This window comes from Chionomys nivalis, chromosome 1 (assembly GCF_950005125.1).
Source record: "Chionomys nivalis chromosome 1, mChiNiv1.1, whole genome shotgun sequence".
In the NCBI taxonomy this organism is placed as follows: Eukaryota; Metazoa; Chordata; class Mammalia; order Rodentia; family Cricetidae; genus Chionomys; species Chionomys nivalis.
Window position 1 is genome coordinate 19,885,787 of NC_080086.1, and position 53,203 is coordinate 19,938,989.

The 53,203-nt window shown below is 37.3% G+C and overlaps 2 protein-coding genes across 2 annotated transcripts; one reads left to right on the forward strand and one right to left on the reverse strand.

Moving 5' to 3' along the window:
• Positions 1-15,578: 15,578 nt before the first annotated feature.
• Positions 15,579-26,508, forward strand: Klrk1 (killer cell lectin like receptor K1). The gene is made up of 8 exons (XM_057784406.1): positions 15,579-15,612; positions 16,936-17,043; positions 19,488-19,526; positions 20,169-20,261; positions 20,677-20,712; positions 21,427-21,578; positions 23,189-23,292; positions 26,037-26,508. Exons 2-8 carry the CDS (start codon positions 16,938-16,940, stop codon positions 26,152-26,154), a joined length of 648 nt encoding a protein of 215 aa, XP_057640389.1. The 5' UTR covers positions 15,579-15,612; positions 16,936-16,937; the 3' UTR covers positions 26,155-26,508.
• Positions 26,509-37,708: 11,200 nt separating this feature from the next.
• Positions 37,709-43,215, reverse strand: LOC130885628 (natural killer cells antigen CD94-like). Its single transcript, XM_057787292.1, has 5 exons — positions 43,128-43,215; positions 42,935-42,988; positions 41,018-41,169; positions 39,481-39,584; positions 37,709-38,020 (listed from the first exon to the last, which is right to left on the reverse strand). The coding sequence occupies exons 1-5, from the start codon at positions 43,192-43,194 to the stop codon at positions 37,897-37,899; spliced, it is 501 nt and encodes a 166-aa protein (XP_057643275.1). The 5' UTR covers positions 43,195-43,215; the 3' UTR covers positions 37,709-37,896.
• Between the last annotated feature and the right edge of the window lie 9,988 nt (positions 43,216-53,203).

Genomic DNA, 53,203 nt, shown 5'->3' on the forward strand with positions numbered 1-53,203 from the left:
GTTGCAAAGGGGTGGGTGAGGTTTTGATGGTGAGTGTTAATTGTTAACTTTACAGAATCTAGATTAACCCAAGAGATCAACCACTGGGCATGTTTTTACTTTCATTGCATTAATTGAAATTAGGTGACCCACCTACTATGGTGGCCTTAGACTGGGATCCTAGACTGTTTGTTTGGAAAAGGGGAGCTGAATAGCAACATGCTTTCATTGATGTCTGCTTCCTAACTGTGGATGCAGTATGAAATGTGAGCCAAAATAAGCTCTTTGCTCTTAATTTTATTTTGTCAGACTATTTTTTGTCAAAATAACAAGAAAAGAAATTAAGATAACATGGTGGTGTCTTATAGATTGTATGGATTAGAGAACCTGTATGTGTGCTCTGAGATCCTGTTACCTATATATAACAGAGTTACACCTATGAATTCTCAACAATATTGCTCCCAAAGTGAATGTGAAAAATCTCAGACGACCTCACCCTTAGATGAAGAGCTACAGTCTATTAATGACTGCTAAAGAAGGGAGAATCGGTCTTGTGGGATGAGTCCCCTAATAAGTTATCTAATCCCAAATATTCTTCCCTAAAAACATACACATATGAGCAACACTAAATGGACTCATGAGGACATTTTTTGTATAAGCATATGTATATGTGCAGCGCACATATACATGTGTGTAACAATATAATTAGTGGTCTTGAATTGAGAGAGAATTGGGGAGCAGGGAGAAGCAGTGGCAGACAGAATGTGAGGTGGAAATGATATAAAGTACTTGTATACAAAATTCTCAAAAAGTTAAAATAAATGCTAAAAATAAAGAAATTACCAAAATTAAACCTACAAAATCCTCATAAATGAAAAACCATAACCCTGAAACCAAAAACAGATAAAGACTTACACAAACAATTAAAAAATAAAACTATACTCTAAATTTCTAAATAAATACAGATGAAAATCTCAACAAAATATTTGCAAACTGAATTAAATGACACATTAAGAGGAGTGTACAACACGATCATGTTCCTTCATTTAAGCAATGCAAGAATAATTAGGTATACAAAAACCAATAACTGTGACAGAGTACACAAAGGGGCTTAAAAATAGAAATCTCATGACTCAATAAACTCACAAAAGGTTTTTCACAAAGTTCAGCATTCCTTGATGGTAATAGCCCTAAAGAGCTAGAGAAAGAAATCAAAGAAAAAAACATACTCAGTATAATAAAGATCTGTAGCCAACACTAATGATAAAAGGTGGAAAAAACATTGTATCATAAATTAGGAGTGAGACAAGATTGCCCTTTTAAGTAGTGCTTGGGATCTTAGTCAGAAAGAGACAAATAAATAGATTTCTTCAAATCATCTCTTTTAGCTGTCATGTGCCATTTTACTTCTACTGCAATATGGCACACATATCCAAAGATTCAGCTCTAATTTTCCTGTTCTTTTTTATATAATTTATTTGTTCATATGTATTTAAGAGTCTGTCAATGTTTCTTGTCTTTCATCAGTTCAAATGTAACTCTGGAAAGGCTGAGAATTTGCACTTAGCCATAACCACACATCCGTTAGTTTCATTTCTGAGCAAGTGTCCAGTGATAACCTCTGATAAGCCAGTTTTAGATTCACAGCTTGGGGTAAGCTTCCTGCCTGCCTCTCTCTTTCTCGCCCTAAAGGGCAATTTAGCTTCAGTGGTATTCACAGGAAGAACTTGGTTTCCAAGAGGTTAGTGACCAAGGAAACCTTTAGTTATATCTTGATGGTTAATCTCAACTAATAGGAAAGATTTATAGTTTGTTGTGTTGTTGGTTTTTTGCAAATGTTTTTAACTCAAGGTGTTCACAAAGCATGCCTTTTCATCAAATAGATATGTTCATGAACTTGGGCAGTCAAGTTACTACTTATGCATGAATTCCTTTTGGCTTTTCAATTCGTAGGAAAGAATATCTTCTAAAGGCTATGCCACATTGTTTTGCAATTCCACAAACCAAGAATAATGCTACTCAAATGTTCAGTGGTGATTCCCACATGATGATTGTAGAGTAACCTTGGAGTCAATACCGAAAAAAAAAAAAAAGGAATTTTCTTGAACACTATGTTTCTTTATTTAATGAATATTTTTAACCTACCACACTCATCTCTTTAAGATTCCTTTCCAGGGTTGGAAAGACAGCTCAGTAGTTAGATACTTGCTGTGTATTGAATCTGATGATTGGAGTTCAAATACTAGTATCTACAGTTACAACTTGGCCTGGAAAATTCCAGCTGTAAGGAATCTGATACCCATTCTTGTCCTCTGCACACACTCACAAACATGGTTGGATATTCATACTTACACATATAAATAAAATCTCTAAAAACTGTTGAAAAATTATTTTCACAGTTGTGTTTAGTATGTTCATAGCAAAACAGTATTGGCTCTGTGCGTGGTTTCACTAAGGTATTTATTTTGAAGAATTTCTCTTCATAAGTGTATTTTACTGACTGCTCAGGCTATACATTACTGTTTGAAGAAAATGCATGGCTCTCAAAAAGATGTGCCATGAAACTGCCCTCACATCTGAAGATGAAAGCCAGATGACACTCATTAGTGTGATGATCTGGAAAATCCAGAGGCTACTGTAACAAAAGCAACACAGCCATCAGAATCACTAGGCAAGCCATAGGGCACATCCAGTTTTACCTAAGCATAGACTCACAATAATACATTAGTTAGGAGCATGAACTTATAAGTGATGAATCTAGATTGGACAGTGTCACATGGAGTGAATTCTTCTGAACAGTAGATTTAGAGTTGCCATAGTACTGTATAGAATCCCACTGTGTAGCCCTGGATTTGGAGCCCTTACACAACATTTTCTGTCTATTCAAATTCTCAAAACTCAGACTGTTACTGCCAACAGCTCATCAATAATCCCTACTGTAGATAAATCCTGTTCTTCTCTGAAGTCCTATAGAAACACGGGATTAGAAGCACCTGATGGATTGTCTAAAGAATCAGAATCCTCAATATAAATCTGACCACACTGAACCTGATAGAAAAGAAAGTGGGAAGTAGTCCGCAACACATGGGCACAGGAGACCACTTCCTATGTATAACCCCAGTAGCACAGACAATAAGAGCAACAATGAATAAATGGGACCTCCTGAAACTGAGAAGCTTCTATAATGCAAAGGACACTGTCCTTAAGACAAAAAGGCAACCTACTGAATGGGAGAAGATCTTCACCAACCTTGCATTAGACAAAGGTCTGATCTCTAAAACATATAAAGAACTCAAGAAACTAGACATTAAAACTCTAATTAACCCAATTAAAAAATGGGGTACTGAAATGAACAGAGAATTCTCAACAGAAGTTCAAATGGCCAAAAGACACTTAAGGTCATGTTCAACCTCCTTAGTGATCAGGAAAATGCAAATCAAAACAACTTTGAGATACCATCTTACACCTGTCAGAATGGCTAAAATCAAAAACACCAATGATAGCCTATGCTGGAGAGGATGTGGAGTAAGAGGAACACTCATCCATTGTTGGCGGGAATGCAAACATGTGCAACCACTTTGGAAATCAGTGTGGCGGTTTCTCAGGAAACTGGGAGTCAACCTACCTCAGGATCCCACAATTCAACTCTTAGGAATATACCCAAGAGATGACCAATCAGACTACAAAAGCATTCGTTTAACTATGTTCATAGCAGCACTATTTGTAATAGCCAGAACCTGGAAACAACCTAGGTGCCCCTCAATAGAAGAATGGATAAAGAAGGTGTGGCACATATATACTTTAGAGCTCTACTCAGCGGTAAAAAACAATGACATCTTGAATTTTGCATGCAAATAGATGAAAATAGAAAACGCTTTACTGAGTGACATAACCCAGACCAAAAAGATGAATATGGTATGTACTCACTCATAAGCGGATTCTAGCCATAAACAAAGGACATTGAGCCTGTAGTTTGTGATCCTAGAGAAACTAAATAATAAGGTGAACCTAAATAAAAACATATATTTATCCTCCTGGAAACTGGAAGTAGACAAAATCACTGGGCAAAAGTTGGGAGCACAGGGGTGGGGTGGTGAGGGGGGAAGGAAGATGGGGAGAGAGAATGGAGAAGGTGGAGCATTGGCGAGAGCTTGGGGAAATGGGATGGTTAAGATGGAGGAAGGGCAGATATGGGAGCAGGGAAGAAGATATCTTAACTAAGGGAGCCATTTTAGGGTTGGCAAAAGACTTGGCTCTAGAGGGGTTCCCAGGTATCCAAGGGGATTTCCCCAGCTAGGTCCTTGGGCAGCAGAGGAGAGGGTACCTGAACTGGCCTTCTCCCATAGTCACACTGATGAATATTTTGCATATTACCATAGAACCTTCATCTGGTGATGGATGGAGATAGAGACAGAGACCCACACTGAAGCACTGGACTGAGCTCCCAAGGCCCAGATGAAGAGCTGAAGGAGGAAGAACATGAGCAAAGAAGTCAGGACCATGAGGGATGCGTCCATCCAAGGAGATGGTGGTACTGATCTAATGGGAGCTCACCAAAGCCAGATGGACTGGGCCTGAACAAGCTTGTGATCAAACCGGACTCTCTGAACGTGGCTGACAATGAGGATGGACTGATAAGCCAATGATAATGACACGGGGTTTTGATTCTACTGCATGTACTGGCTTTTTGGGAGCCTAGTCTGTTTGGATGTACACCTTCCTAGACCTGGATGGAAGAAGGAGGGCCTTGGACTTCCCACAGGGCAGGGCACCCTGACTTCTCTTAGGACTGGAGAGAAAGTGGGGAGAGGGGGGAGGGGGAGGGAAATGGGAAGATGGGAGGAGGTGGAAATTTTTAATAAATAAATAAATAGAATCACAATATGTAGGAAAATGTGTTTTTATTTTTTTATTTTTGTTTTAAGAATGGTATTTTACATTGGTAAGGACGGTTTGAGGGCTTGCCTCCTGTGGGAGTTTCTTCCAGTTCCTAGCACAGAGTATGAGGTCTTGATACCCAGTAACGCTGAACACCAACATCTGGTGTAGGGGGTCCTTCTGTTTGTGTGTTGCTTTCATTGGTTAATGAATAAAAAAACTGCCTTGGCCTTTTGATAAGGCAGAACTTAGGTATGCAGGGAAAACAGAACTGAATGCTGGGAGGAAGAAGGCAGAGTCAGAGAAGCCATGGATCCTCTGCCTGAGATGTACACTGCTGGTTAGAATCTTTCCCGGTAAGCCACTGCCACATGGCAATATACAGATTAATAGAAATGGGTTAAATCAAGATGTGAGAGATAGCCAATAAGAGCCTAGAGGTAATGTGCCAAGCAGTGATTTAATTAATATAATTTCTGTGTGGTTATTTCAGGGTTAAGCTAGCTGGATGGCTGGAACAAACAAGCAGCCCTCTCCCCCACAACAAACATCCACCTCAATTGCAAATCTGATTCAACTGCCCTTGCTGAATCCACTTTCTTTCACTTCTCACTTTGTGTGCAAAAGGATCTCCTATTTTTCACCTATTCATGTAACTTCCTCTTGTCTTTATATGTTCCCTGTTTAATTTGCTCGTCTCTGATCTCATCATCCTTTCTCTTGCTTGAAATGTCTTAATTGTTAAAAACAGAAGGTTCTTTGATGAGATGTGAGAGCTCCATTTACCCGAGGGTATAAGAATAGGTGTTTGGAACGAAGTTAGGAAATATACTGGTATTGAAAACTTACTATCCTTGGGTAGCTGGTTAGAGTTCCAGTACCAGGCAGGACTTCCCTCTTCTTGAGTGATCCATATGTTAAATGCTACAGGTTCAGCTATCACCAAGATATGAGTGCCAATGTTGCACTCTCATGGATAACTTGCCATTATCATGATTATTGTACTTTGTAGGTGTAACATGAGGGTCCTGTTTGTTGTTGGGGTTTTTGTCCCACCCGGTACCCCACAACTGTTTAGCCCCAAAGAAAATCACACATAGGTCTCTATAAATTATAACCTGATTGGCCCATTAGTTCTATCCTCTCGCTGGCTAACTCTCACATCTTGATTAACCCATTTTTCTGATCTATGTTAGCCATGTGGCTCAGTACCTTTTTTCAGTGGGGCAGCTCACATCCTGCTGCTTCAGTGATCTGGACAGGAGTGGGAGGAATCATCTTCCTCCTTCCCAGAATTCTCCTGTTCTCATTACCTCATTTCTAATTCCTGTCTGGTTTTCCTGCCTATATTTCCTGCCTGGCCAATCAGCATTTATTTATAACATGATTGACAGAATACAGACAATTCTCCCACACCATGTAGGTTCAAGGAACATAGAGGAAGTAGGTACAGTAAGATTATAAGAGCCAAAGACCCAGCAAAGCTGATGTGAGATTGTTTCTTTTTGAAATGACAGGAAGCTTTAATCATGACATCTCAGGAATATGGTTGCCTATACAGAACCTGAAAAACTACATCTATAGATGGTGCTGACATCAAGCACAAAAATCTCATTGTGTCCCTTCATAGATTGTTGTCAGGTTTTGGGGGTTTGTTTGCTTTTTGAGACAGGGTTTCACTGTACCCTTGAAGTCTGTCCTGGAACTACTTCTTGTAGACAGGCTGGCCCTGAACTCATAGTGATACACCTGTCTCGGCCTCCTGAGTGCTGGGAATAAAGGCATATGCCACCACCACCTGGCTCAGGTTTTTTTTTTTAACTTATTACTACTTGGGGTCCCACCACCCAGTTCCTGAATAAACACATAGAGGCTTATTATGACTTACAAATGTCCTGTCTTAGCTTGGCATATTTATAGTCAGCTTTCCTTAACCTAAATTATCCCATCTAACTTTTGTCTCTGGGCTTTTATCTTTCTCTATTCTATATACCTTCCTTTACTTCTTTCTTTGTGGCTTGCTATGTAACTGAGTAGCTGACTCCTTGCATCCTCACTTCCTCCTTTTCTTTTTCCTCTTTTATTCTCTTGCTTATTCTTTTTATTCTTTCTACCTGGAATCCCTGTATATCCCTTTCCTTCCAAGTTATTGGCCATTCAGCTCTTTTAGACAAATCTGGTGTTTTAGGCTGGCAAAGTAATGTAACATAAAAGAATTGAACATATCCATGCATCATTAAACAAATATTTCATAGCATACAAGAATGTAGTACATCTTTAACTATATTCAATTTTTCCTCTTTTATCTAAATAAAAATGAAAGGTTTTAACTTTTACACAGTAAACTTCACACAACAAAAACAGTTATCAAATAAAACTTATATTTACAATATTCAGTCCATTTGTGTCTGAGAACTTTAGAGAAAATGCCCCATTATCTATCTAGCTTAGTCGAGTCCAAAGTTTTATACCTAAATTACTTTCTATCATAACTAAGAAAAACTGCAACTCTTTAAATACTTCAAAGACTCCAGAAGCATTTACTGTTACCTAGCACAGACATCTGACTACCTAGAGAGTCACACAAAGTTCATCTGTAACCTTGGAGCATCCATCTTCCGCCTACAGGTCTAGAGAATCTGGCCAAATTTTCAGTGAGGCAGAAAATTTGAAAAATTATGAGAAGGGGAGGATGGGAGGAGCTCGGGGTATTGGGATGGTTGGGATATAGGAAGGGTGGATACGGGAGCAGCGAAGTATATATCCTAACTAAGGGAGCCATCTTAGGGTTGGCAAGAGACTTGACTCTAGAGGGGTTCGCAGGTGTCCAGGGAGATGTCCCCAGCTGGTACCTTGGGCAACTGAGGAGAGGGAACCTGAAATGACCCTATCCTATACTGATGAATATCTTACATATCACCTTAGAACCTTCATCTGGCGATGGATCGAGGTAGAGACAGAGACTCAATTTGGAGCAACGGTCTGAGCTCTTAAGGCCCAAATGAGGAGCAGAAGGAGGGAGAACATGAGCAAGGAAATCAGGACCACGAGGGATGCACCCACCCACTGTGACAGTGGAACTGATTTATTGGGAGCCCACCAAGGCCAGCTGGTCTGGGACTGAATAAGCATGGGTTGAAACTGGACTCTCTGAGCATGGCAGACAATAAAGGCTGATGAGAAGCCAAGGACAATGGCACTAGGTTTCGAGCCTAATACATGAACTGGCTTTGTGGGAGCTTAGCCTGTTTAGATGCTCACCTTCCTGGACGTAGATAGAAGACCTTTGTCTTCCCGCAGGGCAGAGAATTTGGACTGCTCTTCAGTATCCAGAGGGAGGGGGAATGGTGTGGGGGGAGGAGAAGAGGAGTGGGGATAGAGGGGGGGAGGGGGGGAGGGGGCAATATTTGGGAGGAGGGGAGGGAAATGGGAAATGGGGAGCAGGTGGAAAGTTTAATTAAAAAAGAATAAAAAAAAAAAAGAAAGAAAGAAAAACTGTCCCACCTTGTTTTGGGATAGTTCAGCAGTCACTCTCCTATTTTTCTGCAGAATGTCTGCTAGACATTTCTGTGAAGCAGTAATGTTGAAGATAGTCCTGACTCGTTTTAGAAAAGTTCAGTAGTCACTTTCCTGTGTATCTGCATGTCCAGTTTATACAGCATATGGTAAACAGTCAAGACAAAAAGGTTCTTGCCCAAATGGCTAGCCTTCTCACATTGAAAGCAGACTCCATGTGGAGTCTCATTGATGCCCATCAGATATGTTTCATTGTCATGAAAAATATTAATTTATTAAACTTATTAAATTTATAAATTTATGAAAATATTAATTTAATAACTATAAATTTATTAAATTCCATATTCTGTAGGTCTTTGAAGTATTTGAAACTCATCTGCCTAAAATAGACCTGTTTAACCTTGAAAACATACCAAATGTGACTACGTTTGATTACTATAGATTAACTACTAATTTTTTTCTTAAATAATTAGAATAATTGCATTTTCAAATAAGTGATATAAACACATTGCACCAAACAAGAGTAGGAACATATACAGTATAACAAAAATGACTTTAAATTTGTTTTACTATACCAAAATAAATGGCAATACAAGATATCTGAGATTGATGGTTGCCTTTTAAACCTATATTCCTATATTCCTCTCAATTATAACAAACACCCATGACCCACAAAATAACCGAAAGTTTCCCGCACCCAAACTCTTAGGAATGTAGGCATCTTTTTCTCTAGACAGCTTCTTGTTGTCTGTAGGTGAAGTTATTTTTAAGGGTGCCTGAGAAAATTGAGATAACTGCAAAATCTTGGGAAGACCACTGGTAACCTTAATTGATATATATCACCTGTCAAGACTCAGGAGGTCTTCCCTGATCAAACCTGATCCATATTAACCTGGAACAAATCCATAGCCTCTTGTTTCCTGCAGAAACAAAAGCAAAACTGCTTTACCAAAGCATTTTTTAATTTCCTTTAGCAAATACTTTTGACCTCTTTTTTAAAGTTAAGGTCATCCCCAAAATATCTAGGTTGGTTCAGCTTTGCAGTCCTGTTCACAATAACATGTCTACCAGCAGCTGTTGTTTGCGTCTCAGCAATCAAAAAATTCTAAATCAACACAATACTATATATGATCCAGATTCCCTGTGTAGTTTCCATCATTGTGTGACTTTTTATTTTTTATTACTTTCACTTTTATGACTTTATTATTTCTGAACTCTTTATTTCTTTTAATAACTATACACTTTTTCTTTCTTAAACATGCAGACATGGTTAAACACACTTGAACCTTTTTAGAGGTATTTTAATATCTGGACCTCTTTAATGCGTATCTTTTAGCTTTTTTTTTAACCTGTGAGCAAACTTTAATCTGCTAAGTTACAGCTATGTCCTCCGCATGACTCTTGGAGCTGGCTCTGTGGGCTCTGGTAACTGCTTCTGCCCATTTCTTGGATCATGAAAACCTGGCCTAAAGCTTGCTGCCTGGAGGGAGGTTTGTTTGATGAGGAATTACATTCAAACTCCAGAACTCTAAAATGCCAATGCTTGTACTGTCACATTTTTTTCTTAGTATTTTGTTTCAATTAATTGTGGAAAAGGCTGTTTAACTGCCCTGCTTTATGTGACAGAGTTTCTTAAAGGAGACATTATCTTTTTTTCTGCTTTCTCAGGCACTGGAGATATTAATATCCTCTCATTGGTATGCCAAAACGTAGTTGGTTGTTTTCACTCTTTTGCTCTTTGGGAGCCTACCACCGAGATCCCAAATAAACACAAGGAGTCTTATTATTACTTATAAATGACTACCCTTAGCTTGGCTTATTTCTACCCAGCTTTTCTTAACTTAAATCATCCCAACCATCTTTTGCCTCTGGGCTTTTGTCTTTCTCTAATCTATATACCTTTCTTTATTTCTTCGTGGCTTGCTCTGTTACTGGGTGACTAGCCCCTAACATTCTTCTCTTATTCTCTTGACCCTTGATCCTCTCTTCCTAAATTTCTCCTCCTATTTATTCTCTCTGCCTGCCAGCCCAGCCTATCCTTTCTTCTGCCTGACTATTGTCCATTCAGCTCTTTATTAGACCAATCAGGTGTTTTAGGTAGGCAAAATAACACAGCTTCACAGAGTTACACAAATGTAACATTAAAAAATGCAATACATCTTTGCATCATAAAACAAATATTCCATAGCATACAGGAATTTAATATATCATGAACTAACATTTCACAACAGACAATGAACTAAAGGAAACTAAAAAAGGCTGAGAGTGGGGCAGGGGGAAATAGTCTTCCTCAGTGATGTGTTCCCTAATTTATTATACAATAATACCACATGGTCAGCCCTGAAATCAAGTACATACAAGTGCACTAAACAAACTCAGCAGGTTGCATTTATATATCCATTATGTGTGTATATGTGTGTAGATAATAGATAGAAGATAGATAGATAGAGATAGATAACACAATTCAAAAAACATGACTGAGGGGGAGCAAATGGGATATGGAAACATGGGAGGGTGTGGAAAAAAGAAAGAGGAAGAGGAAATTATTTCATTATGATTTATTTTAAATTTAAAAATAAAATGGCTTTTTAAACACAAAAAAATTTAAACATTAAAACATTCCATGTGTATGAATGTTTTATCTGCAGTTATGTATGTATATATGTGTACCATATGGGTGCCTGATATATGCAGAGTCCAGAAGAGAATGACAGTTCTCCTGGAACTAGAGTTATAGACTCCACCATGTGGGTGATGGGAATCCAACCAAAGTCCTCTGAAAGAGCAGCAAGTGCAAACAAAATAATAAATAATAATAATAATGTCACCAACTTTTTCTTCAGTTGTGGCTTCCTGGATCTTGGCTATGTACTTAATACCTATTGGAGATTTTCCTAAAACAAAACCCAGAATTACAACTAGAATTGAACCAAACATCTAAAGCATGCTAGAATACTTGACAACTTTCTAAATATTTAAAAGCACCTCAAATTTTTATTTTGCTACTTTTAATGTTTCTTATACAATTACATAGCAAGTTCCACACAGGCGTTCCTTGTATTTTCTCACAGATGTTTTTGCAATGCTTCTACTTTTAGTTTAACTGTACATTTAACAACATGGTTGTTTCTGCTGATCATTCATCTTTAACAATATGATAACATTTGTAAATTAATGCTACACTGTTATGCTAACACTAGTCCTGTTATGTGAACATTAGCTTATCTTTATTTTCTATGCACATAAATGTATCATCAGCATTTATGGGTTTATTATTATATATTCATTATATACACATATGTATGTGTGTTTTCTCATAGGGACTGCCGATCAGCTCTCTCCTGGAAGCTCACTCCAAAATAACCACAAAGACTTATTATTAATTATAAATTCCAGATTAACCCATATTTCTTACCTACATTCTACCATTTGATGGTACCTTTTTTCAGCATGGCACATTCATCTCCTGCTTCCAATACATCTGCTGGCAACTCCTCATGACTCATCCCAACTTCTTCATGCTCTCCTTTTGTCCACAAGTCCTGCCTAACCTTGACCTGCCTAGCTATCAACCATTTAGTTCCTTATTAAGCCAATGAGAACACATATTCACAGTGTATAAAAAAGGTTGTTCCAGCCGGGCGGTGGTGGCGCACGCCTTTAATCCCAGCACTCGGGAGGCGGAGACAGGCGGATGTGGTGGTCTACAAGAGCTAGTTCCAGGACAGGCTCCAAAACCACAGAGAAACCCTGTCAAAAAAAAAAAAAAAAAAAAAGGAAAAAAGGTTGTTCCACAGCATGCATATAACTTATGTGTGTGAGTTTCTGTGCATGATCAGTAAATTAGGTCCCATGCCATGTTTCCAACTTACACAATGCAACAAACTTGATTCCCCCCCAAAAAAAAGAAAGAAAGAAAAAAAATGAATCAAAGCTTCTGCACAGGGCGAGTAAAGCATTTAAAACATTTTCCTGGATGAAGGTTCTATGGTGATATGCAAGATAATCATCAGTGTGGCTATAGGATAAGGCCAGTACAGGTACCCGCTCCTCTGCTGCCCACGGAACTAGTTGGGGAAATCCCCTTGGACACCTGGGAACTCCTCTAGAGCCAAGACTCTAGCCAACCCTAAAATGGCTCCCTTGGTTAGGATAACTTCTTCCTTGCTCCTATATCCACCCTTCTTCCCTCTCAATTATCCCATTCCCCCAAGCTCTCCCCAATCCTCCCCTTCTCCCTTCTCTCTCCCCATCTCCCCTTCCCCCCAATCCACCCCCAACCCCCTGCTCCCAACTTTTGCCCAACGATCTTGTCAACTTCCAATATCCAGGAGGATAAATATATGATTTTCTTCGGGTTCACCTTCTTATGTAGCTTCTCTAGGATCACGAACTATAGGCTCAATGTCCTTTGTTTATGGCTAGAATCCACTTATGAGTGAGTACATACCATATTCATCTTTTTGAGGCTGGGTTATCTCTGTAAAGTGTTTTCTATTTCCATCCATTAGCGTGCAAATTTCAAGATATCATTGTTTTTTACCGCTGAGTAGAACTCTAAAGTATATATGTGCCACACCTTCTTTATCCATTCTTCTATTGAGGGGCACCTAGGTTGTTTCCAGGTTCTGGCTTTTACAAATAGTGCTGCTATGAACATAGTTGAACAAATGCTTTTGTAGTCTGATTGGTCATTTCTTGGTTATATTCCCAAAAGTGGAATTGCTGCATCCTGAGGTAGGTTGACTCCCAGTTTCCTGAGAAACCACCACACTGATTTCCAAAGTGGTTGCACCCTTGCATTCCCACCAACAATGGATGAGTATTCCTCTTACTCTACATCCTCTCCAGCATAGGCTATCATTGGTGTTTTGGATTTTAGCTATTCTGACAGGTGTAAGATGGTATCTCAAAGTTGTTTTGATTTGCATTTCCCTGATCGCTAAGGAGGTTGAACATGACCTTAAGTGTCTTTTGGCCATTTGAAGTTCTTATGTTGAGAATTCTCTGTTCATTTCAATACCCCATTTTTTAATTTGGGTAATTAGAGTTTTAATGTCTAGTTTCTTGCATATCACCATAGAACCTTCATCTGGCGATGGATGGAGATAGAGACAGAGACCCACACTGGAGCACTGGACTGATCTCCCAAGGTCCAAATGAGGAGCAGAAGGACGGAGAACATGAGCAAGAAAGTGAGGACCTCGAGGGGTGCGTCAACCCACTGAGACAATGGGACTGATCTAATGGGAGCTCACCAAGGCCAGCTGGACTGGGACTTATGGAGCATGTGATCAAGCTGGACTATCTGAATGTCGCTGACAATGAGGGCTGACTGAGAAGCCAAGGACAATGGCACTGAATTTTGATTCTACTGCATGGACTGGCCTTGTGGGAGACTAGTCTGTTTGGATGCTCACCTTCCTAGACCTGGATGGAGCAGGGAGGACCTTGGACTTCCCACAGGGCAGGAAACCCTGACTGCTCTAAGGACTGGAGAGGGAGGGGGAGAGGGAGTGAGGGAGTGGGAGGGAAATAAGAGGAGGGGAGGAGGTGGAAACTTTTAATAAATAAATTTTAAAAAATCTTAAAAAAAATTTCCCTATTTAATTTGAAACAGAGATTGAAAATCATGTTTTCTATTATTTTTACTTTTCATTCCCATCTTATATAACTCCACGCTACTTTTTGCCATTAAAATCATCCTTTTCAAGTCCTAAAATGGTCTTTGCACCTGACATTTATCTGAAAACTATGATCAAACCTCATTCACCATATAAGTCAAATTATGTGTGCACAAGAAATAGACAAGTTTTGTGGCTGTGTGGTGTTCTTCACAGGAAGAAGAGACTCACTTCTACATTGTCAGTCTCAGACACAGAAATTACCCAGCTATCTCTACTTTCAGTTTCAAACCATTGCCAGGGACAAGACCACCTTTTCTAGGTGAGTAGAAGGCTTTAGTTCACAAGACACAGGACCTCCCTTCTTTGCCCAGGTCTGTGAGTGTGCATGCTTATGCATGTGTTTCTAACAACTGTTTTCCAGGAAATGGGAGTTCTGTGTCAAGTTAGGGAAGTTCTATAACTATTTACACTGTAAGGTAATTCTAGCCTAAGTGTTCAAGTAGAATTGCTGAATGAAAAGAATAATTTTCTTATCTGTGGTGTTAATATTTTCTTTAACATAGTATCAAGTGTCTATTATCAGGGCGCGTGGACTGAAGAGTAAGAAGTTGTGGTGTTGAGGTAAGAAGCCGTACCTCTTAAGCAAAATCTGTTTTGCGGATTAGAAGGGTAACATTTGAATGAGAATTCTCATATCTATGAAAGTGCTTTTGCTTCTGAGATAATACAACTTCACAGTCAAGAAGAGGCAACTTGTATCCATTTCATCCAATTATCATAATCAAATATAAATAATATCCATTTTTAAAATCCAAGCACTATTTATTAAATAGCTACTCTCTGGGAACACTGATAAATAATATAAAATGTTACAATAAAAACATATATATAATTGTTGATGAAAATAGTAACATTTTATTGATGGTAATAAATGGAATATTACTAAAAGATAACAAGAAAATGTATCACAAAAATTCCATGTATCTGACATGAATTTATCTTACAAAAAATGTGCATCACCAAATAAAAATTATAAACAGAAAATTGTACATGCTAATGTTATACATCAGGAAATCAAATATTTTTATCAAATATCTCAATGTAAGTGAATTAAAATATTTATTATATTTTTGTGGTATTTAGAAACAGTGAGTCTTTATTTTACAATAAAAATGTTAGTTAATTTCTCCTAGTCTTGGAGGAGCAGTCATTTTCATTATTTCACGTTTAAGGGAATTTTTTCTGTATTTTACTTTTCCAATATTTCATCTCAGTACAAAGATAGTAGAACAAATCCTGTATAATCTACCTTATTTGTTCAAGAGTCCTTTGGGCATTACAGAAATTGGACCAGAGCCAGGAGTGGTGGCACATGTCTTTAATTCCAGCACTCATGAGGCAGACACGGGGTAAATCTGGAAAATCTGAGCCAGTCTGGTCTATATTATGAGTTCTAGGATAACCAGGGCTGCATAGAGACACAAAGTCTCAAAGCAAATAGTCAATTAATTATATAACAAACCCCAGAATCTGGATCTGTTCCTGAAGTAAATGTGTCATACTCATCACACGATGACATCGACTCGAGATCGAACGTCTCAGTACAGTTCAGGTATGTAGTGTGATTGTGAATGTATAAGTCTACTGCTTCATAACGCTAACATACCCAGCATCTATACAAAACAATGTAAAGCCTGAGAAGCCACTTACTGCTCTCCTTGCTGTGTTTATTTCATATTAGGTTTATATTATATTTAAAATGATTTTTTGTGAATGTGAAAGGAATTTTCCCTTTACTTCACCAACCATCAGCTATGAAGTCATTTATGGCAGGATAGCTAGAGATAGTGAAAGGGCATAAGGCTTGAAGTCAGAAGGGCTAAGGGCATGAGGACTTGAATCAGTCAAGCTAGGTTTTATTCAGACTTTCCCAGCTTTCCATGTTTAGATTGATTGGAGCAGCCCATGGTCTCTGCAGATTCTCATTTCCTTTTCTACCAATAGAAAAACAAAGACTGCTGGATTAGCTTCATGGAATCCTAGACTATGCAATGCATAGACTATAAATTTTGAAAGTTCTTCTTATTCTAAAAACGTTATGAATCATTTACAATTGCTAACATCATGTTAAATGAACAATAACGAGCTGAATATCTCTGATATTCATATTTTTCACCCAACATAATAAGCAGTACTGTTTTCATCAGCTTAATAATGGAACTATGTGCAAGCAATCTTTAGGGCTAATATTTAAGCCTAAAAGAAAATGGATAATGTCTTTTCTTTTATAAAATGATTCAATCAATGATGGAAATATCAAAAAAAAACAGTTAAATGGCTTTGCTTAACTTGCTTTCTTCAAAAGCAAGACTGTGATATTTATTCTGAGACATTGGAGCCTACTATTTAGGTCTTTGTGTGTTCCTGACTCTCAAGAAATTTGACACTTTAGATTTACTGTTTGTATGCAGTTAGCATTATTGATATCAAGATCATCACATTTCATTTAATTGCTATAATGTCCCTAGAGTATGTGTTGGTATTTTTCTGCAATGTAGGAAGCAAGACAGAGATTTTAAATTACTTCTGCTTATCATTATTACATCTGTAGGTATGTATGGTGTAATTATAAGTCTATCTTCCTCTTTTATTTCCTTTTTTATATAAATCTTGCTTTGATGCTAGATTTCATTTTACATTGTGAATTAGTCTATTTCAAATGCACATATTATTTTGTCAACACAGATATTCCAAGCAATGAACATTATATCTGTTAAGAAGTATAAACATCTTAATAATGAGATAACAAAAAACAAAAGGACACTCATGCTGATTCTTAAAAGAATGCTTATGGGATGTATGTTGAAAGGTACAATATACCTTTCAAATGGCAGAAAGGCCATGGACTTGTTTCAGCTTGAATTGTTTTCTCCAGAGATGAGCAAATACCATAATTACAAACCCAGGCCAAAAAACAGGGATGCTTCTCCAGGGCAGCAGAAACAAAGATCGGCACTACTTACCAGTCAACCCAGAGAAAATGGTAAGTTTCGGGTTCCTTTTGTCTCCTCCTGATGGACTGACGTGAATGTAGAAACCATGCTATTGTCAGCAACAATGCTTGTTCTTACCTTATCAGGAGAGTAAGGTGTATTTGCTCTAAAATAATATTAGGAAGTAAAATCAAGTTACAGGTGATGAGATAACTTATAAGAACAAATGAAACAAGAATTTTGAGGGTAGTCTACCTTGAAGGAAGAATATCTATAAATAAACCATAGAAAAGAAATTTTTAAAACCATCCAGCTATCTTTTTAAACATTATAGGAGCAATAAATTGTAGCACTTTTCAAAGACCTTTCTGAATGTAGTGGAGACAGTCTCTGCTCAAATTGTTTTCAAGTCAGAGTTTTACTGATATTAGAGTTTGTAGTGTTTTATGCAAAGCCTGGTGTGATCACACATGCCTATTAGCCCAGGATTTGGTAAGTAGAGGCAAGAGAATTGGGATGTCAAGATTATCTTTAGCAGTAAAGAATTCAAGGTCAACTTGGTTAAATGAGACACTGTCTCAAGAAATAAAATAGAATAAGTTATTTTAAAAGAAATATTAAAAACTAAACAATATGTTATTAACAAAAGTTATTTTAAAGAGGTCATTTTAGGAATTCAATCATGTGATATGTAATAAACAAAGGTGTAGGCTTAAGTAATTGTGTACATGATGTTGAAAAAGCATTTAATAAAATTCAGTACAAATTCTCATTTTGAGACATTGATCTTCAAATTTCTATAAACATAAATGATTTTAATATATGTATGAATGTATAAACACATAGAATATATACAAAAATACCTTATTATACTATGAAGTATTAGAAGTATGTTTCGATGTAATTATTGAAATGCAAAAATAATGTTACCACATTGTTGAACATTATTTAGATGCTGCTAAATTACTATTCAAGAAAAATTTAAAATATGATATTGATCACATCAGAATTTAAAAGCAAAACTAACATATTTGTAAAAGTTATAAATCAAGATATTTGAAAACTTGCAAATAGATACACCCTAAATATTAAAATTAGTGGAAATAGAATTTGAATGTAGACTTGACTAAAAATTAAGACACAAATTGAAATCAATTACTTTCCTAAATAAAATATAAACAAATTATAATGGTAGAAAATTTTCTAGACAAAGTTTTTTTTAAAGGTAAAAATAAACTTTTATATTAAAAGTAATTTAGAAATGACTTTGTTACTTCAAGTTGCTAATGAACAAAGAATAAAGCACACAGAATGGAAATAGAAAGTATTCAAAAATAAAGACAGCATCTTACAAATAAAATCTTTGTGTGTACACAGCATGATTCTATTAAGATGTCAATAGACAATAGTTCAATAGTTTCACATTCTTGAAAAGCTCATTTTAAGTTTTTGTTAAAAATAATTGTTATTATTTTTATTTCTGTGTGTGTGCATGTGTGTGTGTGTGTACACATGTGAGTGCAGGTGCCCATGGAGGCCAGAAGAGGTGTCAAAATCTTCAGGTGGTGCAAGCACAGGTTGTTGTGAGCTGGGAACAGAACTCTGGAAGAGTAGTGAGCACTCTTAACTGATGAGACAACTTTTCAGTCCTTCATTTAAAGTCTTAAGGCACAAATGAAGTGCTATCATACCCATACTTCTCTGGAAAGGAAATGTACTGTCAAGGATCGGCGCTATGAAATATTCAAGCATTTCATGAAAGTGTGAAAGTTGCACATGTATGCAATGGGCAGAATGATTGGTAGATGTGTGAATAATGAAAATAGAGTAGAGCCATAATATGCTAATTAACCTACTTTATATAAGTGACAGGGCACAGGTTTATTCTATAAGGAGTGCAGAAAAATTCAGTGTGCATTCTACAACAACTATCTCCTGTAAATCTCTTTTTCAACAAATACCATATACACAAAAATTAAATGAATCAAATAATAGAAAATAAATGACATTATTATAAGTGCATTTTATTCATATCTAAAAAATGTGACTCATAGAGGGAAGTTTGAACAAATTAACCTGGAAAAATTAAGCCATTTCCTCTCTGTGAAGACATCATAAATATAAATAATATCTGAAACATATGCACACAAAATATATGACAAGGTATGGTTTCATATTTGCCAACCAAGAAGTATGTGAGTACTTTAAGTAAGTAACCTGACTTAAAAAAACAAACAAAAAAAAGCACCAAAGAAATAAAAAAATATTTAAATATAAGTAAAAATTACTTAACTTATTCATAAAAGGAAATAAAAACAAAAATATTGCATACTACAGTTATACATTAAAACTTAATAATCTTAACTACCAAGGAAGATGCAACTGAGCAGAGAATTTAATTTATTTGTGCTACTGTTAAATTAGTGTAAACTTTGTGTACTGAAATTTTCAATCCTTAGAAAATGTAACATGGATATACCCTTTTATACACTAGGTATCATAAGAAGAAACTTCCCTATAAGAGAACTCAAAAGTGAGTATGAAACATATTACCATTTCTAACACTAAAACTTAACATACAATTGAAATATCCACTGAGAAAATTAAGTCTATTAATAGACTTTGTGCAAATATCAATGAAAGTGAATACAAGTATTTATGCAATTTGACCTCTTTATATGTCAAAATATAGCACAATCCTTGAATATTGTCCTAACAAAAACATGCAGATTATTTTACTAATACCTGAAATGCAATAAGAGTATTCTCTTATAATGATTATAAGAGTATTCATATTTAATAACTCTTGTATATCTACATAGAAAATGAAATTGAGAAAGGTGATTTATTCTCAGAGCAGAAAATAGTACCATAATCTGTAATCCCACCACTCAGGATCTGAGGATTGAGAATTGCAAATTTCTCTACAGTCTGGGGCTACATAGACTTTGTCTTAAAAAAAAAAAAGTTTAGAAAACTTGAAAAGAAACATGGGAGTTGATACCACATTTTGTACTCTCATATTTAAGTTATTTGTAGAGTATTTAGGCTGTTTAAGGAAAAGCACTTCCTTTACCTTTTCATAAAGATGCATATGGGCATTTATACTAAACAGAAAACCACCAGGGTCATTAGATTTCCTTTTGCTCTGACTTTTCCTGTTTTTCTTTGACAGTATCTCCGTTGTTCGTTAGCCGAATCATTGCTGCAGCCATGGCAGTACGCTTCCTCATTATCACATTGATATGGTTTACCATTTTCATAACTTGTAAGTTAATCAATGGGGTGTAATATGTTACCTTGATTAGACTTCAGAAACACACCGGGAACCATAAAGATGGCTCAGCCAGATAAAGATATTTTCTACATAAGACTAACGAACTGAGTTCGATCCCCAGAAACCTCAGAAAGGAGGAAGAACTGATGCCACAAAGTTGTTCTTTGACCTTGATACTTACTCCATGGCACATATGTGCCCTCACACGCATGCCTGCATGCACCCACAGGGCACACACACACACACACAGTTTAAAAAGTAAAAGATAAAACAAGCATAGAAGCACACACAGCAGCAGCAATGGTGAAAGCATTTTTATTGTAGTGTTGCTGTTCTAAAAACATAAAAGTCACTTTCGTTTGCAGTAGAAGTTACTAACTTTTAAAAATTATAATTATTTTGATAGTGTTATGCAACAACGAGGTTCCAATTTCTTCAAGAGGTGAGTGAATCTTTTTAATATTAAACACAAATTGGAGGCACCTATATATACCAGGATTTAACACATATTCAAAGGCATTCAAGAGAGAAAAACTGAATTTGGGGGTTTTGTCTATAGTTCACTCTAAACTTTATTGTTTTTAACTTAGGGGGCCATGTAATGGGCTGAAGAGATAGTCATGGTTCTATATTCCTTTAATTCTAGCACTTCACAGGTTAGGCAAGAGGGTCAGGCATTAACAGCCAACCTTGGCTGTGCTGAGATTTCAAAGCCAGAATAGGTTCCGTGAGGCCCTATCTGAAAACAATAATGAATCAATGATAGTTTTTACTTCATCTTATTATATTTTACCTTGACGTGTTTGGTGTTATCTATTAGAAGCCTGTTCTTTTCTAATGAGAGACAGAAAGGGAGTGGATCTGGAGGAAAGGAGAAGTGGAGGAAGTAGAAGGAGTAGGGGAGGGGATATATTGTATGAGAAAAAAATAATTTTCAGTATATTGAAAACATAATAAATAAAAATAATCTATTTTAAATAAAAGAACAAATAATAAATAGTAGAAAATTCTTAATTTGGGGTCTCTCCTCCCTTTATATTATAATGGTGCAATTGTTTAGAATTTCAGAGTTGTAACAGGAAGTGTGTTTAACTTGTCTAGATAAAATCTGCTTCAATAGGCAGGTGTGCACAGACCTCATCTGTTCTCTTTCTAGACGGTCACTGTACCCAATGCCCCAACGACTGGATATGTTATAGAAACAACTGCTACCAGTTTTTTAATGAGAGCAAAAGCTGGAACCAGAGCCAAGCTTCATGTTTGTCTCAAAATTCTACCCTTTTGAAGATATACAGTAAAGAGGACCAGGTTACATATTTAATTCCTTTTAAATCTTTTTTTAATTATTTAAAGTAATTTTAAAATTTGAATATATGTCGGTCATATTCTTCCCCTCCCCCAAATCTTTCCATATTGGAGAGAAAAATTTTAAAATGGCAAATCTTTACTGAAAATCAAAGTCTTGTCTGGCAGCATCCACATTGATCAAACCACCAGCATCCACATTGATCAAACCAATATACACAACACTATGAAAGTTTAACAGTAACATGATAAACAAAACTTCCCTGGCTGTGCTGAGCACACATTTGCTGCCTTTTACATGGTAGCTGTTTAAATTCTCAGAGTAACATTTCTAAGCAGATGAGAACAAGATACTCAAGAAATTTTGATCAGGATCAGTATAGTAAATGTCCAATCTTACGTGCACCTTTTCCAGGAACATGAACTCTGTGTCCATATCTGATGACAGATCTTCAGTAAGAATCTCTCTGAGGTTGAACATTTCCATCCTGTCAGTTATCCCACCATATACACTATGCATAGAGTTGTATGAGGACAATTTCAGAGTTCACCTTGTATTATCTTCAACATAGTCAAAAGTTTATGTTTTAAACCACAACACTATCAATATGTCCTAACTGCAAGATACATAAAATGAGTGTATATTGGAAGATAAAGTGGAATTCTGGACTTATTAATTTATTAATGGCACTTTTGTAGTTTCATTTCTGGGTTTGTTTCTTGTTCCATTGATGAAATGCAATTATTTAGTGGACAAGATAGAATTGCTACCTGTGCAATCATTCAGTTCATGATGAAACTCAAAACACAGACTGAACCAAAGTGGAAATTGTACATTGGCATAAATGCAGTTAAATATGTTAGACTATTAGAATTAGAAGTGAATCAGAATAGCTTAAAGAATGACTTGACTTCAGAACAGAAATCACAAAATTAGGCTTGTGTAAATATAAATAAATGACTCAACCTTTTGTTGAGTCTAATTTATAAGATTAGAACTGGCAAACACAGATGGGGTAGGTAACTCACTCAAGCATGAACCCAGAACATACAAGAAGCATGAAGATGTTCTAATACCCACTCCAGACAATACTGAAAAAAATTGAGGAAGTAGGAGATGGAGAGAGGACTCATAGAGCTAAAATATTTCTTTTGAAAGCTTAAGAACCAAATATAAACCTCACAGCACCCATTAGGCATTGCTGCACATGTCTGTAACCCCAGCACTGGGGTTAGAGACAAGTAGATCTCCCAAGCTCCTGGCCAGACAGCATAGGCGAAAAGGTGAATTTTTGCTTCAGGGAGGGATCATGTTTCAAGGTAATAAGGCAGGGAACAATAGAGGAAGGTACTGGGTGTCTTGTCCTACCTTCTGTGTGAAGAATGAGCTGCAGCACACTCATATGCATATACAACACACAACTCTTGACCACTTCCAAACACAGAAAAATTAAGAGAGTCAAGATACTTTGCCAGCACCTGTGGCTAAATGAGAATTAAGCTGGTCACTGAACAATGCATCCTTCCCCATGTGAAAAGTGAGTGATGTGGCTTTGTGTTTCTAATGTTCTGAGCATGGGTTTCATCTGTACTTTTCTTGTGGTTTCTAATAGGATTTCTTTAAGCTCGTGAAGTCATACCACTGGATGGGACTATTCCAAATGCAAGCAAATGGCTCTTGGCAGTGGGAAGATGGATCCACTCTCTCATCCAACGAGTGAGTCTCAAACCAGCAGGGTTTGGAGCTGGATATTTGTTCAGAGAACTCATTTTTCAGTTTCATTTTCACAATATGATGTATTATCATAATCTAATAGATTTAGAAAAAATATTTAGAGCCTAAATTTAAAGCACAGGGAGAATGGCAGACTAGCATAAATTGATGACTATGGGCTAAGTACTGAGAAAGACAGAGATCACATTATGTCCATTTTATAGATACAAGCCTGAAGCCTTTATTTGTGACTAGGATTATGCAGATAAAACTGGCATACAATAAACTACTTTTCCATCCCAAGAGGCCTCCTTTCTGTTTTTATGCTTACAGGTATTTTAAAATATGAAGTAACTATTGCTAGCTGTAGTCACTCTATTGTAGAATGGCAGAAAAGATGTAACAAATGCATGAGGCCCAGATTTGCTAAATACCTTTATATGATCAATATGCGACATTTACATGTATCACATTATCATGTATCACTATAATACAAACAATTATAGTGACAGTTTAAAAATTAATAATAATAGATGCTTTAATGTGCTTGGGTTGAAACCCACAAGAGAAATTTTCTAATAGAAATGTCCCTGCAGATACCAACCTTTTGTATCTATACAAATCATATTTCGTACCTCTTCCTGTTAAATGAGGATAACATCAAATCATTGTCTTTTTAGTTTTCAATTTCACACTGAAGCGACATCATTTTCTTGGGTCTTCTATTTCTAACTTTTTTTTAAAAGAAGAAAAAGTTCATTTATTGTATTAAACTGTGGAATTTTCAATGTCAAGAGAAAAGTAAAACATGCATATTCACAAATATAAACATGTGTGAGCACACATACCACGCTACATCACCACATACAACACACATGCATGTGCACACACTCATACATACACAACACACATGCATGCATGTAAATGCATGTACATTTATGTGCATACATGTGGATGTGTGTTGAGGATATTACAAATACTTTTGATTGTTTAACAAATAATATTGTTTATGCAGTCACCCCTTGGTAGCCATGGGTGACTGATTCCAAAGTCTCACTTTCTCCACAGATACTGAATTCCATGAATGATGATCATCTTTATTCAGAATGGCACAGGATCTATTTGTAGACTATGGACAATTCTGTACAATTTAATCATTATGATATTTATATTATATATTTTATATATTATATAATTATATATTTATGATGTATAATTGTATGTATTATATATTGTACATATTATATATTGCTTATTTTTACAAAAAACACTACAGCAATTTAATTCTAAGTTTAGTTCTAATAAAAATATCTATTATCAAATAAGTATTTTGAAGCTTTTTTACTAAGGTGTATAGAGAGAGAATTTATAATTCTGAGGTGATTAATTTCTGATATGAGTACAAGACTTGGGCAGAAGGCCGGGCGGTGGTGGCGCACGCCTTTAATCCCAACACTTGGGAGGCAGAGGCAGGCGGATCTCTGTGAGTTCGAGACCAGCCTGGTCTACAAGAGCTAGTTCCAGGACAGGCTCCAAAACCACAGAGAAACCCTGTCTCGAAAAACCAAAAAAAAAAAAAAAAAAAAAAAAAAAGACTTGGGCAGAAGTGGTACATGCCCTTAATCCCAGCACTCTGGAGGCAGAGGCAGGTAGATCGCTAAGCTCAAGGCCATCCTGGTTTATTTAGAGAATTCCAATACAGCCATGGCTAAGCAGAGAAACACTGTCTCAAAAAACAAAAACAAAACAATAACAGGAACAAAAATTTAAATAAATAAATATATATATATATTACTTTTATTTTTACTATCTGAATTGACTCTATTTTGTATATGTGGTGTAAGTTAAGAAAGCTAGATGCCAGTTCAAGCACTAGGGATAAATCCTGGTCCCACTGCCAGTGGCCCTACAGACTATCCAAGCCTCACAACTGTCTCCCACATTCAGTTGGCCTAATTTGGTCTTATTCAGGTTCACCCTCTATCATCCCAGAGTCAATCAGCTCTCACGAGCACAGACCAGCTGTTTCTATGGGTATCACCATCATGGTCTTGACCCCTTTGCTCATATTATTGCTCCTTCCTCCCTTGGGCTGACCTCAGGTAGCTTGGCTAAGTGCCTCACTGTAGATCTCTGTGTCTGCTTCCATCAGTTGTTGGTTGAAGGTTCTATGATGGCAATTAAGGTAGTCATCAATCTGATTACAGAGGAAGGTCAATTTAGGCATCCTCTCCACTGTTGCTTAGAGTCTTAGCTGGGGTCATCCTAGAGGATTCTTAGGAATTTCCCTAGTACTATGGCTCTCCATAGCCCTTTAATGGCTCCCTTAATCAAGATATCTCTTTCCTTTCTGTCCCTCACTGTCTACATTCTTTTTGGTGGTATACCTTGCTCAGCCTGGATACGGGGACAGGACCTTGGTCTTGCCTCGAAGTGAAATATCAGATTTTGTTGATTCCCCATGGAAATTCTTACCATCTCTGAGGAGTGGATAGGGAGGTGGGGTTGGGGGAAGGTGGAGGAATCAGGAGAAGGGGAGGAACAAGGATAGCTATGCAAAATGAGAAAAGATTGTATTTAAAATTTCTTAATAAAAAGTGAAAAATAATTAAGAGGGCTAAACATGCTACTAAAATGATCTAAAATATATTTGAAATTCCCACATTCAAATTCTATAAATAAGATTCCATGTTTATATCCTTCATCATGCCAAGTCTGCATGTCACATGATGTTCTCTCTTTCCTAGGTTAACATTGGTAGAAATGCAGAGAGGATCCTGTGCTGTCTATGGCTCCAGCTTTAAGGCCTACACAGAAGATTGCTCAGCTCTAAACACATACATCTGTATGAAGAAGGCAGTGTAAGGACTTCATTAACTATCTTGGCAACAGCCAGGACAAGAGAAGGGATTATACCAGGAGAAACTGGGACTAAAAGAAAAAGAGACCGAACATACATGCAAGACAAAACAGCAGGCCTTCTCCTTCCAGAAACAAGCCACAGAACAATTAGATGAACATTCTGTTTCCCATAAAACAAAGGACACTAACTCAAAGATCATCAAGGCGGCCATTCACACCTTTCTCCAATCTGCTTAGAATGTGGGGAAGGAGGCAAGGAGGAACCTCGATTTCAAAATGGGACCAACACATGAGAGAGCTGAGAGAGTAGGAGAGGGCAACCCCATAGCACTCTGGCAGTTTAAACCCAGCACTGTAGAAAACAGCACACTGAATGGGGCTGCCGCAGTACCACAGGGTAGTGGACACTGTTGCCAGCAATGTTGCTATCCCAGTGGTTCAAGAAAGCAGGCTTCTGTCTGGGCGGGCACGGTTTGAGTAACGGCAAGGATTGCTTTTGGATCTTGAAGATTGCATGGAGCTCACCTTCTGATTTTTTTGTGTTTTCTTGGGACTCCCCTACCCCTTTTTTCTTGTGTTTCCTGTTGAAATGATAATGTCTATTTGAAGACCAGCCTCACCATTGTATTTTGAAAATACATGGCTTGTTTCACTTTACAAGTGACAAGTAGAAAAGAAGGTTGACTGTCTGATTTGTGTCTGACTTGGGTCAAATTTAGATGAGTCCTTGGATCTGAAGTTTGAAAGGTGATGCTGGAAGGAGTTAAGATGGAATGAGTGAGAAAGCGAATTTCTGGGACCATTAGGTATAATGTTATACACTGAATGTTTGTGCACATCCAAACTTCATATTTGAAATTCAACTCTTGGTATTATTTCAATACTAGTAGACAAGCATTGGAACATAATGTTTTAAATCACAGGAGTGAAGCTTTGTGTGTGGGATCGTCTCTTAGGAAAACATCCACAAAGTCTTCTCTCTCTTCTTTTGGCCACAAGAGAATACAGGAAACTTCTGATATATGACCTATAAGGTACCCCTCACCAAACCCAACAGATGCCGTTACCCTGATCTTAGATTTCTAGGCTTCATAATTGTGAGAAATGGATTTCTGCTGTTTACAACTTGTCTGGTAGTTTATAATAGTACCCCCAAAAAAGCTGAAACCAGAGAGGAAGAGAGCCAGATATTAGGTCTTACTGTCATTTAAAAAGGAGTGCTGGGGAAGTGAGCTCAGAAGTGAAAAGCACTGGGTGACATTCTCATCACCTACCTGAGAGCTCACACCATCTGTGACTCCAGTTCCAAAGGATCCACCTGCAGCACATGGTGTACATACCAGCATGAAGACAGCACTCGCACAGAAAATAAGAATAAATCTAAAAGTAGAAAGTTTTATGATATTGTTGTTAAATATTTTGCAGCATAGAAAACATTCTAAATCAATACACAGGTAAAAATAATTCTATAGAATGTCATACATAAGTAAAATGGGAAATAGCAACAGAAAAGCAACCATAGGACCTGGCTTTCTAAGAGGTTATAGCAAACGTGAGGAGCCTTAGATGTCTGATTTAAATTTTTTTTTTTCTGAATCATTAAAAACATGAGATTTAGCTTAGGTATCACCTGAATGAGGAATATCCCCAAAGGCCACAAGTTTATGCAAGGAATAACAAATAAGACCCATACTTTAGAGAGTAGCAGCAAGGATCCTTGCTATCTTTGGTGGATACAATCCTCCATGAAGCATCTGCAGCCACACAAGAGCCTTCATTTAAGCTTACAGCCCAACGTCTAGCTAACAATATGTACAGTAGAATGAGTCTGAAGTTCAAGGTAAAGAAGAGTCTACCTGCAACACTTCATTTTACGAGTCTAGTGTGAATCCATTGTGCAATAGAGCCACCTGGTTTTTTTTAAAGAAAATAATTTCAACTCGCCCCTTAACAATTTTTCACACATAGCCTGAAAAGTAAAACAGGAATTACAAAACAGGGATACTGGAGACTAAGGTCAATTATTAGCTAGCAGCAGTATCTTAGGATCCAGTTGACCCAGGCGAGGGGTTGTATTCTATTTCGTTGAATAGTTAACAAAAGTCAATCTTAAACTCACAAGAGAAAAAAATAGGGTGTTCAAATGTTCCAGACACTGTATTCAATTTGAAGATCCAAAAAGTGACCAATAAAATCCCTGTTACTTCCCAGTACTCAATTTAGACAGCCATCAAACATAAAAGCCAGACTAGCGTGCAAGGAAGGCTGATAAATAGGCTATAGAGGAGTGAAATTTTGTTCTGATAGCAGTGTCAGTAACTTTACCAGAACTAGGGGTTTTAAAAAGACATTTTAATGAAGAAAACATGAGAAAAATGAATAAAGTATTTAGATATACTTCATGATGTGCTTAGAAAATTACTTGATATTTCTGTAGTAGTCACCTCCAGTTTCATGCAGAGAGTGTTATACTTGGTCAGGAAGTTGAGGTAATTTTGAATTGTAAACAGATTCCACTGTGGCTGGGGGAAAGCCAACTTAACACACTGTGGTTATGTTTGAATAGATAAGCTCTCCAGACAAGTGAGTCACAGGCATGAAGGCAGTTGCCATGAGATGTAGTCGGTACTTTTCTACAGGATCATTGGTTCCCCAGTAATGACCTAGAGACATTATTAATTATGAAACCTTGGCCTTAACTTGTTCTTGTTCCTAACTAGTTCTTTTAACTTAAATTAACCCATGATTTCATTCTATATTTTTTACATGGTTATCTTTACTCTGCATGCACCTTTCTGCTTCCTCTCTGTCTTGCTGGCAACTCCTCCTTTCTCTTTCCAGAGACCTTTCTGTCCCCAGAGGTCTTGTCTAGCCTGTTCCTGACTAGCTAATAGCCATTTAACTCTTTATTAAATGGTGACACATCTTCACCCAGTGTAGAGGAATATTGCACAATAATTAAAGCAGTTTAAATCTTTACCCAAATTTCCAATACTATGTGAAGAAGCTGCCTTGAAATTTAGGACTTCTTGTAGCTCCAGATCAAGAGACAAAGCATTCACTTGACAATGAGTTTCTCTTGAGTTCCCACCACTGTTCTATGGAAGGATTGGAATAGAATTGACCCTGATCATATATGTCCTCTGTCTATCAAAGAGGTGCAGGGCCTGCTAAGGTCTGAGTGAAAAAAGCCCCACTTCCAGGAGTACTGATGGACAGAACTCAGCTCTAGATTTAGGAAGTCACTATAGAATCTTCATCCAGCAACTGATGGAAACAGAGGCAGAAACCCACAGCAGAGCACTGGACTGAGCTTTCAAAGTCCAGATGAAGAGTGGGAGGAGTGAGAAAATGAGCAAAGAGGTCAAGACCATGATGGGGACACCCAGTGAAACAGTTTATCTGAGCTAATAATGGATGCTCACCTCCTCCAGCTGGACAGGAAAGGAAACAACGCAGGTCCTAACTAGTCTCTCTGAATGTGGGTGACAGTTGGATAGCTGGGACAGACTGTGGGTCCACTGGTGGTGGTATCAGGATTTATCCCTTCTGCTTCTAGTAACTTTTTTGGAACCAGTTCTCTTTGGATGGATACATTGCTTAGCCTAGATATAGTAGGGAGGGCCTTGGAACTTCCTCAAAGCATTGTGCATTACCCTCTCTGAGGAGTGGACTTGGGGAGAAGGGGAGGGGTAGGTGAAGGGAATGGGAGGAGTAGGAACTGGGATTGGTATGTAAAATGAAAAAAGATAGCTTGTTTTCTTTTTAAAAAAATAATTTAAAAAATTTAAAGTCTCTCAGAGACCAGTAATGGAAGCGACTTTATTGAAGCATTAGCACACCCACAAGAACAGAAGTCTAATGAGTTAACATCTTTCTTCAAAGTGCTTATAACAGCAGGAAAGAGAAACAGAGAAAGGGTGAATGGGATTCTGCAGTATCTATCCTGGCTATCTTGATCTGCCTGTGTTGATAATACTTTGGGCCTTTATCTCAGAATCCTCCACACAGTGCTATGGGAAGAACAAAGATGTCTGTTACTTAGCTGCTTCTTCTTCTTCTTCTTCTTCTTCTTCTTCTTCTTCTTCTTCTTCTTCTTCTTCTTCTTCTTCTTCTTCTTCTTCTCCTTCTCCTTCTCCTTCTCCTTCTCCTCCTCCTCCTCCTCCTCCTCCTCCTCCTCCTCCTCCTTCTCCTCCTCCTTCTCTTCTTCCTCTTCCTCCTTTTCTGCCTCCTCCTACTGCTTCTCCTTCTTCTTTTCCTTAGAATGCTCACCAATCAGACCTGTTGTTCTTAACATACAAAGAAATTGTCAGAAATGAAAATCCAGGAGATGCCATGTGTAGCAGCACATGCCTTTAATCCCAGCACTCGTGAGACAGGAGCAAGCAGGTTTCTATAGTTTCGAGGCCAGTCAGTTAATATAGTGAGTTTAAAACCAGTCAAGGATACATAGTGAGACCCTGTTTCATAAAAATAAGCAATAGCCCAGGAGAGATCAGAAACAATGAAGAGAAACAAGATGGCTTCAGAAAGAAAATATATTTATCCAGTTGGTACCTGAGAACTCCAATGTTTTCCTCCCCTGAATTTTTCCTGAGTAAAGGATGGTGATTTGTTTCTCTTTGGGAACAGACACAAACCCATCAAGTGTCCGATTCTAGGACAAATGTAAAGACAAGCAGCCAGTGTCAAAACATCCAAACATGCTGACTGCTCTACACCACTTTGGAGCCTTACCCCATTTGTTCTAGGCATGGGAAAAGGAGTTCAGCTTCTCTCAGGGAAAAACAGAGTCCCAGGCTGTCCATACTCCACTTTGATAATAGTTAACAACATTAGCTTCTAGAAGTGAAGCAGGAAACCATCTTGTGACCTGGACGCCACAGTGGTATAAAGTAGAAGACCTCAACTGGCAAACAGGAAATTACTTCACATGTGAGATCTCACTGATACCAGGCAGAAGCCACAGAGATGGGGGCAGGGACCTCATCCAAGAAACAGGTTGCACCCATCAAGACAGAGCCCCCCAAAAAAGCCTTGAAAATCAGATGGAGAGGAGCCGGAGATATTCTAGACAGGGAACAGAAAAGGAAGGACTAATGCTTTAAGGACTGAAACAAAAAGAGTGGCAATCAGTATGACCATAGGAGAAAATTCGATAGATATGTGAAGTATATAAGAAGCATAAAACAGAAATGTACTCAGGAAAGGCAAGTAATTAGATAAATGACTTGCTTCATGAACTTTCTCCTAAATTCAATACTGCAGACTAAAGATTAGCATTAGCAATACTAGCAATTTATCATTAGACCATGCAAAAATTTGCTTCAAAATCTGGCAGGACATAATCTCTCTTTTGTAATGTCTTGTTCTTCTTGGTTTTCTTCTTCTCCTCCTCTTCTTCTTCTCCTTCTTCTTCTTTTACATTTTATATATTGTATTGGCAGGAGCACACATACCACAGTCAGCATGAAGATGGCAGAGACAACCTATAGAAGTCAGTTCTTTCCTTCCAGCATATGGGCTCCAGAGACTGGACTCGTGTTATTAGGTTTAGTAGCAAGAGTTTTTATGAATTGAGCCATCTTGATGGCTCCAAGATTTATATTCCTCAGATCTCTAATAACATGCCAACCGATGTAAAAAAAAAAAAAAGCAGTGCCTGAACTCACCTTGTATTCATTTCAATCATATCAATGTCTTTTATGCCAATTCCTAGGTTTTTTGAAACATTTATGAAATTATGATTGGAAACACAGTTATAAATTTGGTTACTATTTTCCCTTTGCTACACAATATAACCAAAATTTATATCATACAAAGGGCAGAGTTTTGTTTAACTGTGTGGACAGATGCAAAGACATGAGTGATTCACGTGCTCAAGTTAGTGGCACCGACTAAATAAGACATTGAAAAATATTTGTTCAGAGTTGGAAATTGTGGCTTATGCCTGCAATGCCAGCACTTCAGAAGAAGACTAAAGCTGGAGGATCTCTGTAATTCTGAGGCTGTCTGACACTGTGATAAGTTAGTGTGCATTATAAAGCATCATCAGACTTTTTCTGAAGAGTCTAAGAAAGAGCAAAGTCAGTAAATAAGCATTTGCTATGAAACAGATAAGATTATATGACAGAACTAAGAAGATGAACTTTTTTTTTCAAGGTAGAGTGATTTGTTGGTAAACTATTATTTTTGCTTGGATATCTATTGCTGTAGAGAGAAACCATGAGCATGATTATCACTTATAAAAGAAAACATTTTATTGGGGTGGCTCACTTACAGTTTCTGAGGTTCAGTCCTTCATCATCATGGCAGAGTGCAGGCAGACATGGTGCTGGCTACATCTTGATCAGAAGGCAACAGAAAGTGGGCTGTCTCATTGTACATGGCTTGAGCATATATAAGACCTCAAAGCCACCTCCAAATTGACACACTTCCTCAAACAAGATCATACCTACTCTAACAAAGCCTGATGTGGGACAATGGTCTGTATTCTGTCAATTATATTTTTAAATAAATGCTGATTGGCCAGTAGCCAGGCAAGAAGTATAGGCAGGACAACCAGACAGGAAATAGAGGCAGGTCAACAAGAACAAGAGAATTCTGGGAAGAAGGAAGTTCCTTCTGCACTCCGTGTCCCAGACACAGAAGAAGAAAGATGTGACTACCTCGCTGAATAAGGTACCAAGCCATGTGGCTAGCATAGACAAGAATAATGGGCTAATATAAGTTATAAGAGTTAATAAGAAGCCTGAGCTAATGGGCCAATCAGTTTATAACTAATGTAGACCTCTGTGTGATCTCTTTGGGACTTAACGACTATGGGAACTAGGCAGGACAGAAAACCTCTGTCAACAAAAGCCATGCCTTCAAATAGTGACACTCCCTATGATCTTATTGGGGCCAATTACATTCAAACTACCGCAACTATAATGTGCATAGTAATTTGTGAGAAATGATTGAACCACACACACACATACACACACACACGTGCGCGCACAAACACACACATACAAACATACAGTTGGTTTCATTCTATTTTAGGTTTATAATATTAAAATTTTCTCACTTTGTTAGGTAAAATTTTCAAAGAAATATCAAGTGGTACTACCATTCTCACTTTTCAGGATTAGAAATACCTTTTAATTTCATGTTGGCAAATCTTTGGGAAATAAAAATGTGTAAAGTCTATTTCCAATTATCTCAAATACTGACAAATGCATGAAAAAGAGTCTAAGTCATCTTTGCCAAAACTAGAGGTATGTGTTGAGAAATTAGCAACATAAATAAAGGATTGAGAACACTTGCTCATAGATTAGAAAAGCTAACACTGTCTTTTTTTTTTTTATTTAGTCATGTACACAGTCTATGCATCTTTGTTGTATATGAAGTCCAGACTATTTGGGGCTTTTATAGCCTCTTCCCTTGGTCCCTCTATTTTAATACTTGCAAATACAAGATACTATTGCTTGTCACAGTTGTAACTTTTCAGTCTGTTTAGTCTCTGTGACTTTTTTAAAATTTTTCCTTTTGTTTATTCTTCCTGTCTTTGACATCATGCATTTCCATCCCGTTTATTTCCCTGTCCCTTCTTATTCACCCTATGCCCTTGCAACCACCCCTCTAAAAAATATAATATAATATAATTTAAGAGAAAAAAAGAAAAGAAAATGGGGGAATCAATCTCATCATGGAAGCTGTAGTGTGACACAGTAAACTCTATTGTCCACATGTCTATACTTGGAAGTGTGCATTAGAGGGTCATTGTTCTGGTTTGAGGCCACTGTTTTCTGTTACCTAGCAAAGCTGGGCCCTGACTGTAACTCCTCTTGGATGTCCTGTTTTTGCCCTGTGTTGTGAAGACCCTACAACTTTGAGTCTTCAGGAACAGTCCCTTCATGTTCTCCAACAGGTCACAGATGTTAGGGTGGGTCACCTCAAAACCCTGGTTCTGGTCCTTGGTAGTAGCAGAGTTGGTCATTCCATGAGCTCTCCCTTGTGCTCACCACCAAGGTGAGGTCTCCTGCATTATCTTGGCTACTGCACACCTTGCAATGACAAAAAGGGGGAAAGGACAGTTCTCCTTCTTTCATGCCCTCAGGGTCAGTTCTCTGGAGTGGGAGGTCCTTCTGTTTCTGTGTTGCTTTTATTGGTTAATGAATAAAGAACAGCTTTGAGCCTATGGCAAGAGCAGAACAGAACTGGGCAGGAAAAGTTAGGCTGTATCCTGGGAGAAAGGAAGCAGAGTAAGAGAGAAGTCATGGAGCCACCACGAGAGACAGATGTGCTGAAACTTTGCTGGTAAGCCACGACCTCGTGGTGATGCACAGATTAATAGAGATATGTTAAAATAATATGTAAGAGTTAGCCAATAAGAAGTTAGAGCTAATGGGCAAAACATTAATTTAGATAATACAGTTTCTGTGTGTTTATTTCGGGACTAAGTGGCCAGGAACCAACAGGCAGCTCTCTCTCCCTCCTACAGTTCTCCCACACTTGCTCTTTCAGCGTCAGCTCTACTGTATTGCCCAGGCATGGTGTAGGGGTCACTCTCCCAAGTGCTGCAGCTAATGAGAGGTAAGAACAGGTTTCCCCTTTCTAAGATCTCAGGGCCAGCTCTCCCACCTGTTTAGGGATTGATGGGTGTTGGTGGATTAAGGGATGGGAGGATGGGAGAGAGCATCTCTTCCCAGCTCATGTCACCACATGAGAGATAAGTAATGGGAACAGTTCTCCCATACTCACAACTGGCTAGTTCACACATACCTCCTCCAACAGGGTTGGTTCTTTTGTTCTGCCTAGGTTCAGGTCCTATTTTCCCTTGTGCTGCAGCTTGGGGGGGGGGGGCATTCATATGACCTCAGGGCCAGATCTTCCACATGCCTCTGGTGTTGATAGGCAGGAGTGGGGAGGACACCTCTCCCATACCCATGCTGCTCTCTGGTTATTTTTACATATTATCCATGTCAAATTGCTCATCTCCATCGAATATGTCACTAGGTTTCTATTGGGAATGGTTCATTTCCTTAAAAAATAATAAATTTTTGAATTTCTTTGAAATAAATTTGAATAAATAAATTTGAAAACATTCAAAAATAAATATCATTATATTCTTGTATACTTTTTCATCTTTCAGTAAGGTTTTTGCATAAGTTTCTAAAAGCTTTTTAAAAATTTACTTCTAAATATTCTTGTCCTATTCATGCTGAAAGTGTAGCTTTACATCTCTTACATCTCCTTAACTAGTTACTATTCGTGTAAGTCTCTATTATTTGATTTGGTTCATATAATTTGATTAATTTGCTAACTTACTGAAGTATGACTGCTGATTTTAGGTTTATGACTGGCTTAGTTGGTTGTTTAGATGTGATTGGTGGTATACAGTTACTTTGATTTTTCTATTTGTATCTTTATAGCCACTTATTCTAAATAAGTTATATTTAGCTGACACCACCAGAAACATGCTAATGAGGTGCAAAGGGAATTAATATCTGACCCATTTTCCTAGTCCTACTGGAAGTGACCAAGTCATGAAATTGTCACCAAGACCCTGACTGGGCTAGGGTCATTTGAAAGTTTGATTTGGGCTACAGAGTACTTGCAAAGAAGGCTTGCTCGTTACATAGATAATGAAAGCAGACGTCAATCCTTGCAGACTGCCCTAAAGTCTTTCTGCCTTACACAGGCTGCTCAGCAGAGCTGCTAATGGTGCTCAATCTAGGTTCTCCCAGATCAACCGAGGTTAAAGAAAGGAAAGTATCTAGTGTTGTCTGGTGCTCTAGCCTAAGAATTGACAACCTCTCCTTCTGCTCAGTTGCTTTGGCCATACTTATCAACCTGGATGTAACATGGAAGGAAATTTCCCAGTGCAGCATTGGTGCAGATCTTGTCATTTGTCACAAAACACACTCAACTTTCAGAGCACACACTAAAATCAAATTGTCTATAATTTTTTGCAGGTTATTTTTTATCAATTGTATAGATGCAGAAAAGGCCTTTTGACAAAGTTCAGCTTCTTATGGCAATTCAAACCTTTGATAAATCAGAAATATCAGGAGCATACGTCAGTATAATACATGGCTTAATACATGACAAACCTTCAGCCAAAATAACAGTAAGTGGAGATAAATTGACATTGTTTCCTCTAACATCAGGGATGGGACAAGGGTCTCTACTTCTTAATGTAGTGCTTGAAGTCTTAGAGGTAGGCGAAGAAAAATAAATAAAAGGTTTGTGCTTAGAAAAAGAATAAGTCAAATCATGTTAATTTGCAGATGGCATGCTTCTGTTCTTAAAAGACACTAAAAATATCATCAGAAAATTCTCTTTTTTTTTGGGTTTTTTCCTAATTTTATTTTTTTTTCTTCTTTTCTTTTTTTTTTAAGATAATTACATCTTGCAGACAAAAGGAGATTTTCACATATTTAGTTCAATGACACATCAGAGAGTTATTCCTAGCATTATGGTTTAAAGGAAACAAAAACAAAACCAACTTTAATTTTAATAAGTGGATAGGGGCCACTGAGTCTATAATTTGTGATCCTAAAGATGCTAAACAAGAGGGTAAACCCAAGGAAAAACATATAGATATCCTCCCAACTATGGGAAATAGACAAGATTGATGGGCAAAAAATGGGAATCTTGGGGGGTGGGGTGGGATGGGGATGAGGGGAGATGGGGAGAGAAAAGTGTGAAGGAGAGGATGAGGGGAACTGGGGGAATCGGGGTGATTGGGGGTAAAGGAAGGTTGGATGGGGGAGCAGGGAAACTCATACCTTAGTTAAGGGAGCCACCTAAGGGTTGGCAAGAGACTTGAACCTGGAATGGCTACCAGAAGCCCAGGGCAATGTCCCCAGTTAGTTCATTGGGGCACCTGAGGATAGGGAACCTGAAATGAACCTATCCTATAATCATACTGATGAATATCTTGCATATCGCCATAGAACCTTCATCTAGCGATGGATGGAGATAGAGACAGAGACCCACACTGGAGCACCGGACTGAGCTCCCAAGGTTATAATGAGGAGCAGAAGGAGAGAGAACATGAACAAGGAAGTCAGGACCATGAGGGGTGCACCCAACCAGAAAATTCTTGAATGTAAGAAACATCTTCAACATTCAACAAGACTCAAAATCAAAAAAGATTCAGTAGCTTTTCTAAATATTCATAAAGAAATTGTGATTTCTTGATAAATCAGAAAAACAAACTTATTAACAATAGTTTGAAAAAATAGAAATAAACCTAAGTATATGTAAGACTTCTATAACCAAAACCTTAAAATATGAAGAACTTATGAAGGAAAAAAGACATGAAAAAACCCACTCCCAGGCTCATGGTTGACGAGAATTACTGTCATGAAGTGATTGTGTCTCTCAAACTCATCTCCAGGTTCAATTCAGTTCTGATATAAACACTAAAACCACGTGGATACATATGACTTGGTTTGGAATAAATTTTATTCTGTTTCCAAGAAAACTTTACAAGAATGTGGATTAAATTATATTGCATATCGAGCATGCATTAAATCAAAATATTTATAAAAACTTTCTACCTTGATTCATCCTAATTTTATGCACAGGTGTGAAAAATCCAACAAGCATAAAATATTTGGGTTCAAATGTATGAAAATGATAGCATGCAGAAACATTCTACCAACTCAGGATGAAAAGGTAGTAATATTGTGAGAGTTAAGTAATATTGAACTAATCCTGGACCTCTCTTGTCTATACCCATTGCCTTAAGAACTATTTAAGTAGCAGTTGCTTACAGATGAAATGGTTTTTATTTTTACAGGGTTCGATGGAAATAGTTTTGCTTGGGATATATACAATGCAGTTCTTTGTCTTGTTATATGAGAACTCTGGAAATCTGTAATGAAGAAAAAAAAGTTAACATTTGAAAAACAGTAAGGATGTTTAAGGTAATTTTTATCAGCTCAGAATGTGCAATAACATTTGTGTGAGATACTTACTAACCAAGTGATTTGGGGGTTTGTGTATTTGGTATTGTTTTGTTGCCTTACAGCAAACTTTCACTGCTCTGAAGTACAGCATTGCATAAAACTCAGTTGATTACTCACTGGCCACAGCACTAAGACCAGAGAATGTATTCCAGGTGTGCTTTTGTTATTTGTTTCTTTGTTGCCTTTTCACCTCTTTCACAAATGCCTGGGTTGCTTTTTTGTTTGTTTGTTTTGTGACAAGGTTTTGGGATATAGCTTTAGTTGACCTGGAACTCACAGAGCAGTCCAGCCTGGAACTCAAAGACATATCTCTGCCTCTGTCTGTCTAGTGCTAACATTAAAGGTGTGTGCCACCATGTCTGGCCAGAAATGTTTTTGATAATATGTTGGTCTTCCCTATTTGGTTAAGAAGTATGACCAAAAAAAAGAACCAAAGCAAAAGCAGGAGAGGCATATATAGATGCTGAGACACACATTAGTACATACAGAAAACCCAGAAAAACAAGGTGGGAAACATAGTATGTACACAAAAATTCTGAAAGGTTAGAAAAAAGTACGCTGACAAGACATTATGAAACAAACAAACAACAGCAACAAAATCTCTCTACCACTGAACTCATTTTGTGCTGCTTCGTGTTGGTCAACAACTGCTAGGCATTAGGTCTGCTCTTAATTGTGGTTAATTGTGGTTCATATAGTTTTGTTTTGTTTTTTTTGTTTTGTTTTGTTTTTTGGGTTTTTTTTGTTTGTTTGTTTTTTTTTTTTTTTTTTTTTTGAGAAGGAGCAAGGATCTGGAAGGAGTTGAGAGAAGGAAAACTGCAATAAGATTACACTGCACGAGAGAAAATCTATGAATTGACCTAAGCTATGAGGAAAGGACATAAACTTAGTCACTGTATAAGTCTTTAGATTTCATGCTTGTGAATGAGAATGAGATCCAAGAAAAACACTTTCACAGAAAATAGTTGTTGATAAGAAAAATAGTGGAATTCATTAGAAGAGCAAAAATGAGCCTGTTGTGTTCTCTGGACATGCCTGTATCTGAGACCACCTGAGCACGCATGGACACATCCGGTGTTTTCTATTATCTTACAGCAAGGAAAAGACAGCAAAGAAAATTTTTTTAGGGTCTCAGGTATACAACTTTGATGTTACCTGAACGTGAACTTGAATGTTATGAGTGGACCAATCCTGTTTGCCCTTTGGCTTTTTTATATATTCTCAGGCTCCGCACAACATATTTGAACTTCTGAGTATCTGGCAGTGATTTTTCAGTCCCCATAGCTAGAATATATCCATAAAAATATGTCCCCAATGTAGTGGGAGCTGCGGGCCTGCAAACCTTCCTCAATAGCCAGAAACTTACAGATCTTTTGAAGGGCTTGAGTCATCCTCCCATAGCCAGGCATCCCGTTCTTCATGATAATGCATTCCAATCCAGAAATAGGTTTGACTGGAGCTCATAAAATTCTGCTTAGAGGCAGAAAGAACAAGATAACCAAGTCTGAATGTACTCTGAGATCAACACCCATTTTAAAAGGCATTCAGAGCCGGGCGGTGGTGGCGCACGCCTTTAATCCCAGCACTTGGGAGGCAGAGGCAGGCGGATCTCTGTGAGTTCGAGACCAGCCTGGTCTACAAGAGCTAGTTCCAGGACAGGCTCCAAAACCACAGAGAAACCCTGTCTCAAAAAACCCAAAAATAAATAAATAAATAAATAAATAAATAAATAAATAAATAAAAAATAAAAGGCATTTGGGAAAAAAAAACCTCAAATTGAAATCTTTTTGAACTTCTGATTTGGGAGGCATAGTCACATGCTTTAAAATTTTTATTTGCCTTTGGGGTAAATGACTCATGTGGAAAAACACTACAAAATCTTGCTTCTTAAAACTTGAAAATTGTCATAAAGAGCATGAGACTCCATGGTGCATCAACCTGCTTTAGTAAGATCGATGATCAAATGCGACCCCAGTGAGAACATCTTGAGAGATAACCCTCATACTTATAACCTCTTTAATCTGAGCAGACCATGGAGAGTGTGAGAATTTCTTCATAAAAATTAAGTGATTTCCAAGAGGAGCCTGGTGATTCAGGCCTGTAATCCCTGGTGCTCAAGAGACTGAAGCAGAGTTTCACTTTGTTTGAGAGTTTAAAGGTAAGTCAGAGATATATCCCTCTGTCTCAAACACACAGCAAAACATTTTTTAATATTATTTTATTTTATTACTTTAATAAATACCAATCCAAATTCCCACTTCCTCCTCTCCTCCCACTCCCTCCTCCCACACTCCTCCCCACTTCCCTCTAATCTTAAGAGAGGCCAAGGCACCCCACCCTGTGGAAAGTCCAAGGCTCTCCCCACTACATCCAGGTTGGGAATATGGCACAGTGGTAGAGTATTTGTTTGGCATGTCATTACCTAGGTTTACTACTCTATGAAACACATGATAACAACAATCATAATCTAAGTAATTTTATGTTCATATGATCCATTGTTGGTTCTACATTACATTCCAGAAAGATGGCAAAAAGTCATATAACACATGAAAGAGATTAAGTATTCTGTTCCAACAAATAATAATTAAAAGTTCCTCTGGTGGTTCTCTTGTGAAAGTTAAAAGCCTACTAATTCTAGAAAGTTAAAAGCCTACCAATTCTAAAAAAGTTTGGGGAGCTGCACATTAGCTCCTAATTTATTCAAAAATTACCCCCTACTACAAATCTTTGAAGCTTATTTTAGTAGACTTTCTAAGACTATTTCAAGGTATAACAAACTGAGGATCTCAGGAACCATCACAGTCTACTTGGTGATAAAGACTTCTATCAGAGTGCTCAGCTTAGCTGGGCAGCACACGTTCATAGGTAAGAAAGAATGTAAGAAACAAGAGTGAAGTACATGCCATTTCATTTCTGGTTTTGAGATGAAGAAGACTGGAATTCTTAGCAGCGCAGAAATCTCTGCTCTCTTCCCAAGACTTTTCTTCTTTGGAAATGAAGTAACAGTTACATTGATATCCAACCCACTTTTCTAGGCAAGTACAGCATTCAGAAACTAAAAGACAAAACACATCATTACAGATTCCAACTTCTTTGATGTTACTTGATATTCAAAAAATATTTGCTTGGTTCTTAGAAAGCTGCATTTTGCATCCTCAGCCCTACTACAACTGCCTGAAAAAAAAATCTGTAATATCTTGTGCTCTATGTGTAATAAAGACTACAAGGAGAAAAAAAAAACATACTCCAAAAAAAATATTTGCTAACTATTCATTTTTTTCTCCAAGTACTCTTTCAGAATATGTTATACACACCACATTTTGGTACTATTAATCCAAATACTCTGCTTCGTGGAGAGGACATTCTAAAAGTATATTCAAAATTAAATAATTTTCCATCCCTAGTTATGTTTAAAGATAATGAGTGAAAAGGAAAAGGAAATCCAGCAGGTAGCAGAGAACAGGATGGAGTGGTAGTCAGAAGATGACTTTGAGGAGGTACCCACAGCTGAGCATTGTTGTGAACACAAGACTACTAAGATGAAACTGGCTTACAGGGGAGTCCCCTACCAATTCCCTGAGTCAGAGAAGGATACAGTACTTTGAAAGAATTCTTGCATGTACTGGCTTTTTGGGAGCCTAGTCTGTTTGGATGCATACCTTCCTAGACCTGGATGGGGAGGGCCTTGGACTTCCCATGGGGCATGGCACCCTGAGTTCTCTTAGGACTGGAGAGTGAGGAGGATGGGGAGTGAAGGAAGTAGGAGGGAAATGGGAGGATGGAAAGAGGTGGAAATTTTTAATAAATAAAAAAAAGAAAAAAACATTAAAAAATAAGGATAAATAAACTAAATAGCTTGAAGACTGATCAAAAGATTATGGCTGACAGTGTCTCCTCAACATCTCTCTTCCTTTGTAATAAACATCATGACACATAGTAAGCACTCAAATCTTCACCACATAAATCATTCTAAATTCAAATAAGAGAAGTTAACTGTATGATCAGAAAGTTACAAACTTGAGAAGCATTTGAAAATTAATATTAAAATAGAGTTGAAGGCTTTTTCTTGAGAGTAAGTAATGTTTATAATTACAGAGATACCTACATTGTATTCTGAATCACAGAAGTTCAAGAGAGGAAAGAATATGAAAGGAAAGGTTACTGACAAACAAAAATGAGATTTTCTACAATGTTTATTGTCATTTAACTCTATTTATTAATTATTCATGAGCACTCCTTAAGAAACATGTATCTGCCATTTCAGACTGTATCTTCTCTTTTTGTAAAATTTACAAAAATGTTTTGCTAGACGTTATACCTGGAATCTTTCCCAGAGCCCATCCATGAGAAAAATGGTACCCAGCTTGGTGCAATGAGGAAGTCATACAGCCCTTTAGGTGTAGAATATAGTAGTTCTTATTCAGAGTACATAAATAGGCTTTGAATGAAGAATGGAGACCCTCCTATTTGTCTTCCTCTCTTTGACTTCTAGCCATTACATGAAATGCTCTGCACTCACACATGCTTCCACCATGATGCATTGTCTTGGCATAGGTACAAGACTGACAAGCCCAACTGACTACAGACCAAAACTTCTAAAACTATGAAGAAAAAATAAATATCTTCCTTATGTAGTATCTACTTAAAGTACTTCTTAAGTAGGCTAACACACACAATTCAGTGTAATTTTGTTTTCCTTAGACTGCAGCACAATACAATGAGACAACTTTACTGAGTGCAACCATGCTATTGTACATGAGAGTAAACCACTCTGCCTTTTTCTCTATTAATTATATTTGTGAAAAAAAAATGGAACCTACCTTTTTCAACGGTAGTTGGAGAAGGTGTTGGTTGAATACTCTGTATAGTAAATGCTGTAAAACATGATTAAAGATTAGTTTGACATGTATTTATGAAATAAAATAGTATACATTAAAGAAATTAAATATTCATTATTAAATTAGTTCATTATAATTTTGATTTTTTTCTATAGATTTGCATAGAAATACTTACACTTTTTCATCAAAACTCCCAAAGTAACCATCAACAAAAGACATTTTATTCCAAAGATCACAGACATCAACCTCCACAGATTAATCCTAGAAACTATAGAAAAATATCAAACATATAGATTAATAACTAACAGAGTAAAGTACAAACATAGAACATGAAGTCCTCAAAAAAAGGAAGAACCCAAATCCTTTTTATGATGGTATCGATGTCTCTCCAGTGAAACACTGGGGAATGAAAACGTTGCTTCAGAACTCCACCCAATAGCAATCTTTTGATGTGATGTACCTTATTCTTTGATGTGGTTATTCATACGTATTTTCTGCATCATTAGAATCATTTGCCACTATCTCTTTAAATCTGCATTGAAATTTCTCTCTACAGTTAAATAGATCAACAAGCAGTCATGGTGCCTAGTGGGCTTGCTAAACAGACAATTCTTTTCCTTTCAGCAATATCATGGATTTAAAAATTCTGCTTTAGAGAGATGAAAAAAATAAAGATTGCTCACAATGTTATTTTCTTATGTTATAAAGCTAGTAAGTGCCTGACAGAAATCTAACAGAATAGTGTCAAGATCAGAGTCTGTCATTTATCATATTCCCTCCTTGTCAGGAGAATACCATCACTGAATGTGTTCTCTCCAAGTCTGAATGCAGACCATGCTCAGCCTAGTGACTTGCAGTGGTCTGCAGGAAAACACTCTGGTGTGGTGAGAGGTTCCACAATGATGTATGGATTGAGGATCTGAGTTCAGTTCACAGCACTCTGACTTATGATACCTTTGACTTTCTGCTTTCTCAACAATACCATAACTCATATCCAAAGCCACTTGCTTACTGCTTGAAACATTTCCATATTAGATGACTCTCTCTTAAAATTAGATTATTGTCCAAAATAAGTGCTGCCACTAACAACAGTATGAAGTTTCAGTGAAGAGGCCACAACACAGAAAGCAAATTTATAAATTTGTAAGACTTGTGTCCTTATTACTTGGCATTCTTTATTCCCGTAGTAGAAACATGATGCTTATGAGTTAAACAATTTAGTTTCAGTTTCATTCTAAATTTAACAAAAACCACACCCTAACTCAGAAAAAGTTTGCCAAAGGTTTAGCTTCATAAAGTCATACTTAAATTCCAAAATGTGGAATCAAGAAAACAGTGAATGCAGAAAGCATTGAAGCATGGAAAGTCTAAAAATATCCAATACTGATTATGTACTTTCTGTTTTATTTTATTAAAGCCGGCTCTGAAATTATTCAATCTGTGAGTCATCATTTCCGGTTATTATTTTATCATTGCTATGACAGGAACACACGTACCTGCCATGAGAAGTGGTGCTCCAAGGCTGATTCAGAGGAGATGTGTTTATGCTTAAGAATGATGTGGATCTCAGAGCTCAGCAGGAAGCTGGGGAGGAGACATTAAGCCTTAAAAGAGGAAGGGACATAGTGTGCTGCAGTGATGCTCTTGAATCCTCTGTTGGATTCAGATGCAGATGCAGAGTAGGATGAGCAGTAATGCCACAAGCTTCTAACGTGACCCAGGAACCAGAGCACAGGAAATTCTCTCTGTGACTTTGTCAAAAAACACTACAGCGAAAGGAGATGGGAGGGAACTTTTTTCAGTGTGTGAACTTCAAAGTTGTCTCTAAAATCTCTGTTCAGAAAATAGAGGCAAGATGTACAAACCAATGGCAAATTCCCTTAGTATTATAAAATTCCACACAGAATTTCTACTTTTATAATAACAAATACTTATTGATTTTGTGTTCAACAAATTTTAAAGCACATATTATGTGCCAAAATATTTGTTTTTGATGGCTTAATAAAGAAGATATCAAACTGGATAGTGAGGAACCTAAGAGAGATAGTGTTAACTTGCCTAAGGCTACTTAAGCTTAATAGCCAGTCCAAAGCTCACAAAAAAATTTATTTAAAACCAAGCCCTACCTGTATTCTCACTTCCTAGGTTGGCATTTCTCTCCTTTGGGACAGACTGGTTGGAATATCCACGTCTTGCTCTGTGTTTCTGATCCCTGATGTGTTAACCCAGTCACAGCAGGCAAACTCAGAAAGGATGAAAGCAGCATCCACTACCATTATGCTCTCTCGATCCCCACCTCTCTCCCTCTCTCTCTTCCTCACTCCCCAGACACGTATTTTTGACCTTCCCTTTAAGTCTTTCTAAACTACCAACTCTACTTGAGTCTCTTTCCTTTCTGTACACAGGCAACTAAATTGTTTTCACACTATGGCGCCCCTCCTACTTACCCCCTCTCAAAACAGTTCATCTGCGCCAATCATCTCAATTAAATATTTGGTAAACTCTGACCAAATAATGTCTGAATGAACCCCTGTACATCTGGTCTTTTTTCTTTTTTCTCTTAGAACTTCTAGAAATCTTGGTGCTCCCACAAATGGCAATCCACAGTGCTGACTAATTATCATCAGGCTGACCTTTATGGACATAACTCAGAATTTAATATAGTTCAGCAACACTGACCTTAAGATAAGAAAACATAGACACAGTTGTTTCACTTCTCAGAATCACTTAATCATCGCAGAACCTACTTCAAGTAACTGGTTAAGAGAAAGGACAATCTCAATTATATTCTGCCTTCTTCTGCCTGTGTTAACAGTCTCCCACCCCAATCCTTATATATATTACAAATAAACTGTGTACCTAAAACATTTCTCAGAACTTACAGAAACACCCAAACTGATAATCAATGGGATATTGAGTTTTACTGTATCTGTTTCAGATAGTTATGCATTCTTCCAAATGCTCCATTTTCCTCCCCCTGCCCCCCCACTCTTTTATCCACTGCCATTTCCAGAGAACTAATTCAAAATAAATGCTGACATTAATAACATCTTTAAAACTTGAGGAAAGAGGTGTGAAAAGGAATCTAATGCCCACTGAAGATATGAGTAGTGGGATATTTTCGATTCCTAGACACGTACACCTCACACTGTAAAATGTCTTCGTAAGAAGCATTCCAAAGGAGAGATTTGTTTTCATTTCATAGCTTCTAAAGAGATGTGTTTCCCACAGTGCACCCAGCTTGTAAAGCAATCTTCTTTGTGGAGGCTTCCTGAAAAGGAAGATGACTAGCCAGCCGAAAAATCTCTTATAAACACTATAATGAAAAATCCAACCCACTCTAGTGGGGTTTGCTTGGTAAAATCCTTACACATTGTATATTTTCATGAGACTATGCTAATTTTCAAATTAGAATTTCTAACGTTTTGGCCTGTGATCTTTGCCATGTATGATGGCACACACCTGTTCCCACAGGAGGAGTAGAGGTGGGAGAATCAAGAGTTCAGGGACAGTCTAGACTAATATATTTATTTATATCTTTGTTCAAATAGGAAACAATAAAAAAGTTGAGTAAATATATTTTATTCATGACTAAGTCAATTTCATTTTAACAGAAATAAAGATATCTTTTAAAATATGTTACTATCCACTTTTATTAATCATAAATTTTAATGAATCACATGACTTTTTTCTAATTTCCCATTTTGCCTACAAACCAAGAAATGAATATTTTTAGAATTCACTATCAATTTAGCCTTCTAGTCACTTCTCTTTTTCTGTATTTTAGGACCTTCACTTGACTTCCAATATTATAGTTTAGTTTGCTTGTTTTTAAAAGACGTGTACCTTGACCAAAATAATGCAAGCTTACTCCTATGCACAAATCATCTAGAAACTCCATTCTTCAGCTGTGTACCTGAGTGGTTTAAAAAGACACTTCCTGTGGTCAGTGGGTAAGAAATTCTGGGTGGCTTGAATGTCATGGTTGACGGTCGCATTTTCAGCCCTGGGGCTTGGCTTTGTTAAGAAAGGATGGTAATAATCATCTCAAAGAGATGCTGATAAAAAAGCACACAGCATTGCAAGCAGATGAACCCAGTGGTGCTTCGTTGAGTTTCCTTGCTTAAGTTTTTCTGTTAGGATTGAGTTTTCTGTTGGAGGCTTTCGCTAATCTACATGTGAAAGTTTACTCTGTTGGGGAAAGACAACAACAGGGGACACACATCTGTGTATGATAGTTGTAGTGTAAAAAATGAAACTTGGATTAAGAATGACTCCCATGAACTTTTATTTGGAAACAGTGTGGGCTAAGTCTTTTATTAAACAATATAACAGAATTGTACTTTAGGAATAGATCTAACAGAAGGTTTGAAAAATGAAAGATGGGAAAGTGATGTTAGTTCATGATTATATCAAGACTATAAAAATGTTGTCAGCTTCGTTTTAAAAAAAAAAAAATAGACCAGCCAGGCGATAGTGGCGCACACCTTTAATCCCAGGACTTGGGAGGCAGAGGCAGGCAGATCTCTGTGAGTTCGAGACCAGCCTGGTCTACAGAGCTAGTTCCAGGACAGGCTCCAAAGCCACAGAGAAACCCTGTCTCGAAAAACCAAAAATAAGACCAGCAACAGTAGTATAGGGAATCCATTTGTACTGTGGACTTTATTTTCCCATTGTTGATCTTACATAGCTAGAATGCAAGTAAAAACCAGAAAACTGAGATTGGTAAAATCCAGAAAATTTACTCAGATCTTGTCAGTTTCATAAACATTCATTACCTTGTGTGGATTGGTGTGTGTGTGTGTGTATATATATACAAAACCGTACATAGTTCAATAGTATATATACTGTTAATTTATAACAGTATATATATGTTTACTATTATATATACTGTTATACATATAATAGTATATATATTTAATCATGACCATATAATGTCTTCATTCATATTACAGAAAATAGTTATTACTAAATATTTTGTTAATCTAAAGAATGGCTTTTTATAGAAAAATAAGGTAAACAAAAATTTTTACCAATGTTTATCAGTTTTGTGTAAAAGATTTGCTTCAATGGGGAGAATTTAATACATTATATTCTAATTTTAGTATTTGACTCATATGCTTTATTTGAATATACATGTACCTCTATGTGAATATGTATATACAAATTTGTATATGAATGTATATATTTTTAATAAAGTATTTTGACATTCAATTCTTTTACTGATGAAAAAGTTGGATCCTCAATAGTATTTGTATGTAAAGAGAATAATACAAATGTACCCAGCAAAAAGTAATTCCTCCTATCTCTGAACTTTCTTCCTGGAGTTTAAGATTCTGATATCATTTTAATTAAGCAGCCAAGTTCTTTTTTGTGATTAAATTCTTCCATAGAACATTTTAAGAATTTATTAAGGCTGTTCTTTCATTAGCTTTTTCTGGACTTCTTTAAGGTACCTTAAAAACAGCCACCCATTACCTCCCATCCAGATGAGGAAGTATTTGACACAGTTTAAATGCTTGCTTTCCTAATTTAACACCACCTTTTACTTGACCTCTGATATGATGCCTAGTAATTTTTAAGTTATACTTTGGGAGCTTGATCCTGTTGTTTTTTTTTTTTTAACAAATGAAAAAAAAATATCATTTTACACTTTCAAGTCAGTTTGCAGATTTAGTCATGGTTACTCACCAGAGACATTACACAGTACACTACCACGTTTCTGTACTCACACTGAATTAAAAGTACCCAGAGACACTCTTCTCACAGAAAGGTAAGAAGAAAACAGAGCAGCAGCCTTCACCCCGTTCAGGCATAATTTACTCACCCTGGATGAGAAGAAGTGACAGCATACGATTGTCAGATATTGAAGTTTCTTCTGAGCATCTGACCCTGTCTAAGTGACTACTTTATACAAGAGAGATGTCTTCACGGAAATATCCAGGTGAATACGACATAAATATAACATATTTTAAATAAAAATATTCACATTCTTCTTGGTTGTTTAGGGTATAAGAATGTTTAAGCCAGACTAGAAAAGCTATGCAACTTGTTTTGTAATTTCATTCCCTAATGTATACTTTTTCTAAATATTATATTAGTACACCACAGAGGATCTCTAAGCAAATATAAAAAACTTCCTGAGTGTGTTGCAGCTATGGCTCCTCACCTCCTGGGTAGCTGAAAATAGTTTAGCTGTGGTGAGTTTGGGTGAGTCTTTGGGTCATCATTGTGAAACATCACAGCAAGATTGGCTGATTGGTCAGTTCTTGACATCCAAAGTTCAAGCACTTCCATGGATGATGGGAGAGATTCTTTTTCTTGTTCTTTCAGCAAATGCCTTCCTTGTTACCCTCTGGGTAGCTGTTTGCCAAGAAACCTGGACAGAAGGAAGAGGAAATATGACCAGTGAGACAGATTCCCTAACTTAGAACAAAATGCATACCAGGCCCCAGCCAAAGACTAAGAATCAGTAAGACCCTCTAAAGGGCTCAGTGTACAGACTTTGGACACTAAGCTTCCCTTGGGGAGTGAGTCTTGAACACTTTGCATGTTTCTTTCTTTTTTCACTTTTATTAGGTTTTCCTGAAGCTCACTAGGAAGTTCAGGGGAGCAAGAAATTGTCTCAACCTCCTAAATGCAGAGATTACAGGCATGAACTGGTAGGCCTGGTTTCAAGACAATGGCCATTTACCATTGACTACAATGAGTTTGGAGACTAACTCTTTAAAATTATTTGTGTGTATGTGTGTGTGTCTACATGAAAACTGTTGTTTGTGAAGGCAATGGGGTATCATATTCCCCTGGGGCTAGTATTTTAGCCATTGTGAGCCATCAGATTTGGGTGCTAGGAACTGAGCTCAACTCCTCTAGAAGAGCAGCAAGCACTCTTAACCACTGAACTGTCTCTCCAGGCCTGGAGATAGGTTTTTAAAGGACCTCTCTGTATTGTGATATGAGCCTAGCCACTGTTTGGATCTGACTCCAGTCAACAGCTCAGTCATACCCTATGCACATAAAAGGCAGGCCTGACACATCTCACTGTACAGTGCTAACTATTTCCAACTACAGAGATACCACCACCTGAAAATAACAGCTCTTGCCTGCCTGAGCCATAATGTGACCATGTGGTCTAGGGGAGAAGTAGTGGGTGATTGACAGGAGGAATGCTATATACTGAAAATAAGAGGCTACTGCAAAAGGTTTTATTTATTTATTTATTTGTTAATTTATTTATTATTATTATTTTGGTTTTTCGAGACAGGGTTTCTCTGTGGCTTTGGAGCCTGTCCTGGAACTAGCTCTTGTAGACCAGGCTGGTCTCGAACTCACAGAGATCTGCCTGCCTCTGCCTCCTGAGTGCTGGGATTAAAGGTGTGCGCCACCATCACCTGGCTGCAAAAGGTTTTAAAAGGAGTTTAAGCACTGTCACTGACCATGTAGCGGTAGATGCAGGCAGGAAGCAAGAAGAGGCACAAGAGAGCTTTGAAAGGGAGCTGTGGTTGACCATTATCATTGGACCTGCAACAGTGATGTGATTCTGGCAAAGTATGGCCACAGGAAACAACATCAAACTTGAGCCCATGACAATATTTACCCTATAAAAGGGAAGTAAAAATAAACACCAACCACAAAGATAACCCAATGAACAAAAAACATTCTGTGGACTGTAAATAACACACACTATCTCCATGGGATCCTTTAACTGTCTTCTCCTGGACTCAGAGGTGGGCATGGAGATAATGAACAGACAAAGGCTGGAAGAAGATTTGAAAGAATGCCGTGCATAACTATATGATGTTAGTAATAATTCCTGACATCAGAGACAAACCCAAGCTTGTAAAAAGAGTTTAATGAATGCTCTGATAAAATTTGTCATGTTATCACTGACTTAAAAACAAATATGGAACCATTGAACTCAAGGTAAAGGAAGTTCTTTGCCTCCTTCCTGAGTTCACATTGAATTCCTATCACCAGGATTGGAACAGAAAAAGTCCAGAACAGGATTTTATAAAAAGCTGTTCACATCAGATAAAAAGAAATCTAATACCTGGCAAATACTATTAAAATATGAACTTTGAATTGTAGTCTATTATCAACCCAAGTTTAGCAGTCAGCCATGTGTCTATGTCATTCCATGATAATTTAGCATAAAGGCCAGGCAGTGGTGGCGCAAGCCTTTAATCCCAGCACTTGGGAGGCAAAGGCAGGCGGATCTCTGTGAGTTCGAGACCAGCCTGGTCTACAAGAGCTAGTTCCAGGACAGGCTCCAAAACCACAGAGAAACCCTGTCTCGAAAAACCAAAAAAAAAAAAAAAAAAACTTGATAATTTAGCATGAAGACAACCTTATATTAAAAATTTATTTTGCAAGCAGAAATTTTGTCTTTAGCCGGGCGATGGTGGCGCACGCCTTTAATCCCAGCACTCGGGAGGCAGAGGCAGGCGGATCTCTGTGAGTTCGAGACCAGCCTGGTCTACAGAGCTAGTTCCAGGACAGGATCCAAAACCACAGAGAAACCCTGTCTCGAAAAACCAAAAAAAAAAAAAAAAAAAAAAATTTGTCTTTAATTTTTAACACTTTACAGTATCTCATAATTTTATTACTTACTGAAAATAATTTTCTATATCATTAGTACACTGAAATGCTGTATGCATATATGGTGTGGTGATTAGACAAAGTGAGTTTTCAGTATGGAAATTGTATTCTAATTCAGGATTACAGGGAACATACCCTAATCAAGGTATAGTTTTGTCAACAAAGTCAGGAAATAAAGTAAAATCAAGCAAAAATACACCACTGATTGCTCTTTCACACACAACATTCCCTCACCATCTCTTTAAGGAAATAGAACTCAACATTAGTAAACTATATTGTGCAAGATAAATGTGAAGCTATTTATTCAAAATTTGGGGGATAAAAGCTGTTTTAAGATTCAGATTTTTCAGAGGAAAGAAATGAAAATGTCATGTTTAAAAGCACTAACCTAGAGGTAGACCTGCCATGGCCACTCAAGACCACCTCAGGAAAACTAAAGCGTCGGACATCACTCTTTGCCTGAATGGTCATAACACACACTATCAACAATAAGCTTCAAAATGTCACACTGCAGGAACATTTTTATATAGGAAGGATACACTGTGCTTATCGATTTTTTTTTTTTACAAAGAAAAGGAAAGTCTTAGCTACTGTAAAGAAAGAGCACAGCAATTTGCTCTGGGAAATGATAGGGATTTACTGAAATTGGCTTAAGAAACTTCTTAGGATATCAAAATAATATGTATTTAACCAGCAGTTGCCAAACTCATTGAGTATTAGGTTAAGATAGTGATAAATATTAATTCAAAGAAGGAACTGTAAATAGATTTTGAAACTAGTCATTGGTAAGCAGCTGTAGGACTGAGGGAATTGTGTTGACAGAGAGAAATTATTCTGACATCTGTAAAGTTTAAGATGTGTCGATGAGTCAATAGTGAAAGCAGAGATGGATACACTTGTGATAATGAGATGAAGAGCAGTGATGATTATAAAGTCTGCAGGTTGTCCTCAATATTGTATCAGTCACTAAAACTTCTAAAGCAGCTAAGTTAAAATAAATGTTTAATAATCATATAGGTCTAATATTTTTAAAACGCTATGTAAAACACAATGAGTAGAAATTTAAAAATTGACAAGTTTGGTTTTTAAATTCAATTACTTCACATGAAAACCTGGCTTAAACCTTTGTCCCTAGTTATTTGTCTCAGGGTTTTAGACAGAAGAGTGAACTGGGGAATATACTGAAATCAAGCTGATAATTAAATTCCAACATTTTAAAAATCATATTAGTTCTAATGTGATCAGATGACTCATTCTTTTTTTACTATAATATCTCTGTTTTCAGTTAACAATACTTTTTGACACTGTGAAATGCATGCACACGTGCATGCACACATGCACACAGATACACACACACACAAAAGTGTGCTGAGTAGAGACAAGAGTGTTACTTTACATAGCTCAAGCTTTTTTAAAAAATGTTTTCTTTATTATTTATTATGTGTACAGTGTTCTGCATGCATGTACACCTGCAGGCCAGAAGAGGGCACCAGATCATATTACAGATGGTTGTGAGCCACCATGTAGTTGCTGGGAATTGAACTCAAGATCTTTAGAAGAGCAGTCAGTGATTTTAACCTCCAATCCATCTCTCCAGGCCCCATAGCTCAAGCTTTTAAATGACAAATGGTTTAATCTGAACTCATCAGCTTT

Bases quoted from the DNA above. Each gene is read 5' to 3' on its own strand.
- Klrk1 (XM_057784406.1), top strand. From the start codon at position 16,938: ATGAGCAAATACCATAATTACAAACCCAGGCCAAAAAACAGGGATGCT. The intron at 20,713-21,426 runs GTGAGTGAATCT...TTCTCTTTCTAG, and splicing joins GGTTCCAATTTCTTCAAGAG to ACGGTCACTGTACCCAATGC. The intron at 21,579-23,188 runs GTTACATATTTA...GGTTTCTAATAG, and splicing joins TATACAGTAAAGAGGACCAG to GATTTCTTTAAGCTCGTGAA.
- LOC130885628 (XM_057787292.1), bottom strand. From the start codon at position 43,194: ATGTCTGTGATCTTTGGAATAAAATGTCTTTTGTTGATGGTTACTTTG. The intron at 41,170-42,934 runs GTAGGTTCCATT...TTTGTCTTTTAG, and splicing joins TCCAACTACCGTTGAAAAAG to TTTCTGAATGCTGTACTTGC. The intron at 38,021-39,480 runs GTAAGTTTCTGG...TCTTCATTACAG, and splicing joins TCAAGCCCTTCAAAAGATCT to ATTTCCAGAGTTCTCATATA.